The sequence below is a fragment of the Salvelinus alpinus genome, chromosome 1 (genome assembly GCF_045679555.1).
Source record: "Salvelinus alpinus chromosome 1, SLU_Salpinus.1, whole genome shotgun sequence".
Classification (NCBI taxonomy): Eukaryota; Metazoa; Chordata; class Actinopteri; order Salmoniformes; family Salmonidae; genus Salvelinus; species Salvelinus alpinus.
The window spans coordinates 53,960,287-54,031,304 of record NC_092086.1 but is presented as its reverse complement, the minus strand read 5'-3'; the positions used below and the strand labels follow the sequence as shown (position 1 = coordinate 54,031,304).

Genomic DNA, 71,018 nt, shown 5'->3' with positions numbered 1-71,018 from the left:
GAATCGAATTTACAAAGAAATATTTTCCGAGGCTGAAGCGTGACAAGAAATAACTGCACTGAAAAAAACAGCACCGTGGCGTTGTTCTTAGCTGCTTCTCTGCGTGCAGAACGACTGCTCTACTCTACTTCCTGTTTCCGTACAATCTAAGTACCAGAAAGCTCCACTAGGGGGTAATAAACACCATGGAACACAATGAAAATCCATATTAACCACTGTAATAAAATAATCCGTTATCTTCTAACAGGATGGCAGCCTGATATAAAGAAATTGTGCCACTATGAAATAAATCATGTATCAAGAAACAAATAATGTCCTTTCTTTATTTTTATATTTTGTCTCTAGGATGCTTCAACAAGAAGAACAACTTTCCTAACCTTTTTGTCAGTACTGGGAAAGGTTTTGACCACAAGCCCGACTGGCCAGTCATTTCTGTGCGACTGACTGTCTTTCAATAAGACAACATCTCCCACTTTTACATGTGTCTTTTCTGCGTCTCTGCAGCGTTGTCAGGTACTCCTGTCTCCACCTTTTCCAAAAGGTGTCAGCGAGACACTGGACTTGTTTCCACTGTTTTCCATGAAGGTCGTTCATGCTGAAGTATCCAGAAGGGGCTGAGGAAGTCCTGGTCTCTTGTGTCAGTAACATTGAGGGTGTGAGAATGGCAGGCATGTCAGGGTCGGTTAACACTGACACTAGGGGTCTCGCATTGATAATTTCCATAAGAGTGCTCAATGTGCTCATGTGTGAGATGAGTGGAGCCCGTCTGAAACAGCATAGCATCTGGCAACCCCAATGAGTTTCTCCCAAGAACCACCCATATGAGACGAGTGTGGGGGATTAAATATTTAAGTAGATCCCTTGTCTGAGAGGTATTTAGTCAGTTCTGAGTCATTTGTTTTTCGATTCCCAGTTCCCTGCAGGCACCTATAAAGTTTGAACCTCGATCAGAGCGTAGCACTTTTGCTGGACCACGGATAGAGAAAAAACGCCTCAGTGAGTTGATGAAGCTGGATGTGGACATGGATTCGATGAGCTCAATATGGACTGCTCTAGTAGACATACATGTAAAAAGTACCGCCCAGCTCTTGGAGTCTGCACTACCACCTCATATTTTTTTTTATTTCACCTTTATTTAACCAGGTAGGCCAGTTGAGAACAAGTTCTCGTTTCCAACTGCGACGTGGCCTGACCTCTTGTGCGTCGAGTTATGACATTCCATGGTCCAAACACATCAAGTCCAACGCTGGTGAATGGTGGTTCAGATGTGAGTCTGTCTGCAAGTCAGCCATCTTTTGGTCAAGTAACCTCCCTCTAACGTTGCTGCAGGTGACACACTTGTGGATGATACCAGAGACCAGACGTTTAATACAACTCACTTGTACTGCATGGTTTATTACAGTCCTGCCAGCCTCTGCAGTTGGTGTTGTCCGCACCTTCATGGAAGGATCTGGCAACATGAATGAGTCGTGCTGTGACTCGATTGAGAGCTTACCAGCTTGAGAACCTCTCAAAGCGATGAGAGCCACGTTGAGCTCCAGAAACCTTAGTGGCGAAGGCTGTGACATCTGGTCGAATCTCTGCATCTGCGTGAGGCTCTACAAGGTAAAAATTGATGGTCTCAGGCTCACTTGAGTTTGCTTGGGTCAGGAAAGGTGGACCTGATTAAGAGCGCAGCTAGTATGGGCCTTGTTGCATGGTCTGCTGGATTGCTGTCAGTGTTTACATAACACCACTGATCTGGATGGGTAGACTTCCTTATGCGAGTTACCCTATTGGCAATATACACATAGAATCGTTTGGTGACATTGTGGATGTAACCGAGAACTATCTTACTGTCTGTGTAGAACTTGGCTCTGTGTAGAAATTGGCTCTTGATTTACATCAATGTCCATTTCGTCTCTGATCAGTTCATACATCTCAACAGCTAGCACAGCCACACACAGTTCTAGGCGTGGGATAGTGTGGGCCGGTCGAGTGGCCAATTTTGATTTCCCCAAGATAAATCCAACATGGCATTGACCTTTCGAGTCAATAACTCTCAGGTAGGCTACCGCTCCTATGGCTACTGTAGAGGCATCTGAGAAGATGTGCAGCTCTCTTCTTTGAGTGGTAGACAAGGAGACTGGGATGTAGGTCTGCTGAATATACAGATGTTCCAACTCCATCAAAGATTCCTTCCACATTTTCCATTCCTCTTCTTTTTCTGTGGGAAGAGGGGCATCCCACTCACTCTGGTCAGAAGAGAGTTCTCTGATTAAGGCTTTACCTTGCATTGTTATTGGAGCCACTAACCCAAGGGGGTCATAAAGACTATTCACTGTGGACAGGATGCCTCTCCGCGTAAAAGGCTTCTCATTGTGGGACACCTGGAATGTGAAGCTGTCTGTTTCCAGGTTTCAGGAAAGTCCCAGGCTCCGCTGAAAAGGGAGAGGATCCACTCCGAGGTCCAGGTCTTTTAAGACTTTAGCACGTTCCTCCATGGGGAAGGCTTCCATCACTGTTTTGCTATTGGATGCAATTTTGTTTAGTTTCATTTTGGACTCCTCTAACATTGCTTGTGTTTTTCTTAGAATGTTGATAGCTTCTTCTGTAGTAGCTACTGATGTCAGCCCATCATCGACTTAGAAGTTCCTCACTACATATTGCTTGGGTTTTGACCCGTGTTCCTTCTCACCCTGTAGAGCTGCTTGTCTCATGCAGTAGATGGCTGGTGAGGGGCTGTTCCCAAATACATGGACATTCATCCTGTACTCAGTTATGTTTCTATCTGGGTTGTTGTCTTCATACCAGAGAAACCTTATGTAATCTCTGTGATCCTCACGTACACCAAAACAGTAAAACATTTGTTGCACATCTGCCGTTAGCGCAATGCAATCCTTGCGGAAGCGCATTAGGGCGCTCAAGAGTGTGTTGTTTAAGTCTGTTTAACCACTGAGTAGAACGTCGTTAAGTGACATGCCTTTACACTTAGCACTGGAGTCAAACACCTATCTTATTACACCTATCTTATTTTTCAGGCTTTTGTGGATGGTAAACACCAAATATGGGCAGATACCAGCGTTCTTTGTCTCCCTTTAGTGGCGGAGAAGGTTCGACTTGGTCGTTATCCAGCATATTTTGCATGAGGAATAAATTACGTTTCATGTCAGGCTTTTTGTCTAAAGTCCTGTGAAGTGATGTGAGACGGTTCATGGCCTGCTCCCTGTTATTAGGAAGGTGACGTCTAGTGGGGCGAAATGGTAGTGGAGCCACCCAGTTGTTGCCGTCATCCTGGAAAACCTGTTCGTCCATAATGTCCAAGAAGGCTTTGTCCCCCACTGATGGTGCTTGTTTATCATCGTCTTGTGTTTCGTCGAACACGGAACATCCCAGGCTGTCTGTGTTCACAGTTGTGCTTGGATCTCTCGAGTGCACTGTAGAGAGAGAGATGTGTTTTTGAGCTATGCTGTTGTAGTTCTCTTTCACCTGGATGAAGTCAGGGCAAGGGCTCAGATAGGATGTGCGACCATTTTGAAGTATGTTTGTCTTGAACACGTTAACACCGGCTGGTCGGTGAGCCGTTCCAAGACAGACCTCACCCACGATGACACACCCGAGGTCGAGTCGCTATGCATAAGGTATGTCATGGGGCCCATTGATTTGCTTTGTACCGTGTGTACCCTTAACCTCTTTCAGCTAGGGGGCACTATTTTTATGTTTGGAAAAATAACGTTCCCAAGGTAAACGGACTATTTCTCAGGCCCAGATGCTGGAATATGCATATAATTGACAGATTAGGATGGAAAACACTCCAAAGTTTCCAAAACTGTCAAAAATATTGTCTGTGAGTATAACAGAACTGATTTTGCAAAACCTGAGGAAATCCAACCCGGAAGTTCCTTTTATTTGGAAAAATCCCTGTTCCATTGCTTGCCCATCCTTCATTTAAAGGGGTATCAACCAGATTCCTTTTCCAATGGCTTCCTCAGGCTGTGACCAGGCTTTAGACATAGTTTCAAGCTTTTATTTTGTAAAATGAGCGAGATTTATCAAAACGCGTCAGGTGTCCTTTGATTAGTTCATGCGCCCGAGAGTTGTAGCTCAACATTTTCTTTCTCTGTAGTATTGAATAGTTTACCGTCCGGTTGAGATATTATCGATTATGTATGTTAAAAACAATCTGAGGATTGATTTAAAAAAAACATTTGACATGTTTCTACGAACATTACGGATACTTCTTGGAATTTTCGTCTGGCCTTCAGGACCGGAACGAGCCTGTGGTTTTCTGAACATAACGCGCAAACCAAATGGCGTTTTTTGGTTATAAAACTAATCTTTATCGAACAAAAATAACATTTATTGTGTAACTGTGAGTCTCGTGAGTGCAAACATGCGAAGATCATCAAAGGTAAGCGATTAATTTTATTGCTTTTCTGACTTTCGTGACAAAGCTAATTTGCGGCTAGCTGTTCTTACTGTTTTGTCTAGTGATTGATAAACTCACAAATGCTTGGATTGCTTTCGCTGTAAAGCATATTTTAAAAATCTGACACGATAGGTGGATTAACAACAAGCTAAGCTGTGTTTTGGTATATTTCACTTGTGATTTCATGATTATAAATGCAGTTCAGCGGTAGTTTACAAAAATTATCCCGCTAAAGGGATCCGTGCGTTAAGAAGTTAAGATGTCTCGTCCTAAGATCAGGAGGATGGGAGCGTCTGTGTCCACAGCTGGAATTTTGTCTGCTACTGTTTGCAGATGGGGATGATGATACGCAATGTCGGAGGAGGGAATTTCCATCCTATCGTCTGGCATCATGTCATTCCAGGTGATTACCTCATGAAGCTGGTTGAGAGAATGCCAAGAGTGTGCAAAGCTGTCATCAAGGCAAAGAGTGGCATTTTGGAAGAATCTCAAATTTAAAATATATTTTGATTTGTTTAACACTTTTTTGGTTACTACATGATTCCATAGGTGTTTTTTCAAAGTTTTGATGTCTTCACTATTATTCTACAATGTAGAAAATAGTAAAAATAAAGAAAAACCCTTAAAGAATAAATAAATAAAGACAATTGTAGCCCTAAGAAGTTAAAGAATAAAATGAAGAAAATTGTGGATTGTCATCTCCACATACTATGAAATGCGTTATGAAGAAAATTCTATAGGCCTACTGGTGCCTACATGAAAACAAAGGGTCTATCTGACTCCAAATACACCAGAATCCTGAAGAATTAAGAGAAAACAAGCATAGAAAAGGTTATAGGTGTTAATAAAAATTATAAAACAATGTAAGGCTTCTATTATAATATAATTATTTTGGTGACAACCTGGTTGATTATGTCATGTTTTGTCTTTGATCATGTCTTGTCCCTGTGCTTCCCTCTGCTGGTCTTATTAGGTTCTTTCTCTTTCTCTCTCTCTATCGTTCCGTTCATGCTCCCAGCTGTTTCTCATTCTCCCTACGACCTCATTTACTCTTTCACACCTGTCCCCTATTTTGCCCTCTGATTAGAGTCCCTATTTCTCCCTCTGTTTTCCGCTCCTGTCCTTGTCGGATTCTTGTTTGATGTTTGCAGTTCCTGTGTCTTGTTCCGCCCTGTCGTGTTCTTTTGCCTTCTTCAGATGCTGCGTGTGAGCAGGTGTCTATGTCAGCTACGGCCTGTGCCTTCCTGAAGCGACCTGCAGTCTGTGGTCGCGTCTCCAGTCGTTCCTCTCTATTGACGAGAGGATTTCAGTTTCCTGTTTTGGATTTCCATTGATTTATATCCAGGAGTATCATTATTTGTTTTATACTGGAATAAAGACTCTGTTACTATTACGTCGCTTTTGGGTCCTCATTCATCTGCATAACAGAAGAATCCGACCAAGAATGGACCCAGCGACTACGGATTCTCTCAACACTGCCGTCGAGTTCCAGGGAGCTATGCTCGGCAGACACGAGCAGGAATTGTTTGCTGCTCGTCATGCCGTTGAGACCCTGGCCGCTCAGGTCTCCGATCTCTCTGGACAGTTTCAGAGTCTTCGTCTCGTGCCACCAGCTACTTCCTGGTCTTCCGAGTCTCCGGAACCTAGGGTTAATAACCCACCATGTTACTCTGGGCAGCCCACTGAGTGTCGCTCCTTTCTCACCCAGTGTGATATTGTGTTCTCTCTCCAGCCCAACACGTACTCAAGAGAGAGAGCTCGGATCGCTTACGTCATATCACTCCTTACTGGTCGGGCTCGGGAGTGGGGCACAGCTATCTGGGAGGCAAGGGCTGAGTGTTCTAACGATTATCAGAACTTTAAAGAGGAGATGATACGGGTTTTTGATCGTTCAGTTTTTGGGAAGGAGGCTTCCAGGGCCCTGGCTTCCCTATGTCAAGGTGATCGATCCATAACGGATTACTCTATAGAGTTTCGCACTCTTGCTGCCTCCAGTGACTGGAACGAGCCGGCGTTGCTCGCTCGTTTTCTGGAGGGACTTCACGCTGAGGTTAAGGATGAGATTCTCTCCCGGGAGGTTCCTTCCAGCGTGGACTCTTTGATTGCACTCGCCATCCGCATAGAACGACGGATAGATCTTCGTCATCGAGCTCGTGGAAGAGAGCTCGCGTTAACGGTGCTTCCCCTCTCCGCATCTCAACCATCTCCTCCCACCGGCTTAGAGACTGAGCCCATGCAGCTGGGAGGTATTCGCATCTCGACTAAGGAGAGGGAACGGAGAATCACCAACCGCCTTTGCCTCTATTGCGGTTCTGCTGGACATTTTGTCATGTCATGTCCAGTAAAAGCCAGAGCTCATCAGTAAGCGGAGGGCTACTGGTGAGCGCTACTACTCAGGTCTCTCCATCAAGATCCTGTACTACCTTGTCGGTCCATCTACGCTGGACCGGTTCGGCTGCTTCCTGCAGTGCCTTGATAGACTCAGGGGCTGAGGGTTGTTTTATGGACGAAGCATGGGCTCGGAAACATGACATTCCTCTCAGACAGTTAGGGAAGCCCACGCCCATGTTCGCCTTAGATGGTAGTCTTCTCCCCAGTATCAGATGTGAGACACTACCTTTAACCCTCACAGTATCTGGTAACCACAGTGAGACCATTTCCTTTTTGATTTTTCGTTCACCTTTTACACCTGTTGTTTTGGGTCATCCCTGGCTAGTATGTCATAATCCTTCTATTAATTGGTCTAGTAATTCTATTCTATCCTGGAACGTTTCTTGTCATGTGAAGTGTTTAATGTCTGCTATCCCTCCTGTGTCTTCTGTCCCCTCTACTCAGGAGGAACCTGGTGATTTGACAGGAGTACCGGAGGAATATCATGATCTGCGCACGGTCTTCAGTCGGTCCAGAGCCAGCTCCCTTCCTCCTCACCGGTCGTATGATTGTTGTATTGATCTCCTTCCGGGGACCACTCCCCCTCGGGGTAGACTTTACTCTCTGTCGGCTCCCGAACGTAAGGCTCTCGAGGATTATCTGTCTGTTTCTCTCGACGCCGGTACCGTGGTGCCTTCTTCCTCTCCCGCCGGAGCGGGATTTTTCTTTGTTAAGAAGAAGGACGGTACTCTGCGCCCCTGCGTGGATTATCGAGGGCTGAATGACATAACGGTTAAGAATCGTTATCCGCTTCCCCTTATGTCGTCAGCCTTCGAGATTTTGCAGGGAGCCAGGTGCTTTACTAAGTTGGACCTTCGTAACGCTTACCATCTCGTACGCATCAGAGAGGGGGACGAGTGGAAAACGGCGTTTAACACTCCGTTAGGGCATTTTGAATACCGGGTTCTGCCGTTCGGTCTCGCTAATGCTCCAGCTGTCTTTCAGGCATTAGTTAATGATGTACTGAGAGACATGCTGAACATTTTTGTTTTCGTTTACCTTGACGATATCCTGATTTTTTCTCCGTCACTCGAGATTCATGTTCAGCACGTTCGACGTGTACTCCAGCGCCTTTTAGAGAATTGTCTCTACGTGAAGGCTGAGAAGTGCGCCTTTCATGTCTCCTCTGTCACTTTTCTCGGTTCTGTTATTTCCGCTGAAGGCATTCAGATGGATCCCGCTAAGGTCCAGGCTGTCAGCGATTGGCCCGTCCCTAAGTCACGTGTCGAGTTGCAGCGTTTTCTCGGTTTCGCTAATTTCTATAGGCGTTTCATTCGTAATTTCGGTCAAGTGGCTGCCCCTCTCACCGCTCTGACTTCTGTCAAGACTTGCTTTAAGTGGTCCGGTTCCGCCCAGGGAGCTTTTGATCTCCTCAAGAAGCGTTTTACATCCGCTCCTATCCTTGTTACTCCTGACGTCACTAAACAATTCATTGTCGAGGTTGACGCTTCAGAGGTGGGCGTGGGAGCCATTCTGTCTCAGCGCTTCCAGTCTGACGATAAGGTCCATCCTTGCGCTTACTTTTCTCATCGCCTGTCGCCATCGGAACGCAACTATGATGTGGGTAACCGCGAACTGCTCGCCATCCGCTTAGCCATAGGCGAATGGCGACAGTGGTTGGAGGGGGCGACCGTCCCTTTTGTCGTTTGGACTGACCATAAGAACCTTGAGTACATCCGTTCGGCCAAACGACTTAATGCACGTCAAGCTCGTTGGGCGTTGTTTTTCGCTCGTTTCGAGTTCGTGATTTCCTATCGTCCGGGAAATAAGAACACCAAGCCTGATGCCTTATCCCGTCTCTTTAGTTCTTCTGTGGCTTCTACCGACCCCGAGGGGATTCTCCCTGAAGGGCGTGTTGTCGGGTTGACTGTCTGGGGAATTGAGAGACAGGTAAAGCAAGCACTCACTCACACTGCGTCGCCGCGCGCTTGTCCTAGTAACCTTCTGTTCGTTCCTGTCTCTACTCGTCTGGCTGTTCTTCAGTGGGCTCACTCTGCCAAGTTAGCTGGCCACCCCGGCGTTCGGGGTACGCTTGCTTCTATTCGCCAGCGGTTTTGGTGGCCTACTCAGGAGCGGGACACGCGTCGTTTCGTGGCTGCTTGTTCGGACTGCGCGCAGACTAAGTCAGGTAACTCTCCTCCTGCCGGTCGTCTCAGACCGCTTCCCATTCCTTCTCGACCATGGTCTCACATCGCCTTAGACTTTATTACCGGTCTGCCTTCGTCTGCGGGGAAGACTGTGATTCTTACGGTTATCGATAGGTTCTCTAAGGCGGCACATTTCATTCCCCTCGCTAAGCTTCCTTCCGCTAAGGAGACGGCACAAATCATCATTGAGAATGTGTTCAGAATTCATGGCCTCCCGTTAGACGCCGTTTCAGACAGAGGTCCGCAATTCACGTCACAGTTTTGGAGGGAGTTCTGTCGTTTGATTGGTGCTTCCGTCAGTCTCTCTTCCGGGTTTCATCCCCAGTCTAACGGTCAAGCAGAAAGGGCCAATCAGTCGATTGGTCGCATTTTACGCAGCCTTTCGTTTCGAAACCCTGCGTCTTGGGCAGAACAGCTCCCCTGGGCTGAGTACGCTCACAACTCGCTTCCTTCGTCTGCTACCGGGCTGTCCCCGTTTCAGAGTAGTCTTGGCTACCAGCCTCCTCTGTTTTCGTCCCAGCTCGCCGAGTCCAGCGTTCCCTCCGCTCAGGCTTTTGTCCAACGTTGTGAGCGCACCTGGAGGAGGGTCAGGTCTGCACTTTGCCGTTACAGGGCGCAGACTGTGAGAGCCGCCAATAAGCGTAGGATTAAGAGTCCTAGGTATTGTCGCGGTCAGAGAGTGTGGCTTTCCACTCGTAACCTTCCCCTTACGACAGCTTCTCGCAAGTTGACTCCGCGGTTCATTGGTCCGTTCCGTGTCTCTCAGGTCGTCAATCCTGTCGCTGTGCGACTGCTTCTTCCGCAACATCTTCGTCGCGTCCACCCTGTCTTCCATGTCTCCTGTGTCAAGCCTTTTCTTCGCGCCCCCGTTCGTCTTCCCTCCCCCCCCCCCGTCCTTGTCGAGGGCGCTCCTATTTACAAGGTACGGAAGATCATGGACATGCGTTCTCGGGGACGTGGTCACCAGTACTTAGTGGATTGGGAGGGTTACGGTCCTGAGGAGAGGAGTTGGGTTCCATCTCGGGACGTGCTGGACCGTTCGTTGATCGATGATTTCCTTCGTTGCCGCCAGGGTTCCTCCTCGAGTGCGCCAGGAGGCGCTCGGTGAGTGGGGGGGTACTGTCATGTTTTGTCTTTGATCATGTCTTGTCCCTGTGCTTCCCTCTGCTGGTCTTATTAGGTTCTTTCTCTTTCTCTCTCTCTATCGTTCCGTTCATGCTCCCAGCTGTTTCTCATTCTCCCTACGACCTCATTTACTCTTTCACACCTGTCCCCTATTTTGCCCTCTGATTAGAGTCCCTATTTCTCCCTCTGTTTTCCGCTCCTGTCCTTGTCGGATTCTTGTTTGATGTTTGCAGTTCCTGTGTCTTGTTCCGCCCTGTCGTGTTCTTTTGCCTTCTTCAGATGCTGCGTGTGAGCAGGTGTCTATGTCAGCTACGGCCTGTGCCTTCCTGAAGCGACCTGCAGTCTGTGGTCGCGTCTCCAGTCGTTCCTCTCTATTGACGAGAGGATTTCAGTTTCCTGTTTTGGATTTCCATTGATTTATATCCAGGAGTATCATTATTTGTTTTATACTGGAATAAAGACTCTGTTACTATTACGTCGCTTTTGGGTCCTCATTCATCTGCATAACAGATTAACAATATTTGGTTGTTATCACGTTTTGTTTTTTTATATAAAAATATATGGGACAAAAAATAGACAGCTGCTCATCAAGCATTGCTCAAATAACTTTCAAAAGATTGTTCCAAAGTTTGACCCCGAAAAAGTTTGTTCCAATGAATGAAGTCGTACAAAAATGAGTGCTTTTCCTACGTATTAAGTAGCACAAAAATGCGTATCTTTTCACACAAAAACGCACAAAAGTGCTTGAAATATGCAAAATAGTTTTCGTACATATTTGCACGAATTGAGTGTGAGATTGTGTTGCAACACAACAAACCAACGTGCAAACGTGTTTTACACCATTGGTTGAAACAATGCAAATATTAACAACCACTGTATGTCTTCAAAATGTAGATAAAACTAGAATTGTGATTTCATGGATAATCCTTCCTTGCATCCATAGTTCTGTGACAGTGGTTCTTTTTTTCAACCCCATCTCTCAGCTATTTACAAAAATAGTGTTTGAGTGTGCTTTGGTTTTGTTTGAACTGCAGAGTTCCCCTTTAGAAAGTCAGTCTATAAAAAATGAATGCATGAAAGCATGAATGGATGAATGCAGGCATGCATGAATTAATTATATAAGTGAATGAAAACAATATGAGAATAGTTGTAAGTATTTTTATTAAATTGTATTATATATAAAACACGAATAAATAAATACATAGTGTACACATAAATATCAGTCTACCAATATATATAAATAAATAAATCAGTCATTCAGTCAATCTAGCAGCCGGCCAGTCAGTCAGTCAGTATATATATTAGCCATCAATCTGTTAGCCAGCCTGAGGAATATGTCACGTCTCCAATGATGATTCTGTGGTTCTCCTCACGGCTTGACTCTGCTGTCAATGAATTTCTTGAACTGCACCAAGTTTTCGCGAATCTCCTTTCGCACAATCTCCCATGCGCATGCGCTGTGTTCCTGGAGAGCGTACAAGATATACATTTTATTTCAGTCAACTCAACCACTGCAGGTGTTGTTGATCCAACGCATCCATCGACATTAAAACGGCACTGGGCAATTCCAAGTTTCATATGTGAGTTGTGGCATTGAAATGCGTCCTATTTCTGGTGATCTAGAACTTTTTCTCAGATTAATTTAGCCTCTATTTGAGGACATTTGATATTGGACCCACCTTGTCTTTCAAGACGGTGTTCAGCTTGTTGAAATATGTTTTCAGAGTAACCGAGCCTCCATCTCCAGAGGATTTCCAAACACCACCTACGACCTGGAGACAATATAAAATGCTGGTGAGTGCATTACTTCTGAGACGGTTATGAAAATATATAACAAAAATATTTGTAGTGTATAAATTATGTAAATACCAATGCCCACGATTGTCTGCCCCCAAAATACACTGAGTGTACACAACATTAGGATCACCTTCCTAACATTGGGTTGCACCCCGTTCTACCCTCAGAACAGCCTAAATTCGTCAGAGCAGGTGTTCCACAGCGAATGTGGCCCATGTTGACTCCAATACTTCCCACAGTTGTGTCATGTTGGCTGGATGTCCTTTGGGTGGTGAACCATTCTTCATACACAAAGGAAACTGTTGAGCATGAGAAAGCCAGCGGCGTTGCAGTTCTTGACACATTCAAACTGGTGCGCCTGGCACCTACTAGCATACTCCCGTGAAAGACACGTACATATTTTGTCTTGCCCATTCACCCGCTGACTGGCACACGTACACAATCCATGTCTCAAATGTCTCAAGGCTTCCTCCACACCAATAGGAGTGGATCTAACAAGTGAGAGATCATTGCTTTCACCTGGATTCAGCTGGCCAGTCTATGTCATGTCTATATCAGTCTATGTCATGGAAAGTGCCGGTCTTCCTAATGTTTAGTACACTCATCGTATAACCTATAGACTACACAAGAGGGATCATACTTACACATAACTCTAAGTTTTGAACTTGACGATATATGACGTTTTGGAACTGTTTAAGTGTTGTTTTGTTCCACGTGACAGACGTCAGACTGTTGTTATATAATTGGTCCACATATCGCATAGCCTCTAATGCAACCACAGAGACGTCCTCACCCTGGATAAAATAAAACAGGGTTTTAGGCATTGGGTGTCTAAAGAAGTGGTTAAACTTCCAATTTACCACACTGTACTTTAGTTATACTGTACTTTAGTTTATCAAAATACTGAAGTGTATCCTACCTCTGTGTTCTTGTAAACATCCTCTGGAAACAGTTCGACGTTTTCTTCTGCACACTTAAGTGGAAAGAGTCCACCCTGAAATAGAATTCATATCAATATCAAGAAGTAAACTATATTGTGATAGTAACCTTAAATGAAACAATGTTGTTCAAACGTGAAAGCATTGCTTAACAATAAAATGTGCTATAATGCAAAATAGAAATTAGAATATCATTGCGAATTTTGCGCATCAATTTGTGCACACCAAATAGCGGACTGGTGCAGTTTAAATTCCTCACCATATATGAGAGCAGGTCTATGCTCACGTCGTTCAGCTTCCCCAACCTACACTGCGTCCAGTTGCAAGGTGTTGATGCTGCTGTGCCTTGGCAGAACAGAGTCAGGCAAATGCTTAACCATTTCAATACAGCCATGTTTCTTTTATAAGAACTTGAACGGAACAGCTATTAAAAATGAATAAAGACGGAGTATCTTAATCTTGATTGATATGATACCTAGACTGTTGAAGTTGCCCATTTTATATAAGACAAGTATCGCTACGTAAAGGTGTCAAAATCCCTTTGTGGTGAAGAAGGGTTTCGTAGTTCAGGCTTTCGCTTCCCTTTATAAGACCCAATTTTCAGCGGGTGATTCTTAATTATGCTATTGTAAAACTAATCAGAAAATGTTTGCCTATCAAGTTAACAGTTTTCATATGTAGAGAATTGCATTGGAGCAATGCATTTCATGCTAACATATTCAGCAGGTGTTAAAATGTAGGACATATTGAATATTAAAAACTAAGAAAACCATGGCTGATTTTTTATTTCTATAATACAATGGTACAGGGCTCTCTCCTATGAAATGAGGGCCATATTTAGTAAATATGCTGTAGTTTTGGACATTGCACACCACATTTTTCAGATTCTGTGTAGAAAGGTTTTTTGATAGTCGTAGCACTGAGATCATTTTTTGGTCACAGACGTCAAGTCTGTTGTCGACTCTCTTTTAATCAGGTAGTGCAATATGAAGCATTACTGTTCCGTGTTAATATGGCAAATCTTTGAAATAAAAGCACGTTTTATTAATAGAGTGACTGGTAGTGTTGAATGAAGACTAAAGCCGCCGCCTCTAAAATCGAGAGTAATGTGCGGTGGTATTGCGGTGGTACTGCCAGCATGCAGGGGAATTACTTTTCCTTTTCTCTTATGCGCTTCATTCTTATTAAATTGATTCGGTAAATTCCAAGGGGTCTTTTTAAAGTTAGTTCATTTTTGTTTAAAAAAAGAGTATACGCCCTAAATTAGCCTTGACGATGATGTGTGAATTTGACCGAATGTGAATGATGATGACGCTAATGATGGTTATAGCTCTATTTTTCTAAACTTTTACTTAACCATGAAAATCCCATTCAGATATAGAATCATATGACGATGATGACTACGACGTTAATTGGAGGTGTAGGTTTCTGATTATTCAGTTTTTATGTTAAGTCTTTATATTAGGTTACCTTGTAACAATGAACTATCTGATCATGGCATTGATTGTTCAAGATTGTTGGCCAATCATCAAATTAATTATTATTTTAAAACTTGAGATGAATTCCACTGTATTTTTGCAGTCAGTTAATTACAAATGTTGTTAAATGGGTCAACAGGTTTTTTTGGCAGCCTACAGTGGTGGTATGAAATAAATATATTACATCTGCTCATTTGTAGTGCATAGACTCCACTATGCTGCTGTTTTGAACTGCATATTGTCTATAAACAAATGAATGCATGAAAGACTGAATGGATGAATGCATGGATGACTGAATATGTAAATGAATACAAACAATATGAGGCTGGCTAATAGATGCATGTTTTTTTCAGTCAGTCAGTAAATATATCATCCATCAATCTATTAGCCAGCCTCAGGTACATGTCACATGTCTAAAATTATGATCATGTGGTTTGTCCAACAGACTGCTTCTTCCTCACTGCTTGACTCTGCAGTTGATTTCGTCACCGCTTGACTCCGCTGTCGTGGAATTTTTAAAACTGCACCAGTTTGAAGCGAACCTAAACCCCACGATCTCACATGCGCATGCGCTGTGTTCCTGGAGTGCATACAATGCATTCTTTTTTTAAGTCAACTCAACCACAGCAGGTGCAGCGCCAACGCATCCGTCGACTTAAACGGCGTTTGGAAGTTCCATGTTTCACATGTGAGTTGTGGCAGCAAAATTCATCCGATTTGTGGTGATCTAGAACTTTTCCTGTGATTAATTCAGCCTTTTTTCGAGGACATTTGATATTGGACCCACCTTCTGTTTCGTTACGGTGTTCAGCTTGTCGAAATATGTTTTCATGACGCGTTACCAGAAGTAACTGACCCTCCATCTCCAGAGGATGCCCCAACACCACACCGACCTGGAGACAATATAAAATGGTGGTCAGTGAATTAGTTACGTATTAGGTAAAGTTCTGAAAACATGATACAATTTTTTGTTGTTGATTAAATCACAAATTAAAAACCTGTGCCAATTACTGTCTGCCCCCCAAATATAGCTTAGGCTACACCATGAGGGAGCATACTTACCCATCCCTCTAATTTCTTAACTTAATTAACTAGGTCATCTGTTTTTGAACAGGTTCAGTGTTTCCTTGTTCCACGTGAAAGGAGTCAGTGCTATATATTATTGAAACAATGTTGCGATTGTTTGTGAGACTGCCAACAGGTGTGGTTCCCTTGGGGGAAAGATTCTATTGGGGAAAGGTTCCGGTGGGGGTTGCCATGGAAGCAAAGAAGGGGAGTGAGATGTGTCTGTTGTGTGCTCAAACACACATGCATGTGGAGGTCTGGGAGAGGAAGTTTGTCCATCTGATGAATGGGCATGTGCCTGAACTCAATTTTATACACTAATTGTAGTCTCGCCCATTCATTTCTAATGACCGGTCAATTTTGACCGGGAACATCACAAGTGTACAAAAGTTCAATAAAACACCCCAATGTTATGAAAATCATCCAAATGTATTTTGTGTGTTCAGATGCCTTGTGTGGACAAAGTCACGGAACCGTATGACAATCCGATTAAATTAACTACATTTTTCCAAAAGAAAACTTGTAAATCGGTCCAATTCGACCGGAACACAGCAGGAGGGTTAATTGGAGTTGTAGGTTAGTGATTATGCAGTTTCTATATTTAGCATTTATATTATGTCACTTTGTAACAATAAACTGATCATGGCATTGATTGAACAACATTGTATGCCTATCAACAAATGAATGATTATTTTCAAACGTGAGATGAATTTCACTGTATTTGTCCAGTCAATGAATTACAAATGGTTTAAATGGGTGAGCAGGTTTATTTTGGTAGCCTACAGTCAGCCGTGTTATGAAATATACATATTACATCTGCTCATGTGTGGTGCATAGACTCGAGTAGAATCTGTAGATCCTTCTATTGCCACACGATTTAATTTCGAACATCCTCCCAAGTACAAAAGCTGTTGTCCTGAAACGACAAAACCCCACAGTAAATTGAAATGAGTAAATGGAAGAACGAAAAAGTGAATAAAATTAAACCATTCAATATAAGCTACTGTGTTACTTTAACCTTTTGCTTTATAAGTTTCTTCATTTAGCTGAAGCAATGTTTTCTAGAACGACGTAGTGTCTTCATGAACAGGTGTCCAATGGTATAATTTTAATCTGCATTTAACTGTGTGAAACTATTTAATGTAATAAGTGGTATTATCATATCAGGGAAGACATTTCAATTAGCAGGCAAAAAATAATCATAATCACGCATTCCGATAAATTGGTTGTCTGTCGGAAAATTATATTTCTAAAGTAATCTAGGGGACTTTTGTTCCATGACAGAGTGTAAGGGTATTAACTAGCGGCTGGGGAGTCAGACGCAGGAGAGAAATAACTGTGTTTCCAACGGCGCAATTTATTTACAAAAACCCACCGGAAAACATAATAATAAATATCCATGTGTAACATAACCCGCCTCACACCAGTACAGACGTACACACACTTACAATAAACAATCACCGACAAGGACATGAGGGGGAACAGAGGGTTTAAATACACAACATGTAATTGGTGGGATTGGAATCAGGTTGGTGACCAAACCAATGGAAAATGAAAATGGATCAGCGATGGCTAGAAGGTCGGTGACGTCGCCCGCCGAACACCGCCCGAACAATAAGAGGGAACAACTTCGGCGGAAGTCGTGACACAGAGGCTGGAAAGGTTTAGCAAATATCGTTCTCACTTGACCTAAAATGATATATGCAGTCAAAACCATCTCTCTCTGTTGGGAAAAATAAATGGATGTAAATTAGTGTGCTATAAAATCATTCCATTGAAGAAAATTATTTGGCTACTGTTTGTCTTCGAATAACAAATTCATGTTGAATTCGATGTTCAAGTTCTCTTGCAAGCACTGAACCGGAAAACGACCACCTTAGGTATTTAAAACATGATATGGTCAGCTAAGATGTCAATTGTGCCCAGATTTAGAAATTAGGCTGCGTCTCGTGCTCGAACACAATCATCAATGGTTTATGTCAGCCGAGTTTGATGCTGTGCTTATTTGGGGATTTTGAGACGAGCATCCTTCCATGTGCATCTCATCGTTGGATACACCGGACATATGCTAAATGAAACACTCCACCACGTCAAACTGGTTATCATGAGTGTCGGCTAAACAACAAAATCTCACGAAGTATTCGAAGAATCGGTCTGGAAATCTGAGACAAGCATCAATATGTAGCCTATAGGAAGGCCTCACAAAATTCCTGACAGCCAATCGAAATGAGACAACCGAGTAGCCTAGCTGCGTGATTCACCAAAAATAAGCCTTATGATGAGACTGTAAAGAAGGTTGGTTTCATAAGTTAACCCGGTGTATCGAAACCTTCCCTTGTTGCCTACAAACGTCAGTGGTGATCTTCAATTGAAAAAATATACTTAACTCAACCAAAAGAACATATGATGATCCACTCTAGACAATTTTCTATAGGGGGAAATTGCGTTTATTGAGTTTACACGTTGCATTCATTAACAGTTTCATGTGCCAAGTCATTGGATGATTATTATTATATATATTTTTTTTTACATATACACAAAACATACTTAAAACCATTTAGATACAGCACATATGAGTATTATACCATATAAAGTAAACACACATACTCACCATTCAAGATGTTATGGCAAATAACCTCACACCATTAAATAATTGGATGTATATATCTACAATATCTCTGTTCTATCCAGGAATTCCAAGTCTTAGTCATAACATGCAGCCTTTCCAACAAGTCATTTTGTCAAATTTCTGTCCTTCTAGAGCTGCCACGGTCAACTGCAAGTGCGTTTATTGTGAAGTGGAACCGTCGAAGGGAAATAATGGCTCAGCCGTGAAGTGGTTGGCCACACAAGCAACAGAACGGGACCACTGAGTGCTGAAGCGCGTAGTGCGTAAAAAATCGTCTCTCCTCGGTTGCAACACTCACTACCGAGTTCCAAACTGCTCTGGAAGCAATGTCAGCACAAGAATACATTTTTTTTTTAAACGGTTATTTGAGAGCTTCATGAAATGGGTTTCCACGGGACCACACAAGCCTAAGGTTACCATGCACAATGCCAAGCGTCGGCTTGAGTAGTGTCAAGCTCGCTGCAATTGGACTCTGGAGCAGTGGAAACACGTTTTCTGTAGTAATTAATCATGCTTCACCATCTGGCAGTCCAACGGACAAATCTGAGTTTGGCGGATACCTGAAGAACGCTACCTGCCCGATTGCATAGTGCCAACTGTAAAGTTTGGTGGAGGAGGAATAGTGGTCTGGGGCTGTTTTTCATGGTTCTGGCTAGGCCCCTTAGCTCCAGTGAAGGGAAATCTTAACGCTACAGCATACAATGACATTTTTGACAATTCTGTGCTTCCAACTTTGAGGCAACAGCTTGGGGAAGGCCCTTTCCTGTTTCAGCCTGACAATGCCCCAGTGTACCAAGCAAGGTCCATACAGAAATGGTTTGTCGAGATTGGTGTGGAAGAACTTGACTGGCTTGCACCGAGCCCTGATATCAACCCCATTGAACACGTTCGGGATGAAATGGAACACCGACTGCGATCCAGGCCTAATCGCCCAACATCAGTGCCCGACCTCACTAATGCTCTTTTGGCTGAATGGAAGCAACTCCCCGCAGCAATGTTTGAAGTAACATCTAGTGGAAAGCATTCCCAGAAGAGTAGAGGCTACTATAGCAGCAATGGGGGGAATGAGATGTTCGATGAGCAGGTGTCCACATACTTTTGGTCATGTGGTGTATAAACTTAAAGTAGAAAATCATGTGACTGACGATCAGCAACGAGTTTAATCTCACTGGCAACCACAGTCTGGGTGTTCAGACAATATTTTCCCTCCCGCTGAGTCGACCTTGTGAGAGCAATCCTCAGACACCCGGTCTGTCTACAACAGGCGCATTTCTAAGTATTAATCAGGTAAAACATGTAGAATAAGCAGTGGTGTAAAGTACTTAAGTAAAAATACATTAAAGTACTAATTAAGAAGTATTTTGGGGTATCTGTACTTTATTTTACTATTTATATTTTTGACTACTTTTACTTTTACTTCATTACATTCCTTAAGAAAATGTTATTATTTTTACTCCATACATTTTCCTTGACATCCAAAAGTACTCGTAACATTTTGAATGCTTATTAGGACAGGAAAATTGTCCAATTCATGCACTTATCAACAGAACATCGCTGGTCGTTCCTACTGCCTCTGATCTAGCGGACTCACTAAACACAGATGTTTCGTTTGTAAGTTTTATCTGAATGTTGGAGTGTGCCCCTGGCTATCCGTAAATTAAGAAAACAAGAAAATGGTGACGTCTGGATTGCTGAATATAAGGAATTGGAAATACTTTATACTTTTACTTTTGATACTTAAGTATATTTTAAACCAAATACTTTTACTCAAGTAGAATTTTACTGGGTGAATTTAACTTTTACTTGAGTCATTTTCTAGTAAGGTATCTTTACTTTTACTCAAGTATTACAATTGGATACTTTTTCCACCACTGAGAATAAGTGTGACACTGAAAAGCAGAACGAGACACAGTTAAATTCAACTAAACACATTTTCAATATGCAATTTTTTCTTAGGTTATTCAAGCAGACAGGTAATACAGTTCAGTTCAACATTGGTGCAAAAGGGACATACAAAATATAAATATAAATGTATAATAATAAAAAACAATAAATTATGCATTTAAATATAATAAATAGACTGACAGGGTCCCACATGATTGTATTCGTGCTTTATAAACTGGTAAGGGCGTAGCTTCTGAGATGAGTCCGGATGATCAGTGAATCTTTGCCTGAAAAATATCCAATCTTTCCAGATGATGTTTCGTCTCTTTCCTGATGAGCTCCCATGCCAGTGCACTGTAGTTCTGAAAAACTGTACATATTAGTGGTATGGACTTTCTAGTCATATAATGATCATATTGTCTTGAACAACAAAGGGCTGGGGCCGTATGTAATAATAATAATAATAATGTATGAAGCATGTCAGAGTAGGAGTGTTGATTAACGATCAGTATTGTCTTTTAGATCACTATAAATAAGGCAGAGGAGACCTGATACTAGATCAGCACTTCTCTGAGATGCTTAATACATATGGCCCTAGAACCCAAAAAATGTTTCAAAACTGCTCCTGCTTAGCCTAGTTTATATTCATTTGATTAGATATATTAAGCACGTTGCCATCCGAAAACAAACTCACCATTTTTCTCAGTACCATCCTATTCAAATTCTTGAAGTAACGTTTCAGTCTCCTCTCAGGTATCTTGGCAGGTGATACCTGTTGGACAAGATTAAAACATTAGCCTTCCACTGAACATAATAGCCCACATAGATTTTCTCACTTGTACAGTTAGAAGTCTACAGCTTAAACAGGGCTCTCCAACCCTGTTCCTGGAGAGATACGGTCCTTTAGGTTTTCACTACAATCCTCATCTAGCACAGCCGATTAATTAGCTGGTTGATAAACTGAATCAGGTTAGTTACATCTGGGGTTGGAGCGAAAACCTACAGAAGGGAGGTTCTCCATGAACAGGGTTGGAGAGCCCTGACCGAAACAGGGATTATACTTTAAATAGACCCGTTACTTACACAGGACTTAAGGTTCTCAAATTGGCGTTCGAGAATGTTGAGGAAATTGTCCAGCTTTTTCTTGTCCCAAGTGACAGCCTTCATATTCCCATCAAACAGTTTTGTGATTTGATAGATGGTCTCGTTCCGGAATCTGACTTGGTCCTCAAACTACACATGAACATGTAAAAAGAAGATTATAAACAGTATAGTCTTCAATTATGCCATCAATGTAACGTTGGGTCACGACCGCTATACTAAAGCATATCAGAACATGAAAAGTCAAAATTGAAGTTTTTACCTTGGCGTCATCTATGGGTCTGTAAAGTGATTCGGGGAAAAAGACAGGGGCAACCTGCTCTGTGATATCTCCTCCCTGGAATACAACCAATATAGTATTTTAAGTCACGCGTCTAAAAGTATAGCTTTTACTGCAAGGACAGTATAGGCCTAATGTATATAGCCTCTCGTGATCGCTCTGTCATTATAGCCTAGCGCCCTTTTACTATGGCTACTCAAATATAGATGACAGTTTTCTAACACAGCTGCTAAACATGAAACATATGACTACTTTACTTGGTTGGTTGTTTTGCTGTCCTTAATACATGCATTCAGTCTCCTCTTACAGTGTGCTGATAACTCACCATCTGGTCCAGCAGTGAAAGGTATTCTGCGCTCAAGTGGCCGTAGTGGTGTCGGATCCAGTCACAGCAATGACACACGCTCTGCATTCTGCAAATAATAAGAAAAATACACGTCCAACTCTGCATTGTATACATTGTAAATAGCAGTTTGCTTTGCTCTTAGTTTTCCAGTTGAGTTTGAACATTTTGGCTCTTATTAAGGAGTTTTATTTGGAGATGGGAAAGTGAAAATTGTATGGTGAATTTCCCCGATCAACCTACCGGAGGCGGGGACTTTAACTTTCCAGACTCTAGCACATGCAGCCAAAGGAATTCCATGCCTTGTCCGACTTCTGGACGACCAAATGCCAGCGTTGAATGATAGTTTAACCACAACAATATAGGTTATTTTATTTTGATATAGGCTATTTGCGAGAATAAGCTACACGTGAGCTAGGCTTTTAACTGCCATTATCTTCGCGTGAACCTAAAAAAAAAATACAAAACAAGCCTGATAACGAAATCGCCGAGGTCAAAACAAAACCCAAAATTATGACATTTACCCACATAATAAGTCAATTTAGTGGGTTTCGTTCCCAAGTTAGTCCGAAATATCCTTTCGCGGCGTTCTTGCAAGTCCTCAATGTTGCGCTTCAAATGAAAATTGAAAGGGAGACGTCTGTGTCTCTCAACTTTTAATTTCAACAATGATGTAACCAACTTTCACCTGCTGGTGATGCAATTTTGACGAGCAATGATAACATGATTTGTTGGAACTGTCCTTTTCTTTACAAAGGAAATATGAAAAATTATATTTGACCATACACTGGGTGTACAAATCATTAGGAACACCTTCCTAATATTGAGTTGCACCCCATTTTGCCCTCACAACAGCCTAAATTCGTCGGGGCATGGACTCTACAAGGTGTAGAAAGCGTTCCACAGGGATGCTAGCCCATGCGTCCCACAAATGTGTCAAGTTGGCTGAATGTCCTTTGAGTGGTGGACCATTCTTCTTTTTTAACCTTTATTTTACTAGGCAAGTCAGTTAACTGCTGGGAAAGCATAGGCCTTATGTCTATTCTTGGATATTGATAGACAATCTAAATTGTTGACGTTATGGAACCACTAATACGGCTAGGCTTCACTGCTGGTCTCAGATCCCTTCATCACTTTTCACTTCGCCTAGACTTTCTCCGTGTCTGTCTGTCTGTCCTTCTGTCTGTCTGTCCTTCTGTCTGTCTGTCCTTCTGTCTGTCCTTCTGTCTGTCTGTCTGTCTGTCTGTCTGTCTGTCTGTCTGTCTGTCTGTCTGTCTGTCTGTCTGTCTGTCTGTCTGTCTGTCTGTCTGTCTGTCTGTCTGTCTGTCTGTCTGTCTGTCTGTCTGTCTGTCTGTCTGTCTGTCTGTCTGTCTGTCTGTCTGTCTGTCTGTCTGTCTGTCTGTCTGTCTGTCTGTCTGTCTGTCTGTCTGTCTGTCTGTCTGTCTGTCTTACCTAATGCTCTTTCACCTGAGAAGCGTAACATGAGCCTGGTTCAACATTGTAGCAGCCGCCACAATTCACCGTTTTTCCCCCAATGAATAATTAGACCAAACAGAAATTATTTATTTGATGTCATGGTGATTCAATAGTTAATCATTACATGACTTTTAAGTTAAAGCACTATTTGTTTTGCTCAGAGTCTGTCAGTAACTCTATTAGAGGCAGATGATCTACTCTTTTGGCTGCTTCTGATGACGTTTGCATATAATGACAATAGAATCTCGAAACTATGCTGGTATTCTTTTGTCCTTTATTAAATATATGTATTATTATATTCTTATCTATGAATATTTTGTATTAGTAGCAGTAATAATTAGTAAATGGCACCATACAAAGTTCTATTTGGACCCAATTTTGGTTCAGTGATGAAGAACACCTTGGGTTCGATATTTGGTTCAGTGAAAGATTGTAGGAAAATTAATGGAATCATTCTGTAAACATTTTTTTTCATAAAAAGTGGCAATGCAAACAAATTACTTTGGTAAACACAGGAGACAAATTCTTCTTATTGTTTTTACTTTTCCATTTCATATCCATTACATTGATATAACTTTTTATATATAAAAATATAGCCAACCATACACATTCATTGTTGACACATGCATTTGATAAATGTTATTCGCAATTACAGTTGAAGACCTTGAAATCCCCCAAAATGTCCAGTACAAAGACAGGAGACAAGAGAGCACAGTCTGAACATTTAAATAAATATTACAGAGCAATGTGGAAAGGTCTACATTCTACAAGCTTTCTCATAGCATAAGAAAAGCATGTTTCTCTTTGAGGTTAAAGAGAAAGTCTCCCCACAGTTTCAGGTTTTGGCTTAACAACCTTGTCGCCATTGCTTGACCCTCTGAAATAAAACCAAAAGAAGACAGTTAATTAGTAATATAGTTTACATAATGTTATCTTCTTCAGGCTGCAAGCCTGACACCGGTACACTTATAACAACATCCAGCTCAAGTGCAGGGCGCGAAATTCAAAATATATATTTTTAAAATATTTAACTTTCACACATTAACAAGTCCAATACAGCATTTGAAAGATAAACATCTTGTGAATCCAGCCAACATGTCCGATTTTTAAAATGTTTTACAGCGAAAACACCACGTATATTTATGTTAGTTCACCACCAAATACAAAAGAGGACAGACATTTTTCACAGCACAGGTAGCATGCAGGTAGCATGCACAAAGCCAACCTAACTAACCTAGAACCAACCAAACTACCCTACAAACAACTTCCTCAGATGACAGTCCTATAACATGTTACACAATAAATCTATGTTTTGTTCGAAAAATGTGCATATTTGAGCTATAAATCAGTTTTACATTACTGCTACCATCACAGCTACAGTCAGAAATAGCACGGGAGTAGCCAGAGTAAATACAGACACCAACGTCAACTACCTAATTACTCATCATAAAACATTTCAGAAAAATATATGGTGTATAGCAAATGAAAGACAAAGATCTTGTGAATACAGCCAATATTTCCGATTTTTTAAAAGTGTTTTACAGCGAAAACACAATATAGCGTTATATTAGCTTACTACAATAGCTAACACACAACAGCATTGATTCCAGGTAATCGGTAGCGATAGCACAGTTCGACAGATATATGAAATAGCATCCCAAATTGGGTCCTACCTTTGTTGATCTTCCATCAGAATGTTGTACAAGGGGTCCTTTGTCCAGAACCGTCTTTGTTTGGATCCAGAACAAACTCTTTCCCTCTTGAATTAGCAAGCACACTGGCCATGCGGCGCTAACCTCTCCTTCGTGAACAAAGTGATACAACGCAACACGCCTAAAGTCCCGAATAAATTTCAATAATATAATAAAACTATATTGAAAAAACATACTTTAGGATGATATTGTGACATGTATCAAATAAAATCTAAGCCGGAGATTGTATTCGCCCATAACGACAGCTTGCCAGAAGGCGATTCCAGGTCCAACTTCGCGCTTTCGAAAAGAAAAAAAATGGCGGACCCCTCATTCCAAGATGATGTATTCCACCTCAGAACAAGATAATCAACTCATTTCTGCTCTCACTTCCTCTTGACATCCAGGGGAAGGTGTATGACGTGTATGTATAGTCCTAAGTGACATGCCCATTTATAGACAAGCTCTTGAACAGAGACCTCGCTTTCAGAAATCTCACTTCCGGATAGGAAGTGGGCTGCAGAAGGAGTTCTGTTTCACTTAGAGAAATAATTCAAACGGTTTTAGAAACTAGAGAGTGTTTTCTATCCAATAGTAATAATAATATGCATATTGTACAAGCAAGAATTGAGTACGAGGCCGTTTGAAATGGGCACCTTTTCCCAGGTTACTCAATACTGCCCCTGCAGCCTGAAGAAGATTTATCCTAATGTGCATCTAAAACTAGAACAACGGAACAAAGATTTTCATTATTTTCATTATTTCCTCATTAAGCCGCAAATGTAGAAATGACTTGTCTGTCCTTGAAACCAGGTCCACCACTTGGGTTCCTCCTCCTGAAGTTTCAACTTGTGTTCTAGAGGTAAAGAACAAACCAATATTGATCCTACAGTGACAGCTTAAAGTGAATTGATTTCATCAAAGTGTTAGTGTTGGTTAGTTATGATTTTACTGGTGAGATTATTGAAAGAATGATGTGAAATAAAAACAGGCAATGTAATAAACGGATCTTTCCTCCCAACAGCTAAAGGTCCTGAAGCTTCTGCACATGTGCAGGACCCCCAACTCCACACAGTCTCCTCTCCATTCATAGAGAACAGGCTAGCCTACTGTGGCGAATGGTGCTCATTTAATAAAGTTAGATCAAAGTTGAATCTATTTCTGCAAGATCACATAATGATAGTTTTCTACATAACAGAACCAAATATAATAGCGTAGTATAACGTTACTAAAAAAAACTAATTTCTCATGAAATTTGAGGAAGATTGTGCTGCTAAGCAAAATATGTGATTTGATTGAAACTAAACAGGTAGGCTATGCTACAGTTTGTTAACACCATCTGCTCTAGAATTCACTCATTGTACATCATTTAGAACAACACAATAGGCTACTACGAAACTGTAGCCTACAACTCAGGAAAATCTAAATGCATATCCTCATGAAACTGATTGATATCAAATGGTTGGTATGCAGATTCTGCATGACGTGACACTGGAAACATTTGAAGAGTTATTATTCACAATTGACTGTGAGAAATGTGAAGGGAGGTTCTCTACGAGGGAGGTTATCTTTGCTAACCTCAAAGTCCACTATTGTGGCTAATCCTTATTGTGTCTAGCTTCACATAGATGGGTCCGACCACCATTAATCAAATAAGAACTGTATTATAAATGATGATAATTTTAGATGATGACAACTAGCCATATAGTTAGCCAACCAACTATAGCTACATATTATGTCGTTTTTCTATGTGGAAGAACATTGTTTGCATCCATCAGCTAGCTAGCTTTTTTTATGACCAGCACTGTAGGTGCGCGAGACAACTTTAGCAGCATCATAGCATACCTATCGAAGAATCGTTGTGACATATGTAATACGAGTGATAGTGTAATCAGTGTGTAATTACTACGTAAAAAAATATATGCTTAATTATGCTGTTGTGAAATGAATAAGAATGTTTTTTGTCCTGCAAGTGAACAGTTTTCATACATGTCTTTGCGGAGAATTGTATTGGAGCAATGCATTTCATGAGGTCAGAAAGCAGTAATTCAGCAGGTAAAATTGAATAGGAAAAACTAATAAAACAGTAGCCTATTTCTACAATGTTGCAGGGCTCTATATTAGCAAATGAGGGCCATGGTCAATATTGTGGACATTGCACACCACATTTTTCAGATTCTATGTAGGGTTAACCCTACATAGAAGTTTTCAATAGGCAAGGCACAGCGATCACATTTTGCTCACACGTTAAGTCTGATGTGACTTTCTTTTAATCAGGTAGTTCAATCTGAAGCATGACTGTTCAGTGTTAATATTGCACATCTTTGAAATGAAACACATTTTATTAACAAAGTGACTGGTAGTGTTGAATGAAGGCTAAATCCGACCCGCCTTTAAAATGGAGAGTAAACTGCGGTGGTTTTGTCTTTACTTTTTCATTTTCTCTCATGCGGTTCATTCTTATTACATTGATTCGGTAAATTACAATTTTTTACAATGTGTTAATTTCTGGTTGATAAAAGAGTATGTGCAAAAGATTAGCCTTTATTAGGCGCTTACCAAGACGACGAAAATGATGACGATGATGTGTGAGTTTGGCCTAATGTGAATGAGTAGGAAAGTAACATGGATATATAGTCTCATAGAATGATGCTTATGATGATGGTGATGTGATGAGGACAACGTTAATTGGAGATGTAGGTTTCTGATTATACAGATTTTATATTAAGCATTTATCTCATGAAACCTTGTAAAAATGAACTGATCATGGCATTGATAGAACAACATTGTATGCCTATCAACAAATTAAGTCGTATAGGAGCTCAGAGTACAACGTTCAAAACAGGCCCGCCCTGTCCAGTGCTAAAACACACTTATTTGAAAAAAGGCTTTTGAATACAACTACATTTTAAGAAGATACAGTTGACTTGTTTATAGGTCTTTCCTTAATGGATTAGTAGGCTAAAGGACTAATTGTACTGACATCCATATGTCCTGAGCATGTTTAATACAAATCTGAATGTTCACACACCGATTGACTGGGCTACAGAATGAGCAAAAAGATTAACAATATTTAAAAGTATACAAATGTTTATTAACTTAACATTTGATGAAGAGCAACATATTTTCAAATAGATAAATCAATTACATTCATAAATAGGCATACATGAATAAATAACCTTGATAAATAAATAAATACATGTATAATATTTCTGTTTGACGTTGCACATGACATGATTGTAGAATAGTAGGCTTTTAAAATCAAGTACAATTGTAAAACTCAATTTTAAAAATGTTAAAATTCATGTTCTGTTGGCCCACAGAAGGCTATCAGAGTTGTGTTCCAGAATGAACTGTAGGGTGTACAGGAGCTCTTTTCGAACCACTTCCCAGGCGCAGTAATTGAAATTCTGTGAAAATACAAATAAACTGTTAGGGCAATGTGGGGGAATATTGTATGTAGAGATATTATCAAAAAAATATGTCTATTTGTGTTTAACCTATAGTCTACCTTTTCTTTTAGGACTGCTGCAATGTTCCCAAAGTACGTATTCAGTCCTTCTGCCCTGATGAGATAATCACTTGTATCCACACTGCCCATCATCTGCCAGAAAGAAAAAGGCAGAAGATGAATAATAATAAAAATGTCACAATACCACAATTAAACAGTTAACTACCCTTCTGGCATAGTAACTCACACATTTGCTCTCTTCAATCTGGCGGTATACAATATTCTGAAAATTCTCCAACTTCTGTTGGTCCCACTTAGTAGGCAGGTCGTCAGCTCCAAACAATGTGTCGATGTTCTTCAATGTCTCATAAATAGCCGTAGCACCACTGCTGCTCAACTGAAACGGACAACAACAATAATTTCAAATAACATAAATGGCAGTTTAAAGGTATCTACTTTTTAATGGTTGAAAATACTCTGTCATGCTGTAAAGAACACTTGGATATGCTCGCTTGCCCTTACCTGTGATGCGCCGGAGGTTGCAAATGCGGTGGCTGGGAATGGCATGAAGACATTCTCCTGCAGGCATTCCAGAGGAAAATGTCCCCCCTGAAAGTTAGAGAAAACACAGCATTCACGTTGAGCTATTCAGTTAAACATAGTTGGATAATACTTCTCAAGACAAAAGCAATATAAAAAACGTACCATGTCTCTCAGTAGGTTGTGTGTTATTCGCACCAGCTGTCCTTGTAGATGGCAAGGCATGGGCATGGAACAAACTTGCGCAAGGCAGAGGAAGGCGCTCATCCAAGCGATAGTCTGAAGTGCCATTCTTATTGTAGTTAGAATATCTGCAGCAGATGATAATTGTTAGTAGAATATAATCCTGAAAATAATTCATTATTTGTATCCTGAAGCAATTATCAAATGATAGCATATTGTTGACTCACCTGTTGCCAGTATATTGCAAATTTTCTCCAGTGTGAATGTGGTTTGTGTTCTGATCCCATATCTGCGGATTCATTTAAATAGCGAGGATTGAAAGGATGTACAAAAAGTGAAAGGGTGTCTCGCTAAATTATGTGTTAAAATGAATGAATTTGGGAAAGTTTTGCCCAGTGAACCGCAAGACCGGATTTCTCTTTCCTTGTGCTCCACTTCCCTCTCATCGTGTTTCGAGTGTTCCTTCATGGGAGACACGTTATCCTAAGTAGGTTGAAAAGAAGTTACTCATAGCTGGCCTTGTGAACACTCAAACGTTTCTAAGAAAGACAGGGAAAAAGAACAACTATCTCTTAACTTCACAATGATTGCAGTAGATCTTTTCATGTCTTTAATGAACTAGTTAAGAACAAAATCTTATTTTCAATGAAGGTCTAGGAACAGCGGGTTAACTACCTTATTCGGGTGGCGGAACGACAGATTCTTTCCCTTGTCAGCTCGAGGATTCGATCTCGCAACTTTTTGGTTACTTGTCCAACGCGCTAACCACTAGGCTACCTACCGCCCCATTCATCAACACCAATATTAAACTAACTTTTATGGACTAAGGGTAGGCCTACTACAATGTTTGTTTTTTAATCACAAAACTGCTATTTGCTTGTTTGTTTGTCTCTCTCTCTCTCTCTGTGTGGGTGTGTGTCCGTGTCTGTGAGAGAGAGAGAGGGAGTGAGAGATGATGATTTTATATGATCTCGTTCTGTTTGGGTCTTCTGTCTTTAGTCCCATGCATGTCTATACATTTGAATTAAACTCTTGATAATAACTGATGATTAAATAGAAATTAAGCAGCATTATATTACATTTACATTTAAGTCATTTAGCAGAAGCTCTTATCCAGAGCGACTTACAAATTGGTGCATTCACCTTATGATATCCAGTGGAACAACCACTTTACAATAGTGCATCTAACTCTTTTAAGGGGGGGGGGTTAGAAGGATTACTTTATCCTATCCTAGGTATTCCTTAAAGAGGTGGGGTTTCAGGTGTCTCCGGAAGGTGGTGATTGACTCCGCTGACCTGGCGTCGTGGGGGAGTTTGTTCCACCATTGGGGTGCCAGAGCAGCGAACAGTTTTGACTGGGCTGAGCGGGAACTGTACTTCCTCAGAGGTAGGGAGGCGAGCAGGCCAGAGGTGGATGAACGCAGTGCCCTTGTTTGGGTGTAGGGCCTGATCAGAGCCTGGCGTCCATATGACGTCCATATCTGAATAATGAGGCTAACTTTATCATTTGGCTATTTATTACTTTTGAGAGACTAGCAGGGATATTCCTATAAATAAACCAATATTATAAAAAAAAACTACATCCTAATTCCTTATAATACTACTTTTCATCGTCTTGGATATGCTTAGTTAAAGGGGACATTTCTGCGATTGCTACATCCTATTTTGACTTTTAAATTAATGATACACAGGCTGCCTATTGACTCTTGAAGAATATATAACTTTTAAATGCCTAATGAGCTTCGTTCACCTGTCTTACTTCAACAGAACCCAAAATGTACTTTTTTATGACATTGTTTGAAACAACATACATATAAACAAACACTGTATGGCTTCAAAATGTAATTAAAATGATCATTTTGATCTCTTGGAGGGTCATTTCTTGAGTAAATATCTCTCTGACTGATTACTTTTCTCCAACCTTATCACTCGGCTATTTACCAAAATATTGGTTGAGTGACCACTATGCTGTTGTTTTGAACTGTATATTGCCTTTTAACAAATGAATGCATGAAAAACTGAATGGATGGATGCATGGATGACTGAATATGTAACTGAATACAAACAATATGATAATAGATGAATGTTTTTCTCTTTTAATTTTATAATATATAAATAAAGGAATAAATAAATACATAGCCTCTATTCCATCCAGGAATTCCAAGCCTCTTGAAAGGATTGCATCATAGGCCTACGTAAGGAATTGACCTCATTTATTCATTAATAGATATTAGGAGGATCCCTGATGCAACTTAAAAAGGTCTATATATATGACTAAGCTAAATCAATTAATTTTATTTTCATTTTTTACCCACCACCAATGTCCAATGTATTAAACACCCGATTGTCTTACTATGATTGAAGGAGAAATAAGAAAAAGTAATGGAAATAAAACAAACCAAGCTTTTAATAGATAATAGTTTAGACCCCTGAATGAGGCGGGGTGCCTCATTCAGGGGTCTAAACTATTATCTATTAAAAGCTTGGTTTGTTTTATTTCCATTACTTTTTCTTATTTCTCCTTCAATCATAGTAAGACAATCGGGTGTTTAATACATTGGACAGACTTTATAAATAAACATCCCACAATGTCAAGTGGGAGATAAAAGTTCCTGGTCCACTGCTACCCAGATCTCCCCACCTCCTTCAGTCCACTGCCCCAGTGTGATTACCACACAAAAACAAACAGGAAAAACTAAAAGAACAGCAACCCTTACAAAGTACAAAAACACATTCAAAATAAATTACACAAAGAAACAAAACAAGAATACCTAAACATAAAGTAGAATTATCATGTGACTGATCAGCAACAAGTTTAATGTACATCCCCTCTGATGGTTGGATAAGACTGCTCAATATTGTAAATCCACTCTCATTGTGTTTAGACAAGAATGACATTTTGAAAATGAGTACAAAATACATGTACATTTTTTTCACATGTTTTTTAAGTAGACAGACAATACGGTTCAGTTCAACACAGGTACAAAAGGGAAATACAACATATAAACTATATGAATGCCAATTTGAGAACCGTAACTCCTGTCTAAATAAAGAGTTTAATAAAAAAATGATAATCACTGTTCAGGTCAGGGCTCTCCAACGCTGTTCCTGGAGAACTACCCTTCTGTAGTTGTAACTAACCTGATTCAGTTTATCAACCACCTAATTAATCAGGTACGCTAGATTAGGGTTGGAAGCAGGTGCAGGTGAAATGTTTTAATAAAACACAAAACCAAGAACACGACACTAACATAAGGCTGAAGGCCGATACACAAGAACAGTACCAACTGTTGAGTGAACCTGGGAGTGACATATTAAGGGGAGGAAATGATGAAGGTAATGGAGTCCAGGTGTGAATCATAATGATGTGTGGTGAAGAAGTTATTAAGTAACATAATGAAAAGATCCCCATCAAACCCGTCAGTTTCAGCTGGAGATATCTACAGCATCCACCGATGTTGCACTTCCGTGTTGGACTTCTGCATCTGCGGTGAAAGGTGGCAGAGCTAGAGCGTTGTTTGTCAGGCCAAATTGGTCTTCTAACAAAACAAATCTGTCTTCTCACGAAAAAGTCTGTAGCGTCCAAACGGTTTGTTATATTAAATCAAATCAAACTTTATTTATCACATGCACCGAATACAACAGGTACAACCTTACCGTGAAATGCTTACTTACAAAACCTTATCCAACAATGCAGTTCAAGATAGAGTTTAGGAAATGTTGAACAAATATTCCAGAGTATTTTTTTTTTTAAAGTATCACAATAAAATAACGAGGCTATATACAGGGGATACCGGTACCGAGTCAATGTGTGGGGGTACAGGTTAGTCGAGGTACTTTGTTCATTTACTAGCTTTAAGCACCAGCTGTCAGAGCAGCTCACAGATTACTGCAGCTGTACATAGCCCATCTATAATTTAGCCCAAACAACTACCTCTTTCTTTTCATTTTGCTCTAAACTCCCCATTAATGTCACAGGACTCATCTGAAGGTAACCAGTGCTGGTAAAAATAAAAAGTAATGGAAGTATGGAGGGAGTTTTGTGCCTACCCCAAAAAAACTACAAAATATTTCCTGAGCGTTGTTTTTGTTGTTGTCTCAATCTACACACAAGTCCCCATAACAACAAAGCAAAAACAGGTTTCGAGAAATGTTTGAAAATGTATTACAAATTTGAAACTGAAATATCATATTTACATAAGTATTAAGACCCTTTACTCAGTACGTTGTTGAAGCACCTTTGGCACCGATTACAGCCTCAAGTCTTCATGGGTATGATGCTACAGGCTTGGCACACCTGTATTTGGAGAGTTTCTCCCATTTTTCTCTGCAGATCCTCTCAAGCTCTGTCAAGTTGGATGGGTAGCGTCGCTGCACAGCTATTTTCAGGTCTCTCCAGAGATGTTCGATCGGTTCAAGTCCAGGCTCTGGCCAGGCAATTCATGGACATTCAGAGACTTGTCCTGAAGCCACTCCTGTGTTGTCTTGGCCTGTGTGGTTAGGGTGGTTGTCCTATTGGAAGGTATACCTAAGCCCCAGTCCGAGATCCTGAGCGCTCTGGAGCAGGTTTTCATCAAGGATCTCTCTGTACTTTGCTTTGTTCATCTTTCCCTTGATCCTGACTAGTCTCCCAGTTTCTGCCGCTGAAAAACATCCCCACAATATGAAGCTGCCACCACCCTGCTTCACTGTAGGGATGGTGCCAGGTTTCCTCCAGAAGTGACGCTTGGCATTCAGGCCAAAGAGTTCAAACTCGGTTTCATCAGATCAGATCATCTTGTTTCTCATGGTCTTACTCCTTTAGGTTCCTTTTGACAAACTCCAAGCTGGCTGTCATGTGTCTTTTACTGGGGAGTGGCCTCTGTCTGGCCACTCTACCATAAAGGCCTGATCGGTGGAGTGCTGCAGAGATGGTTGTCCTTCTGGAAGGTTCTCCCATCTCCACAGAGGAACTCTGGAGCTCTGTCAGAGTGACTTTCGAGCTCTTGGTCACCTTCATGACCAAGGGCTTTCTCCCCAGATTGCTCAGTTTGGCCGGGCAGCAAGCTCTCGGAAGTCTTGGTATTTCTGTTTTTATTTTTAATACATTTGCAAAATGCCTAAAAACTTGTTTTCAATTTGTCATTGTGGGGTGTTTTTGTAGATAAATTAGGATTTTATTTTTTAATTGATTTTAGAATAAGGTGTAATTTAACAAAATATGGAAAAAGTCAAGGGGTCTGAAAACTTTACGAGTGCACTGTATCAAATAACCTGACAATGATCCACATCATATGGGTAGAATCGAGGCCTTTTCCAGTCATGAAATACGAAGCTATGGTTCTCATTGGCGAAGACTGAACTCAAGTTAGGGGTCATGTCAGACTCTCCTATACCACTTTGCCCAACATGTTATAAATATGTTGTAAATACACCCCTTTAGATGATATAACTTGTATTATTACTATAGGGCTGTGATACCCATAGCCTTATGGCTTCAGACTGAGCATTTGTCACTGGAAATTGCTGAACATTGAACATAGCTGAGGATTAGGGTATTTCATTCATTTCAGTCTCTCTATTCAGATAGCTAACAACTAAGTCTAAAATAAAACTCCCAAGGCGAGACTTTTCTTGAATGAATATATTGAAAACGTTTAAATACAAAGCACGTGCCAAGGTACCATGTATCTGGCATGATACCAAACCAGATAGCCAATTACCATATAAGTAGCAAATAGCCAACTCCTTTCATTACTCTAACAATGTGCAAACACCTCTGTACAATAACAAAGCATATTACACTAGAAACAGTAACAAAACTACACTGTTGTATGTTTTCAATTCGTTTACATGACACACGAGCAAACTAATACAGCTGACGGCATACATGAAAGGCAATTTGTGTGAGTATATGCAACCAACTAACATTGATAAGTAAGCAATTCTATCAATAACAAGATTATCATCACTAGCAATATGCTTGAATCGAATTTACAAACAAATATTTTCCGAGGCTGAAGCGTGACAAGAAATAACTGCACTGAAAAAACAGCACCGTGGCGTTGTTCTTAGCTGCTTCTCTGCGTGCAGAACGACTGCCCTACTCGACTTCCTGTTTCCGTACAGTCTAAGTACCAGAAAGCTCCACTAGGGGGTAATAAACACCATGGAACACAATGAAAATCCATATTAACCACTGTAATAAAATAATCTGTTGTTCTATTCTAACAGAATGGCAGCACACTCTCCGCCTGGTTTTTGAAATTGTGCCACTAATATAATAAAACATGTATCAAGAAACAAATAATGTCCTTTATTTTTATATTTTGTCTCTAGGATGCTTCAACAAGAAGAACAATCTCTGAGATTGGTCTCAGAAACACCTTAGCAGCCCCTTGCTTGACAATTTTTAATTCTACTTTCCTAACCTTTTTGTCAGTACTGGGAAAGGTTTTGACCACAAGCCTGACTGGCCAGTCATTTCTGTGCGGCTGACTGTCTTTCAATAAGACAACATCTCCCACTTTTACATGTGTCTTTTCTGCGTCTCTGCAGCGTTGTCAGGTACTCCTGTCTCCACCTTTTCCAAAAGGTGTCAGCGAGACACTGGACTTGCTTCCACTGTTTTCCATGAAGGTCATTCATGCTGAAGTATCCAGAAGGGGCTGAGGAAGTCCTGGTCTCTTGTGTCAGTAACATTGAGGATGTGAGAATGGCAGGCATGTCAGGGTCGGTTGACACTGACACTAGGAGTCTCGCATTGGTTATTGCCATTACTTCAGATGTAAGAGCGCTCAAGACCTCATGTGTGAGACGAGTGGTGCCCGTCTGAAACAGCATAGCATTTAGGATACGTCTGGCAACCCCAATGATACTCTCCCAAGAACCACCCATATGAGACGAGTGTGGGGGATTAAATATCCAAGTACATCCCTTGTCTGAGAGGTATTTAGTCAGTTCTGAGTCCGTTGTTTCAATTCCCAGTTCCCTGCAGGCAACTATAAAGTTTGAACCTCGATCAGAGCGTAACACTTTTGCTGGACCACGGATAGAGAAAAAACGCCTCAGTGTGTTGATGAAGCTGGATGTGGACATGGATTCGATGAGCTCAATATGGACTGCTCTAGTAGATATACATGTAAAGAGTACCGCACAGCTCTTGTAGTCTGCACAACCACCTCTTTTATTTATTTTTATTTCACCTTTATTTCATCAGGTAGGCCAGTTGAGAACAAGTTCTCATTTCCAACTGCGACCTGGCCTGACCTCTAGTGCGACGAGTTATGACATTCCATGGTCCAAACACATCAAGTCCAACGCTGGTGAATGGTGGTTCAGATGTGAGTCTGCCTGCAAGTCAGCCATCTTTTGGTCAACTAAACTCCCTCTAACTTTGCAGCAGGTGACACACTTGTGGATGATACCAGAGACCAGACGTTTGCTCCCAATAATCCAGAAGCCTGCTGCTCAAAGAGCTCCATCTGAAAAATGATGGCCCTGGTCAGCCACTTGCTCGTGATAATGTCTTACCAGCAGAGTGGTGACATGATGTGTCCGTGGGATGATGAGAGGATGTTTTTCGTCTTGTGACATGTCGGCAGAGGATCAGCGGCCTCCCACCCTCAGCAACCCATCCTCATCAATCACTGGGTTCAGCTTTTTGAGTGTACTTTGTTTTGGGAACTCTTTTCCTTTTCATGGCATTTGAATTCCTCTTTGAAGGCTTCATGTTGCACACAGTGAAAGATTGCTGTTGTGGCTTGTGACAACTCACTTGTACTTCATGGTTTATTACAGTCATGCCAGCCTCGGTAGTTGGTGTCGTCCGCACCTTCATGGAAGGATCTGGAAACATGAATGAGTCGTGCTGTGGCTCGATTGAGAGCTTTCCAGTTTGAGAACCTCTCAAAGCGATGAGAGCCACATTGAGCTCCAGAAACCTGAGTGGCGAAGGCTGTGACATCTGGTCGAATCTCTGCATCTGCGTGAGGCTCTACAGGGTAAAAATTGATGGTCTCAGGCTCACTTGAGTTTGCTTGGGTCAGGAAAGGTGGACCTGAGAACCAACTGGTGTGCTTTAAGAGCGCAGCTAGTATGGCCCTGGTTGCATGGTCTGCTGGATTGCTGTCAGTGTTTACATAACACCACTGATCTGGATGGGTAGACTTCCTGATGCGAGTTACCCTATTGGCAACATACACATTGAATCGTTTGGTGACATTGTGGATGTAACCGAAAACTATCTTACTGTCTGTGTAGAACTTGGCCACATTTACATCAATGTCCATTTCGTCTCTGATCAGTTCATACATCTCAACAGCTAGCACAGCCGCACACAGTTCTAGGCGTGGGATAGTGTGGGCCGGTCGAGGGGACAATTTTGATTTCCCCAAGATAAATCCAACATGGCATTGACCTTTCCGAGTCAATAACTCTCAGGTAGGCTACCGTTCCTATGGCTACTGTAGAGGCATCCGAGAAGATGTGCAGCTCTCTTCTTTGAGTGGTAGACAAGGAGACTGGGATGTAGGTCTGCTGAATATACAGATGTTCCAACTCCATCAAAGATTCCTTCCACATTTTCCATTCATCTTCTTTTTCTGGGGGAAGAGGGGCATCCCACTCACTCTGGTCAGAAGAGAGTTCTCTGATTAAGGCTTTACCTTGCATTGTTATTGGAGCCACGAACCCAAGGGGGTCATAAAGACTATTCACTGTGGACAGGATGCCTCTCCAAGTAAAAGGCTTCTCATTGTGGGACACCTGGAATGTGAAGCTGTCTGTTTCCAGGTTCCAGCAAAGTCCCAGGCTCCGTTGAAAGGGGAGAGGAGGGAAGGGGAGAGGAAGAATAAAATGACGTTCCATTTCAGGCCTTTTGTCTAAAGTCTTGCGAAGTGATGTGAGACGGTTCATGGCCTGCTCCCTGTTATTAGGAAGGTCTAGTGGGGCGGAAGGGTAGTGGAGCCACCCAGTTGTTTCCATCATCCTGGAAAACCTGTTCGTCCATAATGTCCAAGAAGGCTTTGTCCTCCACTGATGGTGCTGGTTTATCATCGTCTTGTGTTTCAAACACGGAACATCCCAGGCTGTCTGTGTCCACAGTTGTGCTTGGATCTCTCGAGTGCACTGTGGAGAGAGAGATGTGTTTTTGAGCAATGCTGTTGAAGTTCTCTTTCACCTGGATGAAGTCAGGGCAAGGGCTCAGATAGGATGTGCGACCATTTTGAAGTATGTTTGTCTTGAACACGTTAACACTGGCTGGTCGGTGAGACGTTCCAAGACAGACCTCACCCACGATGACACACCCGAGGTCGAGTCGCTATGCATAAGGAATGTTGTGGGGCCCATTGATTTGCTCTTGCACCTTGTGTAGCCTTAAGATGTCTCGTCCTAAGATCAGGAGGATGGGAGCGTCTGTGTCCACAGCTGGAATTTTGTCTGCTACTGTTTGCAGATGGGGATGATGATACGCAATGTCGGAGGAGGGAATTTCAATCCTATCGTCTGGCATCATGTCATTCCAGGTGATTACCTAATGATGATGGTTGAGAGAATGCCAAGAGTGTGCAAAGCTGTCATCAAGGCAAAGAGTGGCTTCTTGGAAGAATCTCAAATTTAAAATATATTTTGATTTGTTTAACACTTTTTTGGTTACTACATGATTCCATAGGTGTTTTTTCAACGTTTTGATGTCTTCACTATTATTCTACAATGTAGAAAATAGTAAAAATAAAGAAAAACCCTTAAAGAATAAATAAATAAAGACAATTGTAGCCCTAAGAAGTTAAAGAATAAATGAAGAAAATTGTGGATTGTCGTCTCCACAAACTATGAAATGCGTTATGAAGAAAATTCTATAGGCCTACTGATGCCTACATGAAAACAAAGGGTTTATCTGACTCCAAATACACCAGAATCCTGAAGAATTAAGAGAAAACAAGCATAGAAAAGGTTATAGGTGTTAATAAAAATTAAAAAACAATGTAAGGCTTCTATTATAATATAATTATTTTGGTGACAACCTGGTTGATTAACAATATTTGGTTGTTATCACGTTTGGTTTTTTATATAAAAATATGTGGGACAAAAAATAGACAGCTGCTCATCAAGCATTTCTCAAATAACTTTCAAAAGATTGTTCCAAAGTTTGACCCCGAAAAAGTTTGTTCCAATGAATGAAGTCGTACAAAAATGAGTGTCTTTCCCTACGTATTAAGTAGCACAAAAATGCGTATCTTTTCACACAAAAACGCATAAAAGTGCTTGAAATATGCAAAATACTTTTCGTACATATTTGCACGAATTGAGTGTGAGATTATGTTGCAACACAACAAACCAATGTGCCAACGTGTTTTACACCATTGGTTGAAACAATGCAAATATTAACAACCACTGTATATCTTCAACATTTAGATAAAACTAGAATTGTGTTTTCATGGATAATCCTTCCTTGCATCCATAGTTCTGTGACAGTGGTTCTTTTTCTCAACCCCATCTCTCAGCTATTTACAAAAATAGTGTTTGAGTGTGCTTTGGTTTTGTTTGAACTGCAGAGTTCCCCTTTAGAAAGTCAGTCTATAAAAAAATGAATGCATGAATGGATGAATGCAGGCATGCATGAATGCATGAATTAATTATATAAGTGAATGAAAACAATATGAGAATAGTTGTATGAATTTTTTATTAAATTGTATTATAAATAAAACACGAATAAATAAATACATAGTGTACACATAAATATCAGTCTACCAATATATATAAATAAATAAATCAGTCATTCAGTCAATCTAGCAGCCGGCCAGTCAGTCAGTCAGTATATATATCAGCCATCAATCTGTTAGCCAGCCTGAGGAATATGTCACGTCTCCAATGATGATTCTGTGGTTCTCCTCATGGCTTGACTCTGCTGTCAATGAATTTCTTGAACTGCACCAAGTTTTCGCGAATCTCCTTTCGCACAATCTCCCATGCGCATGCGCTGTGTTCCTGGAGAGCGTACAAGATATACATTTTATTTCAGTCAACTCAACCACTGCAGGTGATGTTGCTCCAACGCATCCATCTACATAAAAACGGCACTGGGCAATTCCAAGTTTCATATGTGAGTTGTGGCATTGAAATGTGTCCTATTTCTGGTGATCTATAACTTTTGCTCAGATTAATTTAGCCTCTATTTGAGGACATTTGAAATTGGACCCACCTTGTCTTTCAAGACGGTGTTCAGCTTGTTGAAATATGTTTTCAGAGTAACCGATCCTCCATCTCCAGAGGATTTCCAAACACCACCTACGACCTGGAGACAATATAAAATGCTGGTGAGTGCATTAATTCTGAGACGGTTATGGAAATATATACAAAAATATTTGTAGTATATAAATTATGTAAATACCAATGCCCACGAGTGTCTGCCCCCAAAATACACTGAGTGTACACAACATTAGGATCACCTTCCTAACATTGAGTTGCACCCCGTTCTAGCCTAAATTCGTCAGGGCATGTGTTCCACGGCAATAGTGGCCCATGTTGACTCCAATACTTCCCACAGTTGTGTCATGTTGGCTGGATGTCCTTTGGGTGGTGAACCATTCTTCATACACAAGGGAAACGGTTGAGCATGAGAAAGCCAGCGGCGTTGCAGTTCTTGACACATTCAAACTGGTGCGCCTGGCACCTACTAGCATACTCCCGTGAAAGACACTCTATGTCATGTCTATATCAGTCTATGTCATGGAAAGTGCCGTTCTTCCTAATGTTTTGTACACTCAGCGTATAACCTGTAGACTACACAAGAGGGATCATACTTACACATAACTCTAAGTTTTGAACTTGACGATATATGACGTTTTGGAACTGGTTAAGTTTTGTTTTGTTCCACGTGACAGACGTCAGACTGTTGTTATATAATTGGTCCACATATCGCATAGCCTCTAATGCAACCACAGAGACGTCCTCACCCTGGATAAAATAAAACAGGGTTTTAGGCATTGGGTGTCTAAAGAAGTGGTTAAACTTCCAATTTACCACACTGTACTTTAGTTATACTGTACTTTAGTTTATCAAAATACTGAAGTGTATCCTACCTCTGTGTTCTTGTAAACATCCTCTGGAAACAGTTCGACGTTTTCTTCTGCACACTTAAGTGGAAAGAGTCCACCCTGAAATAGAATTCATATCAATATCAAGAAGTAAACTATATTGTGATAGTAACCTTAAATGAAACAATGTTGTTCAAACGTGAAAGCATTGCTTAACAATAAAATGTGCTATAATGCAAAATAGAAATTAGAATATCATTGCGAATTTTGCGCATCAATTTGTGCACACCAAATAGCGGACTGGTGCAGTTTAAATTCCTCACCATATCTGAGAGCAGGTCTATGCTCACGTCGTTCAGCTTCCCCAACCTAAACTGCGTCCAGTTGCAAGGTGTTGGTGCTGCTGTGCCTTGGCAGAACAGAGTCAGGCAAATGCTTAACCATTTCAATACAGCCATGTTTCTTTTATAAGAACTTGAATGGAACAGCTATTAAAAATGAATAAAGACGGATTATCTTAATCTTGATTGATATGAAACCTAGACTGTTGAAGTTGCCCATTTTATACAACACAAGTATCGCTACGTAAAGGTGTCAAAATCCCTTTGTGGTGAAGAAGGGTTTCGTAGTTCAGGCTTTCGCTTCCCTTTATAAGCCCCAATTTTCAGCGGGTGATTCTTAATTATGCTATTGTAAAACTAATCAGAAAATGTTTGCCTATCAAGTTAACAGTTTTCATATGTAGAGAATTGCATTGGAGCAATGCATTTCATGCCAACATATTCAGCAGGTGTTAAAATGTAGGACATATTGAATATTAAAAACTAAGAAAACCATGGCTGATTTTTCATTTCTATAATACAATGGTACATGCATCTCTCCTATGAAATGAGGGCCATGTTTAGTAAATATGCTGTAGTTTTGGACATTGCACACCACATTTTTCAGATTCTGTGTAGAAACGTTTTTTTGATAGTCGTAGCACTGAGATCATTTTTTGCTCACACATTTAATCTGTTGTCGACTCTCTTTTAATCAGGTAGTGCAATATGAAGCATTACTCTACAGTGTTAATATTGCAAATCTTTGAAATAAAAACACATTTTATTACTAGTGTGACTGGTAGTGTTGAATGAAGACTAAAGCCGCCGCCTCTAAAATCGAGAGTAATGTGCGGTGGTATTGCGGTCGTATTGCCAGCATGCAGGGGAACTACTTTTCCTTTTCTCTTATGTGCTTCATTCTTATTAAATTTATTCGGTAAATTCCAAGGGGTCTTTTTAATTTCATTTATGTTTAAAAAAATTGTTATATGCCCTAAATTAGTCTTGACGATGATGTGTGAATTTGACCGAATGTGAATGACGATGACGCTAATGATGGCTATAGCTCTATTTTTCTAAACTTTTATTTAACCATGAAAATCCCATTACTACGACGTTAATTGGAGGTGTAGGTTTCTGATTATTCAGTTTTTATGTTAAGTCTTTATATTAGGTTACCATGTAACAATGAACTATCTGATCATGGCATTGATTGTTCATGATTGTTGGCCTTTCAACAAATTAATGATTATTTTCAAACTTGAGATGAATTTCACTCTATTTGTGCATTCAGTTAATTACAAATGTTGTTAAATGGGTCAACAGGTTTATTTTGCAGCCTACAGTCATGTTTAAAATAAATATATTACATCTGCTCATTTGTAGTGCATAGACTCGAGTAGAATCTGTAAGTTCTTCAATATGCTTGCTGTTTAGGGTTTTAGGCTGGGTTTATGTATAGCACTTTGTGACGTGCTGATTGATGTGTAAAGAGCTTTATAAATACATTTGATTGATTTATTGAATATCCACAGGATTTCATTTCGAACAACCGCCCAAGTACAATAACTGTTTTCCTGAAACGATAAAACCCCACAATAAATTAAAATGAGTAAATGTAACAACGAAAAAGGGATTCATATAAAACCATTCAATATAGGCTTCAGTGTTATTTTAACCTTTTGCTATAGAAGTTGCTTCATTTTGCTAAAGTAGCGTTTTGTATAACGACGTAGTGTCTCCATGAGAATCTATTCTATCCAGGAATTCCAAGTTTTATGAAAGGACTGTGGCCTGCCTCGTAGCCCTATGTAATACATATTTTTTTCTAAAGTCATAAAGGAATTGACCTAATTTATTCATTGAGATACTGTATTAGGATGCCACTTAAAAGTTATATTTCTTTTTGATATATCACTAAGCTAAATACATTATTATTTATATGTTTTGCCCACCACCTCGTTAGGGGGACTAAACTAGTATCTGTTGAAAGTATTGTGGTTTTTTTTGTCTCTTTTTCCATGTTTTCATTCTTTGTCTTTTTTCTTATTTTCCCCCCAATTATAGTAAGACATACAGTAAGGTGTTTAATACAATGGAAAGTCTTTATAAATAAACATCCCACAATGGCAAGTGGGGGCTAAAAGTTCCTGGTCCCCCAAATGATCCTCTACTCCTCACCCCAGATCTCCCCTTCTGCCCACTGCCCCAGTGTGATTGACACATAAAAACAAACAAGAAAAACAATAACCCCCACATAGTACAAAAACACATTAAAAAGAAAATTACACAAAGAAACAAAACAAAAATAATATACACTATATATTCAATAGTATGTGGACACGCCATCAATTTAGTGGATTCGGCTATTTCAGCCACACCAGTTGCTGACAGGTGTATAAAATCGAGCACACCGCCATGTAATCTCCATAGACAAACACTGGCAATATAATGGCCTTACTGAAGAGCTCAGTGACTTTCAATGTGGCACCGTCATAGGATGCAACCTTTCCAACAAGCACCTGCTAGGTCGGCCACGGTCAACTGTAAGTGCTGTTATTGTGAAGTGGAAACGTCTAAGGGCAACAACTGCTCAGCCGCGAAGTGATAGGCCATACAAGCTCACAGAACAGGACCACCGAGTGATGAAGTGCGTCGTATAAAAAAATTGTCTGTCCTCGGTTGCAACACTTACTACCAAGTTCCAAACTGCCTCTGGAAGCAATGTCCACTCAATAACTGTTTGTTCATGAAATGGGTTTCCATGGCCCAGCAGCCACACACAAGCCTAATATCACCATGCGCAATGCCAAGTGATGGCTGGAGTGGTGTAAAGCAAGCTGCCATTGGACTCTGGAGCAGAAGTAACACGTTTCAAGGAGTGATGATTCATGCTTCACCATCTGGCAGTCCAACAGACAAATCCGGATTTAGCGGATGTTAGAAGAACGCTACCTGCCCGAATGCATAGTGGCAACTGTAAAGTTTGGTGGAGGAGGTATAATGATCGGGGGCTGTTTTTCATGGTTTGGGCTAGGCCTCTTACTTCCAGTGAAGGGAAATCGTAACACTACAACATATAATGAATGACATTCTAGATGATTCTTTGCTTCCAACTGTAATGGGACATTTTAATTGTGTGTCCACACAACTGAGTATGTGACTAACCTTGTAAAATTGTGCGAAACTTTCCAATTATCATGTCCTATTCTTGGGAGTATCATCCTGTGTTGCAAACCAGCTTGCACCTGTGTCCTTGTATAGATAAAGTCCCACCCAAGAACAGGAAACTATAAAGATATGTGCTCATCACTCATTGCTTCGGAATTCAGACTGCCTACACAGTGTAAATCTGTTATTTCCTCTGAGCTCAGAGAAATAAAAAATCTTTGCTTGACTTGGACTCCAGCAAATACTTATTTTATAATATCCACCACACAACGTTGGCAACAGTTTGGGGAAGGCTCTTTCCTGTTTCAGCATGACAATGCCCCCGTGCATAAGCAAGGTCCATACAGAAATGGTTTGTCAAGGTCGGCGTGTAAGAACTTGACTGGCCTGCACAGAGCCCTGATCTCAACCCTATTGAACACATCTGAGATGAATTGGAATGCCGACTGCGAGCCAGGCCTAAATGTCCAACATCTGTGCCCAGCCTCACTAATGTTTGTGGCTGAACCGAAGTCCCCACAGCAATGTTCCAATATCTAGTGGAAAGCCTCCCCTTAAGACTGGAGGCTGTTATAGCAGCAAAGGGAGGAATAAGATACTCGATTAGCAGGTGTCCACATCCTTTTGGTCATGTGGTGTATAAACTTAAAGTAGAATTATCACGTGACTGACGATCAGCAACAAGTTTAATCTGCATCCCCTCAGATGGTTAGATAAATCCACTCTCATTGGTTTTAGACAAGAACGAAATTTGGAGATTTTATACAAAGTACATTTTTATTCACATTTTCAAGATTCTTTTTTCCACAGGTTTTACAAGTAGACAGGCAAAACAGTTCTATTCAACACATGTACAAAAAGGAAATGCAAAACATAAATATTAATTTATAATAATAAAAAACAATAATTTATGGATCTAAATATAATAAAGAGACTAACAGGGTTCCACATTATTGTATATAAACTGGTAAGGGCATACCAATCATTGCAGATGACGTTTCGTCTCTTTCCTGATGAGCTCCCAAGACTGTGGACTGTAGTTCTGAAAAACAAAAGAAAATGTAAATATTAGTGGTGTGGACTTTCTGGCCATTATAATGATCATATTGTCTTGAACAACAAAGAAAGGCCTGGTGCAGTATATAATAATAATAATAATTATTATTATTATTATTATAATTATAAATTAAGATTCTCAGAGTATTAGTGCTGATTTAGGATCAGTATTGTCTTTTAGATCACTATAAATAAGGACAGAGGAGGCTTGATACTAGATCAGCACTTCTCTGAGATGCTTAATACATATGGCCCCAGAGCACAAAAAGTGTTTCAAAACTGCTCATGTTGAGCCAAGTTTATATTCATTTCATTCCATGTATTAAACACGTTGCCATCCGAAAACAAACTCACCATTTTTCTCAGAACCTTCCTATTCAACTTCTTGAAGTAGCGTTTCAGTCTCCTCTCAGGTATCTTGGCAGGTGATACCTGTTGGACAAGATTAAAACATTAGCCTCCCACTGAACATAATAGCCCACATAGATTTTCTCACTTGTACAGTTAGTAGTCTACACCTTGTTGGGGTTCGTTCGTTGTTCCTTGTCAATCATTGGCTCATTGGTGAAATTAGCATTCAGACAATATCTTTAAGTAAATCAATCATGAATGTATTAATGCAATTGCAGACAGAAGTTGACAACGGGAACATAGCACGCATGTTTCCGAGTAAGTTCTGCAAAATAGAAAAGGTGCCAAGTTGTTTTATTATGCTTGCAGTCAACCCCTAGTGATGTCACTGCCTATGTCATTACCTTCTACACATGAGTTTCAGTGTTATCTGAAGGCTCAGCATTAAATGTCCCAAGTTGATTTATAGTGGTATGTCTGAAAAGTCTCTTATCTCTTTCACTCCCCTGCAGGGTTCTGTGTCTATGAATCTCTTTTAGCCTTGTGGCGCTTTCTCACAGACACTCTGTTTTGACTGCAATAACTCTCAGACCGTTTCTTTATAAGAGGCAGAGACTAGAAAGGAATAGTGGAACAATATTAAACCTTATAATGAATATATATATTGCTAATCTGTAGTCTAGGACCCAATAAATGTAGTGGGGGAGGGGTCTTATAGCCCTTCCCCTTCTATTAATACAACATAAGCATAATCAATTATTATAATACATCAAACATTTGGTGCAGCACCTATCATGACCCCAAGGTGAACCCCATCAACCTAAAGCAGGGCTCTCCAAACCTGTTTGTCACGGCTGTCGTCGGAAGAAGGTGAAGACCAAAACGCAGCATGGTAAGTGTTCGTCATGTTTAATCGAAACTGAACACTAAAAAGCAAAAACAACAAAGTGACAACCGAAACAGCTCCGTCAGGTGCAACACACACTAAACAGAAAATAATCACCCACAACACAAAATGGGAAAACAGGCTACCTAAGTATGGCTCCCAATCAGAGACAACGATAGACAGCTGCCTCTGATTGGGAACCACACCAGGCCAAACACATAGAAAATCAACAACATAGAAAAAATAACATAGACTGCCCACCCTAGTCACACCCTGGCCTAACCAAAATAGAGAATAAAAAACCTCTATAGCCAGGGCGTGACACTGTTCCTGGAGAGATACGGTCCTTTAGGTTTTCACTACAATCCTAATCTAGCACACCTGATTAATTAGCTGGTTGATAAAGTGAATCAGGTTAGTTACAACTGGGGTTGGAGCAAAAACCTACAGGAGGGTAGCTCTCCATGAACAGGGTTGAAGAGGCCTGAACTAAACATTGATTATACTTTAACCTCTCTGGGATATGTGGGACGCTAGCGAGGTCCAGACCTCTGACTAATCGGCATGGCCGATTAATTAGGGCCGAATTCAAGTTTTCATAACAATCGGTAATCAGAATTTTTGGAAACCGATTATGGCCGAGGAAAACCGATTATGCATTCCACGAGGAAACTGCACGGCAGGCTGACCACCTGTTACACGAATGCAGCAAGGAGCCAAGGTAAGTTGCGAGCTAGCATTAAACTTATCTTATAAAAAATAATCAATCTTCACATAATCACTAGTTAACTAAACATGGTTGATGATATTACTAGGTTAACTAGCTTGTCCTGCGTTACATATAATCATTTCAGTGCCTGTTAATTTATCATCGAATCACAGCCTACTTCGCCAAACGGGGGATGATATAAGTGCATTTGCGGAAAAAAGCCCAATCGTTGCACGAATGTACCTAACCTTAAACATCAATGCCTTTCTTACAATCAATACGCAGAAGTATATTTTTTAAACCTACATATTTAGTTAAAAGAAATTCATCTTAGCAGGCAATATTAACTATGGAAATTGTGTCACTTCTCTTGCATTCATTGCACGTAGAGTCAAGGTACGTATATGCAACAGTTTGGGCCGCCTGGCTCGTTGCAAACTAATTTGCCAGAATTTTACATAATTATGACATAGCATTGAAGGTTGTGCAATGTAACAGCAATATTTAGACTTAGTGTTGCCACCCGTTCGATAAAATACAGAACGGTTCCGTATTTCACTGAAAGAATAAACGTTTTGTTTTCGAAATTATAGTTTACAGATTTGACAATATTAATGACCAATGGCTCGTATTTCTGTGTTTATTATATTATAATTAAGTCTATGATTTGATAGAGTAGTCTGACTGAGCGGTGGTAGGCGGCAACAGGCTCGTAAGCATTCATTCAAACTTTACTGCGTTTGCCAGCAGCTCTTAGCAATGCTTGCTTCACAGAGCTGTTTATGACTTCAAGCATATCAACTCCTGAGATTAGGCTGGCAATACTAAAGTGCCTATTAGATCATCCAATAGTCAAAGGTATATGAATTACAAATGGTAAAGAGAGAAATAGTCGACGCGTCATAATTCCTATAATAACTACAACCTAAAACTTATTAACTGGGAATATGAAAGCTGGTGGTTCAATATTCCCAGTTCTTCAATATGTTCTCATGTTCTGAGCAAGGAACTTAAACGTTAGCTTTTCACATGACACATATTGCACTTTTACTTTCTTCTCCAACACTGTTTTTGCATTATTTAAACCAAATTGAGCATGTTTCATTATTTATTTGAGACTAAATAGATTTTATTTATGTATTATATTAAGTTAAAATAAGTGTTAATTGTTCATTCAGTATTGTTGTAATTGTCATTATTACTTAATAGTCATAAAATAAAAAAATTGGCCTTACGGTGAAATGCTTACAAGCCCTTAACCAACAATGCAGTTTTTTTTAAGTAAGAAAATCGTTGCTAAAAATTAAAATAATTATAATAAAGTATCACAATAAAATAACAATAACAAGACTATATACAGGAGGTATATGAGACTATATGCAACCGTTAGGATTAAAAAGTAGAAAACTTTAAACTGCCATTTTTTGGTTATAAATTATTGTTGTTGTCCGTTTCAGTTGAGCAGCAGTGGTGCTACGGCTATTTATGAGACATTGAAGAACATCGACACATTGTTTGGAGCTGACGACCTGCCTACTAAGTGGGACCAACAGAAGTTGGAGAATTTTCAGAATATTATATAGCGCCAGATTGAAGAGAGCAAATGTGTGAGTTACTATGCCAACACACATCGCTTAACTGTTTAATTGTGGTATTGTGTCATTTTTATTAATATTCATCGCCTGCCTTTTTCTTTCTGGCAGTTGGTGGGCAGTGTGGATACAAGTTATTATTATTATTATTATTATTATTATATATTTTTTTAAATACAACAATCAATTTACATTGCTACATCAAACATGTCTAACAAAACAAAACACAGGTATTAACAAGAAAATACTCAGATATACAAAAATTATCAATAAAATAATACAAAATATAATCAATTTTAGTGCAATTGTATTCACTCTGAAAAAATCTTATTATAATGATTCAGGAAGATGTTGTTCTTGTTGATATTCACTAGGGATAATGTTTTAAAAAGATAGTTGAATTCAATCAGAAAAATTTGTAATTTTGGTATAGAATTTGGGAATTTTTGTTTGTGTATGAAGTATTTGGCAACAAGAATAAAAACATTAACAATCATTTCAGATTGATTGTTATCATTGCAATAGTAACATATTATATGTTTCATGTCAAAAACATAGGCCGTGTTCATCATGGTAAATAACTATTTTGCAAGGTTTTCCCAAAATTCTGACACAAATTTACATTCGAAGAACAAGTGAAACAGATTCTCACCCTCTTTTTCACAGAAAACGCAGATATCATCAATATCAGGATTAATGCTGAATGTTTCTAAATGTGAAATCTTATGTTTATTTGACTCTGATGATAAAGAAATAGAAAATATTCCTGTAAAGGACTGTGTTAAATATTTAGGAATATATCTGTCAAAAAAACACTTAGTCAGACATTTGAATTTGTCTCTTAAAATTAAGAGAACTAAAAATATATTTAATAATTGGCTACAAAGAGATCTTTCTATACTTGGGAGAGTACTACTGTCCAAGGCAGAGGGACTGTCTCGTTTTGTGAACCCCTCATTATCGTTATGTGTAAATCCGGCTACTTGTAAAGAAATCAATAAGACCTTTCTTGACTTAATTTGGAAAAATAAATCTCACAAACTAAACAAATCTGTTATTTCTAACAAACGAGCTAAAGGCGGTCTAGAAGTGTTGGATTTTGTTGACATAAATAACACTTTCAAGATAAACAGGTTGAAAAAAATTTGATCAATACTGATTCAATATGGTATTTCATTCCAAATAATGTGTTTAATAAATTGGGAGGTCTTCAATTTTTACTGAAATGTAATTATATTCCTGAAAGATTACATGATAAATTGGCTAGGTTTCACCAACAAGCTTTAATGGCCTGGAAAATATGTTTCCTGCACAATATTTCCCCACATAAAGCTCTTTTGTGGAATAATTCAGACATAACTATAAGAAATAAGTCATTGTTCTACCCCAGCTGGCATGAGAGGAATATTGACTTTGTTCTTGATATTTTCGACAACAAGGGTAATATTCTCACATATGAAAAATGTATAACGTTGAAAGAGTTTCCAATACCTTTCAGAGTTTATTTCTGTGACCAAAGCCGTTCCCAGTGGTCTAACTACACTAATGAAAACTCATCTTAGTTTTGGGAATGATCACAAAGTTTATCCAGAACTCAGATTGGAAGGCATGGGCTTACTTGAGAGATCTTGTTGTAGTAAATATATAAGACAAATTCTTCATTCACAAAACCAACTTACACCGAGAGGAAAGTTTTTCTGGAACATGCTTATTCCTGACATTGTCTGGAAAAATGCATGGTTAAGGCCTTACAAATACTGTATACCAAACAAAGTTAAGGAAGTGCACTTCAAAATTTGACATAAGATATATCCATGTAATTCTATGATATCCACATTTGTGGATACAACTGGTTATCTCATCAGGGCAGAAGGACTGAATACGTACTTTGTGAACATTGCAACAGTCCTAAAAGAAAAGGTAGACTATAGGTTAAACACAAATAGACACATTGTTTTAATAATATCTCTACATTGGACAATATTACCCTACATTGCCCTACCAGTTTATTTATATTTTAACAGAATTTCAGTTACTGCGCCTGGGAAGTGGTTCGAAAAGAGCTCCTGTTCACACTACAGTTCATTCTGGAACACAACTCTGATAGCCTTCTGTGGGCCAACAGAACATGAATTTGAACTTGCTGAACTTTTTTACAATTGTGTTTGACAATTGTGCTTGATTTTAAAAGCCTACTATTCTACAATCACGTAACGTGCAACGTCAAACAGCAATATTATTCATGTATGTATTTATTGATCAAGGTTATTTATTTATGTAGGCCTATTTATGAATTTATTGATGTATCTATTTGAAAATCATCAAATGTTAAGTTAATAAACATTTGTATACTTTTAAATATTGTTAATCTGAGTGTTCATTCTGTAACCCAGTCTGTCGATGTGTGAACATTCAGATTTGTATTAAACATGCTCAGGACATATGGATGTCAGTACAATTAGTCCTATAGCCTACTAATCCATTAAGGAAAGACCTAGAAACAAGTCAACTGTATCTTCTCAAAATGTAGTTATATTCAAAAGCCTTTTTTCAATTAAGTGAGTTTTAGCACTGGACAGTGCGGGCCTGTTTTGAACGTTGTACTCTGGGCTTCAATACGAATTTATTTGTTGATAGGCATACAATGTTGTTCTATCAATGCCATGATCAGTTAATTTTTATAGAGTTTCATAGGATAAATGCTTAATATAAAGGCTGCATAATCAGAAATCTACATCTCCAATTAACGTCGTCATCATCACATCACCATCACCATCATTCTATGAGACTATATATCCATGTTACTTTCCTACTCATTCACATTAGGCCAAACTCACACATCATCGTCATCATTTTCGTCGTCTTGGTAAGCGCCTAATAAAGGCTAATCTGGGGCAAATACTCTTTTATCATCCAGAAATAAACAAACTGTATAAAGTTGGAATTTACCGAATCAATGTAGTAAGAAGGAACCGCAAGAGAGACAATGAAAAGTAAAGCCAATACCACCGCAGGTTACTCTCGATTTTAGAGGCGGGTCGGCTTTAGCCTTCATTCAACACTATCAGTCACTCTGTCAATAAAATATGTTTTATTTCAAAGATGTGCTTTATTAACACTGAACGGGGCGGCAGGTGGTTCGAGCGTTGGACTAGTAATTGTAAGGTTGCAAGTTCAAATCCCCGAGCTGACAAGGTACAAATCTGTCGTTCTGCCCCTGAACAGGCAGTTAACCCACTGTTCCTAGGCCGTCATTGAAAATAAGAATTTGTTCTTAACTGACTTGCCTAGTTAAATAAAGGTAAAACATATATTTTTTAAACAGTCATGCTTCAGATTGAACTACCACATTAAAGGAAAGTCCCAACAGACTTGACGTTTGAGCCAAATGTGATCGCTGTGCCTTGCCTATTGAAACAAGTTTCTGGTTAACCCTACACAGAATCTGAAAAATGTGGTGTGCAATGTCCACAATATTTACCATGGCCCTCATTTGCTAATATAGAGCCCTGCAACATTGTATAAATAGGCTACTGTTTTATTAGTTTTCATATTCAATTTTGCCTGCTGAATTACTGCTTTCTGACCTCATGAAATGCATTGCTACAATGCAATTCTCCGCAAAGACATGTATTGTCATGTTTTGTCTTTGATCATGTCTTGTCCCTGTGCTTCCCTCTGCTGGTCTTATTAGGTTCTTTCTCTTTCTCTCTCTCTATCGTTCCGTTCCTGCTCCCAGCTGTTTCTCATTCTCCCTACGACCTCATTTACTCTTTCACACCTGTCCCCTATTTTGCCCTCTGATTAGAGTCCCTATTTCTCCCTCTGTTTTCCGCTCCTGTCCTTGTCGGATTCTTGTTTGATGTTTGCAGTTCCTGTGTCCTTGTTCCGCCCTGTCGTGTTCTTTTGCCTTCTTCAGATGCTGCGTGTGAGCAGGTGTCTATGTCAGCTACGGCCTGTGCCTTCCTGAAGCGACCTGCAGTCTGTGGTCGCGTCTCCAGTCGTTCCTCTCTATTGACGAGAGGATTTCAGTTTCCTGTTTTGGATTACCATTGATTTATATCCAGGAGAATCATTATTTGTTTTATACTGGAATAAAGACTCTGTTACTATTACGTCGCTTTTGGGTCCTCATTCATCAGCATAACAGAAGAATCCGACCAAGAATGGACCCAGCGACTACGGATTCTCGCAACACTGCCGTCGAGATCCAGGGAGCAATGCTCGGCAGACACGAGCAGGAATTGTCTGCTGCTCGCCATGCCGTTGAGACCCTGTCCGCTCAGGTCTCCGATCTCTCTGGACAGTTTCAGAGTCTTCGTCTCGTGCCACCAGCTACTTCCTGGTCTTCCGAGTCTCCGGAACCTAGGGTTAATAACCCACCATGTTACTCTGGGCAGCCCACTGAGTGTCGCTCCTTTCTCACCCAGTGTGATATTGTGTTCTCTCTCCAGCCCAACACATACTCAAGAGAGAGAGCTCGGATCGCTTACGTCATATCACTCCTTACTGGTCGGGCTCGGGAGTGGGGCACAGCTATCTGGGAGGCAAGGGCTGAGTGTTCTAACGTTTATCAGAACTTTAAAGAGGAGATGATACGGGTTTTTGATCGTTCAGTTTTTGGGAAGGAGGCTTCCAGGGTCCTGGCTTCCCTATGTCAAGGTGATCGATCCATAACGGATTACTCGATAGAGTTTCGCACTCTTGCTGCATCCAGTGACTGGAACGAGCCGGCGTTGCTCGCTCGTTTTCTGGAGGGACTCCACGCTGAGGTTAAGGATGAGATTCTCTCCCGGGAGGTTCCTTCCAGCGTGGACTCTTTGATTGCTCTCGCCATCCGCATAGAACGACGGGTAGATCTTCGTCACCGAGCTCGTGGAAGAGAGCTCGCGTTAACGGTGTTTCCCCTCTCCGCATCTCAACCATCTCCTCCCACCGGCTCAGAGACTGAGCCCATGCAGCTGGGAGGTATTCGCATCTCGACTAAGGAGAGGGAACGGAGAATCACCAACCGCCTTTGCCTCTATTGCGGTTCTGCTGGACATTTTGTCATGTCATGTCCAGTAAAAGCCAGAGCTCATCAGTAAGCGGAGGGCTACTGGTGAGCGCTACTACTCAGGTCTCTCCATCAAGATCCTGTACTACCTTGTCGGTCCATCTACGCTGGACCGGTTCGGCTGCTTCCTGCAGTGCCTTGATAGACTCAGGGGCTGAGGGTTGTTTTATGGACGAAGCATGGGCTCGGAAACATGACATTCCTCTCAGACAGTTAGGGAAGCCCACGCCCATGTTCGCCTTAGATGGTAGTCTTCTCCCCAGTATCAGATGTGAGACACTACCTTTAACCCTCACTGTATCTGGTAACCACAGTGAGACCATTTCCTTTTTGATTTTTCGTTCACCTTTTACACCTGTTGTTTTGGGTCATCCCTGGCTAGTATGTCATAATCCTTCTATTAATTGGTCTAGTAATTCTATTCTATCCTGGAACGTTTCTTGTCATGTGAAGTGTTTAATGTCTGCTATCCCTCCTGTGTCTTCTGTCCCCTCTACTCAGGAGGAACCTGGTGATTTGACAGGAGTGCCGGAGGAATATCATGATCTGCGCACGGTCTTCAGTCGGTCCAGAGCCAGCTCCCTTCCTCCTCACCGGTCGTATGATTGTTGTATTGATCTCCTTCCGGGGACCACTCCCCCTCGGGGTAGACTATACTCTCTGTCGGCTCCCGAACGTAAGGCTCTCGAGGATTATCTGTCTGTTTCTCTCGACGCCGGTACCGTGGTGCCTTCTTCCTCTCCCGCCGGAGCGGGATTTTTCTTTGTTAAGAAGAAGGACGGTACTCTGCGCCCCTGCGTGGATTATCGAGGGCTGAATGACATAACGGTTAAGAATCGTTATCCGCTTCCCCTTATGTCGTCAGCCTTCGAGATTTTGCAGGGAGCCAGGTGCTTTACTAAGTTGGACCTTCGTAACGCTTACCATCTCGTACGCATCAGAGAGGGGGACGAGTGGAAAACGGCGTTTAACACTCCGTTAGGGCATTTTGAATACCGGGTTCTGCCGTTCGGTCTCGCTAATGCTCCAGCTGTCTTTCAGGCATTAGTTAATGATGTACTGAGAGACATGCTGAACATTTTTGTTTTCGTTTACCTTGACGATATCCTGATTTTTTCACCGTCACTCGAGATTCATGTTCAGCACGTTCGACGTGTACTCCAGCGCCTTTTAGAGAATTGTCTCTACGTGAAGGCTGAGAAGTGCGCCTTTCATGTCTCCTCTGTCACTTTTCTCGGTTCTGTTATTTCCGCTGAAGGCATTCAGATGGATCCCGCTAAGGTCCAGGCTGTCAGCGATTGGCCCGTCCCTAAGTCACGTGTCGAGTTGCAGCGCTTTCTCGGTTTCGCTAATTTCTATCGGCGTTTCATTCGTAATTTCGGTCAAGTGGCTGCCCCTCTCACCGCTCTGACTTCTGTCAAGACTTGCTTTAAGTGGTCCGGTTCCGCCCAGGGAGCTTTTGATCTCCTCAAGAAGCGTTTTACATCCGCCCCTATCCTTGTTACTCCTGACGTCACTAAACAATTCATTGTCGAGGTTGACGCTTCAGAGGTGGGCGTGGGAGCCATTCTGTCTCAGCGCTTCCAGTCTGACGATAAGGTCCATCCTTGCGCTTACTTTTCTCATCGCCTGTCGCCATCGGAACGCAACTATGATGTGGGTAACCGCGAACTGCTCGCCATCCGCTTAGCCATAGGCGAATGGCGACAGTGGTTGGAGGGGGCGACCGTCCCTTTTGTCGTTTGGACTGACCATAAGAACCTTGAGTACATCCGTTCGGCCAAACGACTTAATGCACGTCAAGCTCGTTGGGCGTTGTTTTTCGCTCGTTTCGAGTTCGTGATTTCCTATCGTCCGGGAAATAAGAACACCAAGCCTGATGCCTTATCCCGTCTCTTTAGCTCTTCTGTGGCTTCTACCGACCCCGAGGGGATTCTCCCTGAAGGGCGTGTTGTCGGGTTGACTGTCTGGGGAATTGAGAGACAGGTAAAGCAAGCACTCACTCACACTGCGTCGCCGCGCGCTTGTCCTAGTAACCTTCTGTTCGTTCCTGTCTCTACTCGTCTGGCTGTTCTTCAGTGGGCTCACTCTGCCAAGTTAGCTGGCCACCCCGGCGTTCGGGGTACGCTTGCTTCTATTCGCCAGCGGTTTTGGTGGCCTACTCAGGAGCGGGACACGCGTCGTTTCGTGGCTGCTTGTTCGGACTGCGCGCAGACTAAGTCAGGTAACTCTCCTCCTGCCGGTCGTCTCAGACCGCTTCCCATTCCTTCTCGACCATGGTCTCACATCGCCTTAGACTTTATTACCGGTCTGCCTTCGTCTGCGGGGAAGACTGTGATTCTTACGGTTATCGATAGGTTCTCTAAGGCGGCACATTTCATTCCCCTCGCTAAGCTTCCTTCCGCTAAGGAGACGGCACAAATCATCATTGAGAATGTGTTCAGAATTCATGGCCTCCCGTTAGACGCCGTTTCAGACAGAGGTCCGCAATTCACGTCACAGTTTTGGAGGGAGTTCTGTCGTTTGATTGGTGCTTCCGTCAGTCTCTCTTCCGGGTTTCATCCCCAGTCTAACGGTCAAGCAGAAAGGGCCAATCAGTCGATTGGTCGCATTTTACGCAGCCTTTCGTTTCGAAACCCTGCGTCTTGGGCAGAACAGCTCCCCTGGGCTGAGTACGCTCACAACTCGCTTCCTTCGTCTGCTACCGGGCTGTCCCCGTTTCAGAGTAGTCTTGGCTACCAGCCTCCTCTGTTTTCGTCCCAGCTCGCCGAGTCCAGCGTTCCCTCCGCTCAGGCTTTTGTCCAACGTTGTGAGCGCACCTGGAGGAGGGTCAGGTCTGCACTTTGCCGTTACAGGGCGCAGACTGTGAGAGCCGCCAATAAACGTAGGATTAAGAGTCCTAGGTATTGTCGCGGTCAGAGAGTGTGGCTTTCCACTCGTAACCTTCCCCTTACGACAGCTTCTCGCAAGTTGACTCCGCGGTTCATTGGTCCGTTCCGTGTCTCTCAGGTCGTCAATCCTGTCGCTGTGCGACTGCTTCTTCCGCAACATCTTCGTCGCGTCCACCCTGTCTTCCATGTCTCCTGTGTCAAGCCTTTTCTTCGCGCCCCCGTTCGTCTTCCCTCCCCCCCCCCCGTCCTTGTCGAGGGCGCTCCTATTTACAAGGTACGGAGGATCATGGACATGCGTTCTCGGGGACGTGGTCACCAGTACTTAGTGGATTGGGAGGGTTACGGTCCTGAGGAGAGGAGTTGGGTTCCATCTCGGGACGTGCTGGACCGTTCGTTGATTGATGATTTCCTTCGTTGCCGCCAGGGTTCCTCCTCGAGTGCGCCAGGAGGCGCTCGGTGAGTGGGGGGGTACTGTCATGTTTTGTCTTTGATCATGTCTTGTCCCTGTGCTTCCCTCTGCTGGTCTTATTAGGTTCTTTCTCTTTCTCTCTCTCTATCGTTCCGTTCCTGCTCCCAGCTGTTTCTCATTCTCCCTACGACCTCATTTACTCTTTCACACCTGTCCCCTATTTTGCCCTCTGATTAGAGTCCCTATTTCTCCCTCTGTTTTCCGCTCCTGTCCTTGTCGGATTCTTGTTTGATGTTTGCAGTTCCTGTGTCCTTGTTCCGCCCTGTCGTGTTCTTTTGCCTTCTTCAGATGCTGCGTGTGAGCAGGTGTCTATGTCAGCTACGGCCTGTGCCTTCCTGAAGCGACCTGCAGTCTGTGGTCGCGTCTCCAGTCGTTCCTCTCTATTGACGAGAGGATTTCAGTTTCCTGTTTTGGATTACCATTGATTTATATCCAGGAGAATCATTATTTGTTTTATACTGGAATAAAGACTCTGTTACTATTACGTCGCTTTTGGGTCCTCATTCATCAGCATAACATGTATGAAAACTGTTAACTTGCTGGACAAAAAACATTCTTATTCATTTCACAACAGCATAATTAAGCATATATTTTTTACGTAGTAATTACACACTGATTACACTATCACTCGTATTACATATGTCACAACGATTCTTCGATACGTATGCTATGATGCTGCTAAAGTTGTCTCGCGCACCTACAGTGCTGGTCATAAAAAAAGCTAGCTAGCTGATGGATGCAAACAATGTTCTTCCACATAGAAAAACGACATAATATGTAGCTATAGTTGCTTGGCTAACTATATGGCTAGTTGTCATCATCTAAAATCACCATAATTTATAAAACAGTTCTTATTTGATTAATGGTGGTCCGACCTATCTATGTGAAGCTAGACACAATAAGGATTAGCCACAATAGTGGACTTTGAGGTTAAGAAAGAGAACCTCCCTCGTAGAGAACCTCCCTTCACATTTCTCACAGTCAATTGTGAATAATAACTCTTCAAATTTTTCCAGTGTAACGTCATGCAGAATCTGCATACCAACCAATTGATCTCAATCAGTTTCATGAGGATATGCATTTAGATTTTCTTGAGTTGTAGGCTACAGTTTCGTAGTAGCCTATTGTGTTGTTTTAAATGATGTACAATGGGTGAATTTTAGAGCAGATGGTGTTAACAAACTGTAGCATAGCCTACCTGTTTAGTTTCAATCAAATCACATATTTTGCCTAGCAGCACAATCGTCCTCAAATTTCATGAGAAATTCGTTTTTTTTTTTTTGTCTTACAGTAACGTTATACTACGCTATTATATTTGGTTCTGTTATGTAGAAAACTATCATTATGTGATCTTGCAGAAATAGATTCAACTTTGATCTAACTTTATTAAATGAGCACCATTCGCCACAGTAGGCTAGCCTGTTCTCTATGAATGGAGAGGAGACTGTGTGGAGTTGGGGGTCCTGCACATGTGCAGAAGCTTCAGGACCTTTAGCTGTTGGGAGGAAAGATCCGTTTATTACATTGCCTGTTTTTATTTCACATCATTCTTTCAATAATCTCACCAGTAAAATCATAACTAACCAACACTAACACTTTGATGAAATCAATTCACTTTAAGCTGTCACTGTAGGATCAATATTGGTTTGTTCTTTACCTCTAGAACACAAGTTGAAACTTCAGGAGGAGGAACCCAAGTGGTGGACCTGGTTTCAAGGACAGACAAGTCATTTCTACATTTGCGGCTTAATGAGGAAATAATGAAAATAATGAAAATCTTTGTTCCGTTGTTCTAGTTTTAGATGCACATTAGGATAACATTATGTGAACTGTAATGCTAATTAACTGTCTTGTGTGTGTGTGTGTGTGTGTGTGTGCTCGCGCACGTTAGGCTACGTTATGTGAGCTAGCTTCGAGCTAGCTATTCGCCCATCTCGCCCCGTTGCAATGGACCGTTTTCTGATCAAGAGAAGAGTGTTGATAGACATTGAAAATCCAGACCCAGACCCTGTCTCCGAGGGGGCCAAAGAAGAATAGGGAGATAAGAAAGATGAGTCGGAGAGAGAAACCTGTGAGCCACGACGCGAGGGAGCACCAGAGCAGTTCGTAGCTGCTAGATGCTCCCTCTGATTTAAACCAGTTAGTTACCTGTTGAAGAACCAAGGCGCTGTCTTCGGTGTTATCCAGCCACAAATGTTGGACAGCAGGATCGCTACTTCAATCGTAGATGGTATGAGGATTACAAATGGCTGGAATATTCTATTTCAAAGTGCTTTCTGCTTTCTGCTTTCTGCTTTCTGCTTTGCATGACGCCACTTTCAACGTCCAGGAAACCATGGCGGAGAGAAGGCGGCATTTACCCACGATGGCTACCAGAACTGGAAGAAAGTGACCAGTTTGTTCAAGACACTCAATGCTAGTGTTAAGCATAAATATGCAATGATAGCGTGGAATGAGTGGACTATTCAGAAAGAGTCTGGCTCAACAATATGCAATGCTCTAAGTGATGGACATTCGAAAATAGTCCGAGAGAACTGAGAGTATATGAGAGCAGTTGGAAATAAAAAAAGGAACAGGGCGATACAGTTAGGAGCACACTGGAGTTCCTGTCCATGCTTAAACCTTACAGAGACTACTTCGTGGACATCTATAAACTTTGACGCATTTCTGTCACATTGTCAGTAACCTCTGCGTCATGTGAGCGCAGTTTTTCCTGCATGCTGCGTGTAAAAACCTACCTGAGAAACAGAATGGCAAACACTCGACTCAGCAACCTTGCCTGCCTGTCCATACACGCAGAAATAACTCATTTGTAATGAACCACAACAACAGACGCATGTTCTTCTATAAAGCAACACTTGGTGAGTAACTGATTAATTTATTATAAATATGCCATAGCATATTATTATGTGGTATTAAGTTGGGTAATTTTGTATATTGTGCGCCTGTCGTAGCCTCATCTATTATTATGAATTTGCAACTGAAATGCCGTTTATTTATTGACAGAGCGCGCCTGTCCGGTGGTGTGGATCTGGATGGAACAAGAAGTCGGATGCATATTGTCGGCCAGTCGGCCTACAAGTATTTTTTTCAATAGAAATGTAATCACTAAGATTGTGATGATAGCCAGTTCGTTTTACAAGTGTGTGACACAGTTAACAGGCATAGATAGGCTAAATGCATTGCACTTCGGATATTATTCATTTCATTTCTGACGTTGTGATAAGCCATTTCATCCGAAACATTATTACCAATGCACAGTTGTCTGATTATGCATATTAAATAAATGCACTTCTTGTTGTTGTCGCATTTTGGATGTATTTTGTTGTTATTGTTATTGCTGAAAGACTTCAGTGCATGGGCCAGCCTGTGTTGCATGGGCGCTGTCCGGTGCTGATGAAAGACGTTTTGCAGGTGAAAGACGTTTTTGTCATTGCCTTGTGGTCACTTGTATTAGGCTTATAGCTATTTTGTTGAATATTCTTTGGCTAAATTCAATTAAAAACTACATTAATATCAATGTGCTGTGTGTCATATCTGCTTTTATTGAAAAAAAACGAGAACTTCCTTATAACTCTGAAGTCATGAAAATCGACTATCTTCTTAGCACCCCTGCGTATTGGGCAAGCCCCCCCCCCCCCCCCCTCAGCCTCCGGAGAGAAAAAATCCTGGCGCCGTGTCTGCTTGCAAGAACCCCGCGAAAAAATATTTCGGACTAACTTAGATCGAAAACCACGAAATGTATTTATTATGTGGGTAAATGTCTTAAGTTTGGGTATTATTTCGACTTCGACGATTTTGTTATCAGACTTTTTTATAAAGTAATTTTTTTTGCTGTTAAAAGCCTAGCTCACATATAGCTTATTCTCTCGAATAGCCTATATCTCAATATAATAACCTACATTATCGTGGTTAAACTACAATTCAACGCTGGGATTTGGTCGTCCAGAAGAAGGACCAGGCATGGAATTCCTTTGGCTGCATGTGCTAGAGTCTGAATAGTTAAAGTCCCCGCCTCCGTTAGGATAATCGGGGAAATTCTCCATACAGCTTTCCCTTTCCCAACTCCACATAAAACTCATTAACAGAACCAAAATGTTCAAACTCAACAGGAAAACTAAGAGCGAAGCAAACGACTATTTACAATGTATACAATGCAGAGTTGGACGTGTATTTTTCTTATTATTTGCAATATGCAGAGCGTGTGTCATGGCTGTGACTGGATACGACACCACTACGGTCACTTGAGCGCAGAATACCTTTCCCTGCTGGACCAGATGGTGAGTTATCAGCACACTGTAAGAGGAGACTGAATGCATGTATTAAGGACAGCAAAAACAACCAACCAAGCAAAATAGTCATATGTTTCATGTTTAGCCTCTGTGTTAGAAGACTGTAATCTATATTTGAATAGCCATATTAAAAGGGCGCTAGACTATAATGACAGAGCGATCACGAGAGGCTGTATACATTAGGCCTATACTGTCCTTGCAGTATAAGCTATACTTTTAGACGCGTGACTTAAAATACTATATTGGTTGTGTTCCAGGGAGGAGATATCACAGAGCAGGATGCCCCTGTCTTTTTCCCCGAATCACTTTACAGACCCATAGATGACGCCGAGGTAAAAACTCGAATTTTGACTTTTCATGTTCTGATATGCTTTAGTATAGCGGTCCAGCCCAGCCTCACATTCAATTCGCGCATATATGTACAAAATGTATTTCAGCAGATTTCGTGCGTTTTTGTGCATTTTTGGGGTGGTTCAATTCGTTTGAAAATACACGAATTTCTGTGCTACTTAATTCGTGCGAAAATACACGAATTTCTGTGCTACTTAATTCGTGCGAAAAGACACGAATTTAACCAGTAGGCGATACACAAGCCGTTGCAACAAACAAAGACGCGATCGCCTGTATTTATTTATTTTACGTTATGAATATATAGATATTTTGTATTTTTTTAACCATTTAACCATAAGAGGTTATATATATATTGTCTTTATTTAATCCCTATTAAAACATTGTGGTTTTATGCCTATATGTACTGTTTTCGATTTTTCTGAACAGACTTTTCAGGATAGAATGAATGTAAGCAATGCATGATGGTTAATGGTGTTTTATTCGGTTGTAGTTCCATGTATTTCTTAAAAAATAAACGTGTAAACCATTTTTATTGAACAGAATGTAACTGAAAATACAATGGCAGCCTTGCCATTGTCCATCAATAACAAAACATTTTTTTTTCGTATAACATTTGGGGAAACGTATGCAGTCATTGTAGTCTTACATTTTGTTGGCCAACCAAAATTACCAAAACGTTAACCCGTAATAAGGCTAGGGTGGCTGAGTGTAAATACATGGCTCTGAGTGTAAGCATCTTTTCACTAGAAACGTTCTTGTGTTCAAATTACCGTCAGTGCGAAATAGCTAGAAAGCTTTCGTATTTCCACTTGGCTGCACCTACGGTTACGATAACGATAAATCAAGTGCAATACCTGCGTCGACCTGTGTCGAGCAGCAAAACACCGGAAAGCTTCTAGCCTACCGGAAAGTTACAAGAAGAACAAGAATAGTTACCTCATCCGGTCATGTGACACTCTGGATGCCCCCTAAAAGCAATTTCAACCGTTTTGAAAAATGACGCCTGGTAACCCCAAAAAAATACCAGGTGCATGAAAAGTTTGGACTTAGAATATTTTTTGAAAACCTCCGTAAATCACTCAGGCCAGCACCCATTGATTTGGAGCGGTAGTATAGCGCTCCCAGAGCGGGTATGGAAGTCTGGATCCCCCCTAAAAGCATTTAAGGCTCTGTGTGTCTTTAAGCACCATACTTTTTCACTCCATCCTTGCTCTGTGTGTGTGTGTGTGTGTGTGTGTGTGTGTGTGTGTGTGTGTGTGTGTGTGTGTGTGTGTGTGTGTGTGTGTGTGTGTGTGTGTGTGTGTGTGTGTGTGTGTGTGTGTGTGTGCTTTTCTTTGACATCTGTTTAGCGAAATTACTGATTTACAGTTCATGAGGGTTGACACATTTAAAGTTTTGGAAAGATCTGACTTTTTTAAAACCTTCGAAACAGCACCTATGACCCCATTTTAAGGCACTTCCGGTTGGCACAGGAAGCTATAAGTAAATACATATCCTGATCGGGGTATGCTTTTACAGAATCCTGAGTTTTAAGTCTATACGTTAAGAACTGACTGATTTACACAGGGTTGAATGCACTATATATCACAAACTGCTGGTTGGGTATGGCAAAACACTTTTAGGGTGATTTTATCACTTCTGGTTGCTCCAGGAAGCTTAGAATCAACACAGGTAGACCTCATAGTGGCTTGATGGATTGTCATTGAAGACAGGTTCATAAGACATTCATAACCCACATAGGCTTCAGGTTGAATTTAGGGGTGCAGGCAATGTGTTCCTATGGGGTGAGATGTCATTGTAAACTGTTTGATGTAAACACCTTCTTTTAACTGTTAAGGGTTAATGCCACACGGTCAATGTTAGGCTTGCACAGAGACCTTAGGAACGTTCCTGAGGTCAAATTGTGCTTCTAAACCTTAACAGTTCTCTCTCTGTCTCCCAAAAGCAAAAGACTTGAAATGTAGGTCAAGGGTCATCTTCTTGTCACTGTCGCTGCGCTCAGACCGAGCAAGCTACGGTCAAGCGGGGCATCTCGTTGAACTCGGCACGGCTATGGTGATGTCATTTTTAGTGGTGATTTCAGAATGCTATTTTGGTGGTTTTTCACTGTTGAAACATATTGCAAATGCACAAAAGTCAACTAGCAAGTCAGTGTCCATCAGCCAATTAGATATTTTCAGACACCAAACTGATACCATCTGACTCCAAACTCACTTTTTCCAACTCGTTTAGAAGCCAACTATCACATATTTCAGAGCAGGCCCAAAATTCACAGCGCCTTCCATTTAAACCATAATAAAACAAATAATACGTAGTTATGTTCTAGCTGCGGATCCAGTTTTCACATTATGTTTAGCCCTATGTGAGGCGACCTCGAATCCCAAGTTTCGGCTCGATAGGTCATTCGGTGCACGAGCAAAACCTTAATTGGTGCTGAAATTCCACTTTTTTCCATGCCTTGCTACGGGGTCCTTGAATGAGCTATCGGACAGAAATGTCGGGGTCCGTCTCTATGGGCCGAGCCGGTTTCAATGCACCTAGTCTTGCAACTCTGGGACTTTTCTAAATGTCACCATTTTGTAATGGTCAAAATGAATTGAAGTCAATGCAAATGCACCGAGGCTTTTTATCGGTCCGAGAACCTTCTAGAGCCACATAACTCACCGTGCTTAATCGACCTGAGCTCTAGAACAGGTTTGTAAAGTTTCAGAACTCTAGGTCTGACGGTTCTTTAAAAGTTCAAACAAAAGTAACTATTGCAGGCACTGTCTGCCTCTAAGCCCCTCAGTGTGTCACTCCATCCTTTCTGTGTGGGTGTGTAAATTTTTCCTTGAAATCTGATGGGATGAATGACTGATTTACAGTTCATGAGGGTTGCCTATTCACATATATTAAGTTTTGGAAAGATTTGACTTTTTTAACCCTTCGAAACAGCCCTTTTGACACCAATTATGGCACTTCCGGTTGGCACAGGAAGCTGAAAGTAAACACATATCCTCATTGGAGTGGGCTTTTACAGAATCCTGAGTTTTAAGTCTATACGTTAAGAACTCACTGATTTACATAGGGTTGAATGCACTATTTCTCTCAAACTGCAGGTTGGGTATGGCAAACACTTTTAGGGTGATTTAAAATCGAATCTTTAGAATCGACACAGGTAGACCTCATAGTGGCCTGATGGATTGTCATCGAAGACAGGTTCATAAGGCATTATTAACCCACATAGGCTTCAGGTTGAATTTAGGGGAGCAGGAAATGTATTCCTATGGGGAGACATGTCATTGTAAACTGTTTGATGTAAACACCTTCTTTTAACTATTAAGGGTTAATGCCACACGGTCAATGTTAGGCTTGCACAGATCGGGAGGACCTTAGGAACGTTCCTGAGGTCAAATTGTGCTTCTAACCTTAACGGTTCTCTCTCTGTCTCCCAAAAGCAAAAAAATATGAAATTGAGGTCAAAGGGTCATTTGGGTCCTTCTTCTTGTCCCTGTCGCTGCACTCAGACTGAGCTAGCTACGGTCAAGCGGGGCATCTCGTTGAACTCGGCACGGCCTGGAGATAATGGCAATGCCATTTCAGGCTTTGTGTGTCTTTAAGCACCGTAGTTTTTCACTCCATCCTTTTATCCCCTTTTCTTCGTGGTATCCAATCGCTAGTAATTACTATCTTGTCTCATCGCTACAACTCCCGTATGGGCTCAGGAGAGACGAAGGTCGAAAGCCACGCGTCCTCCGAAGCACAACCCAACCAAGCCGCACTGCTTCTTAACACAGCGCGCCTCCAACCCGGAAGCCAGCCGCACCAATGTGTCGGAGGAAACACCGTGCACATGGCCCCCTTGGCTAGCGCGCACTGCCCCCGGCCCGCCACAGGAGTCGCTGGAGCGCGATGAGACAAGGATATCCCTACCGGCCAAACCCTCCCTAACCCGGACGACGCTAGGCCAACGGACCTCCCGGTCGCGGCCGGCTGCGGCAGAGCCTGGGCGCGAACCCAGAGACTCTGGTGGCGCAGCTAGCACTGCGATGCAGTGGCAGAGCTTCGAGACCCACTTAAAAAATGTTCGTCTGAACACACTGCAACTGGATCTGTAACTTTTTTTTTTTTAACTCCTTTTTGTGAACATGACCAATTTGTCAATGTACGATTTCTCTTAAATTACGATAGATAAATGGCTGGTTCTTTTTTTCCTGACACCGTATGCTTATGTACTTTGACGTGAAGCGGTCAAATTAGCACCCTACTTTACGTTTTTGACCTTTAATCCCAGAAAAATGGCCATAACTCAAAAAGCGTTGAGGCCTCGACGCCATCTTGTTCGGGGCCAACTGTCCATTACGTCTTCGAAATATTTTCCGTTTAGGAGAAAAGGCCACATGCATTTGCAATGTGCTTGTGCATTTGCAATATTATTTATTTTCCCTCTGGTGGGAATTTCCTAGACTGTGGAAAAATGACCAAAATGTGTTATTTTTATCAAACGGAAACCGAACGTCCGAGAGATTTAGTTTGATGACTTCCTGAAAGATCTCTCCCCCGCGCACGGCCCGACGCCATCCGCGAATTTTAGAAACGTTGCAGGACGTCTAGTAAGGGACCTTACATTTGCAATGTGGCGTTTCTCACTAACCATATGGCGAGTGCTAAAATGTTCCCTTAAGGTATGGAAAGGCCTTGGAAAGGCCATAAGTGTAAGCCAACATAATTCATTATTTTACATTAACATGTAATACATGCATTATGAAGAAAATTGTGTAATTTAGGCTCCACGAAATATGAAATGGGTTATGAAGAAAATCGTGTATGGTTGCCTACATGACAAAAAGGCGTTCTGATTACAAGTGCACCAGTATCCAAAGTATTAAGCGAAATCAAGCACAGAAAACAGCATTGGCATTAATAAAACAATATTTCCCACGAATTAAGTCGCAGGTAAATGTGCGTCTTTTCTCAAATTCTGTTCAGCAAGTCTAAAACAGTACATATAGGCATACAACGACACATTTTAAAACATGGTTAAACAAAGACAACATTTCTGTATATTCATGACGTTGAATTAGCCATTAAGAAGAACAAAAATGAAATATAAATTATCGCGTCTATATGGTTGTTGCAAAGGCTTGTGTCGCCTACTGGTTAAATTCGTGTCTTTTCGCACGAATTAAGTAGCACAGAAATTCGTGTATTTTCAAACGAATTTAACCAGCCCAAACCAGCACAAAAATGCACAAAAACGCACGAAATCTGCTGAAATACATTTTGTACATATATGCGCGAATTGAATGTGAGACTGTGTTGAGCGGTCGTGACCCAACGTTACATTGATGGCATAATTGAAGACTATACTGTTTCTAATCTTCTTTTTACATGTTCATGTGTAGTTTGAGGACCAAGTCAGATTCCGGAACGAGACCATCTATCAAATCACAAAACTGTTTGATGGGAATATGAAGGCTGTCACTTGGGACAAGAAAAAGCTGGACAATTTCCTCAACATTCTCGAACGCCAATTTGATAACCTTAAGTCCTGTGTAAGTAACGGGTCTATTTAAAGTATAATTAATCCCTGTTTCGGTCAGGGCTCTCCAACCCTGTTCATGGAGAACCTCCCTCCTGTAGGTTTTCGCTCCAACCCCAGTTGTAACTAACCTGATTCAGTTTATCAACCAGCTAATTAATCGGCTGTGCTAGATGAGGATTGTAGTGAAAACCTAAAGGACCGTATCTCTCCAGGAACAGGGTTGGAGAGCCCTGTTTAAGCTGTAGACTTCTAACTGTACAAGTGAGAAAATCTATGTGGGCTATTATGTTCAGTGGGAGGCTAATGTTTTAATCTTGTCCAACAGGTATCACCTGCCAAGATACCTGAGAGGAGACTGAAACGTTACTTCAAGAAGTTGAATAGGATGGTTCTGAGAAAAATGGTGAGTTTGTTTTCGGATGGCAACGTGTTTAATACATCTAATCAAATGAATATAAACTAGACTAAGCAGGAGCAGTTTTTAAACATTTTTTGGGTTCTAGGGCCATATGTATTAAGCATCTCAGAGAAGTGCTGATCTAGTATCAGGTCTCCTCTGCCTTATTTATAGGGATCTAAAAGACAATACTGATCCTAAATCAGCACTCCTACTCTGACATGCTTCATACATTATTATTATTATTATTACATACGGCCCCAGCCCTTTGTTGTTCAAGACAATATGATCATTATATGACTAGAAAGTCCATACCACTAATATATAAATTTCCCTTTGTTTTTCAGAACTACAGTGCACTGGCATGGGAGCTCATCAGGAAAGAGACGAAACATCATCTGCAAAGATTGGATATTTTTCAGGCAAAGATTCACTGATCATCCAGACTCATCTCAGAAGCTACGCCCTTACCAGTTTATAAAGCATGAATACAATCATGTGGGACCCTGTCAGTCTATTTATTATATTTAAATGCATCATTTATTGTTTTTAATTTTTATACATTTCCCTTTTGTACCTGTGTTGAACAAAACTGTATTACCTGTTTACTTAAAAACCTGTTGAAAAATTAATATTGAAAACGTGTCTATTTGAATTTTACTGTGTCTCTTTCTGCTTTTTCAGTGTCTCACACTTATTCTCAGTGGTGGAAAAAGTACCCAATTGTAATACTTGGGTAAAAGTAAAGATACCTTAATAGAAAATAACTCAAGTAAAAGTAAAAGTCACCAAGTAAAATTCTACTTGAGTAAAAGTATTTGGTTATACTTAAGTATCAAAAGTAAATGTTATTGCAAAAATATACTTAAGTATCAAAGTAAAATTATAAAGTATTTCCAATTCCTTATATTAAGCAATCCAGACGTCACCATTTTCTTGTTTTCTTAACCAGAGATAGTAGGGATGACCAGGGATGTACTGTTGATAAGTGCATGAATTGGACAATTGTCCTGTCCTAATAAGCATTCAAAATGTTATGAGTACTTTTGGTTGTCACGGAAAATGTATGGAGTAAAAAGAACAATATTTTCTTAATGTAATGAAGTAAAAGTAAATGTAGTCAAAAATATAAATAGTAGAGTTAAGTACAGATACCGCAAAAATGTCTTAAGTAGTTCTTTAATGTATTTTTACTTAAGTACTTTACACCACTGCTTATTCTACATGTTTGACCTGTTTAATACTTAGAAATGCGCCTGTTGTAGACAGACAGGGTGTCTGAGGATTGCTCTCACAAGGTCGACTCAGCGGGAGGGAAAATATTGTCTGAACACCCAGACTGTGGTTGCCAGGTGTTGTCCTCCTCCGCATCCGGTCTCTGAGAGCAAACGCTTTGCTGAGAAAGGAGACACTTGGTTATCTTTGTGTAACCCGAAGCGATAGTATAAATATTCCTGAGGGGGAAATACCTCGTTAGTGCTTCTGACTAACTTCCACATGAAGCGCTGTTTGTCTGTAATCTCTCCGCTGGCGTGAATAAACATACATTCATTTAAGCTTGACTTTGGGGTCCTTAGTGGTAATTTCCACGACTTGTGAATGAAATCTATTTTGTATACATTTTCCAAATTTCGTTCTTGTCTAAAACCAATGACAGTGGATTTATCTAACCATCTGAGGGATGCAGATTAAACTTGTTGCTGATCGTCAGTCACATGATAATTCTACTTTAAGTTTATACACCACATGACCAAAAGTATGTGGACACCTGCTCATCGAACATCTCATTCCCCCCTTTGCTGCTATAGTAGCCTCCACTCTTATGGGAATGCTTTCCACTAGATGTTACTTGGAACATTGCTGCGGGGAGTTGCTTCTATTCAGCCAAAAGAGCATTAGTGAGGTCGGGCACTGATGTTGAGCGATTAGGCCTGGATCGCAGTCGGTGTTCAATTTCATCCCGAAGGTGTTCAATGGGGTTGATATCAGGGCTCGGTGCAAGCCAGTCAAGTTCTTCCACACCAATCTCGACAAACCATTTCTGTATGGACCTTGCTTGGCGTACTGGGGCATTGTCAGGCTGAAACAGGAATGGCCTTCCCTAAACTGTTGCCACAAAGTTGGAAGCACAGAATTGTCTAGAATGTCATTGTATGCTGTAGTGTTAACATTTCCCTTCATTGGAGCTAAGGGGCCTAGCCCAAACCACGAAAAACAGCCCCAGACCACTGTGCCTCCTCCACCAAACTTTACAGTTGGCACTATCCATTCGGGCTGGTAGCGTTCTTCTGGTATCCGCCAAACTCAGATTTGTCCATCGGACTACCAGATAGTGAAGCACGATTCATCACTACAGAAAACGTGTTTCCACTGCTCCAGAGTCCAATTGCAGTGAGCTTGACACCACTCCAGCCAACGCTTGGCATTGCGCATGGTGATCTTAGGCTTGTGTGCGGCTGCTCGGCCATGGAAACCCATTTCATGAAGCTCTCGAAGAACAGTTCTTGTGCTGACATTGCTTCCAGAGGCAGTTTGGAACTCAGTAGTGAGTGTTGCAACCAAGGAGAGACGATTTTTACGTACTACGCTCTTCAGCACTCAGTGGTCCAGTTCTGTTGCTTTTGTAGCCTACCATTTCGCGACTGAGCCATTATTGCCCTTCGACTCTTCCACTTCACAATAAGTTAACTTCTTTTTTATGTGTTTTTGTATTATGTCTTTCACGGGAGTATGCTAGTAGGTGCCAGGCGCACCAGTTTGAATGTGTCAAGAACTGCAACGCCGCTGGCTTTCTCATGCTCAACCGTTTCCCTTGTGTATGAAGATTTTCTGTTAACAACACGACCAATGAGCTCGAGCACGGGGCAGTGCTTACAGTTCTGTAACCAATGAAATTGCAAGTGCTGGGACACACCTTCATCTGGTTAAAGTTGGTTGAGGCCACCAAAGGGTTTGAAGTCACCCATG

The 71,018-nt window shown here is 41.1% G+C and overlaps 5 protein-coding genes across 5 annotated transcripts; 1 reads left to right on the top strand and 4 right to left on the bottom strand.

The window, feature by feature from the left end:
• Nucleotides 1–11,254: 11,254 nt before the first annotated feature.
• On the bottom strand, nt 11,255–13,293 carry LOC139568050 (interferon a3-like). The gene is made up of 5 exons (XM_071389750.1): nt 13,105–13,293; nt 12,827–12,901; nt 12,552–12,701; nt 11,790–11,882; nt 11,255–11,575 (listed from the first exon to the last, which is right to left on the bottom strand). The coding sequence occupies exons 1-5, from the start codon at nt 13,237–13,239 to the stop codon at nt 11,480–11,482; spliced, it is 549 nt and encodes a 182-aa protein (XP_071245851.1). The 5' UTR covers nt 13,240–13,293; the 3' UTR covers nt 11,255–11,479.
• Nucleotides 13,294–20,173: 6,880 nt separating this feature from the next.
• LOC139568080 (interferon a3-like) lies at nt 20,174–21,742 on the bottom strand. Its single transcript, XM_071389779.1, has 5 exons — nt 21,608–21,742; nt 21,265–21,339; nt 20,985–21,134; nt 20,596–20,673; nt 20,174–20,263 (listed from the first exon to the last, which is right to left on the bottom strand). Exons 1-5 carry the CDS (start codon nt 21,740–21,742, stop codon nt 20,174–20,176), a joined length of 528 nt encoding a protein of 175 aa, XP_071245880.1.
• A 6,352-nt stretch (nt 21,743–28,094) lies between these two features.
• On the bottom strand, nt 28,095–29,074 carry LOC139568054 (interferon alpha-7-like). Its single transcript, XM_071389753.1, has 5 exons — nt 28,949–29,074; nt 28,766–28,852; nt 28,491–28,640; nt 28,304–28,396; nt 28,095–28,202 (listed from the first exon to the last, which is right to left on the bottom strand). Exons 1-5 carry the CDS (start codon nt 29,072–29,074, stop codon nt 28,095–28,097), a joined length of 564 nt encoding a protein of 187 aa, XP_071245854.1.
• Nucleotides 29,075–39,736: 10,662 nt separating this feature from the next.
• LOC139568073 (interferon a3-like) lies at nt 39,737–41,683 on the bottom strand. Its single transcript, XM_071389772.1, has 5 exons — nt 41,307–41,683; nt 41,029–41,103; nt 40,754–40,903; nt 40,149–40,241; nt 39,737–39,934 (listed from the first exon to the last, which is right to left on the bottom strand). The coding sequence occupies exons 1-5, from the start codon at nt 41,439–41,441 to the stop codon at nt 39,839–39,841; spliced, it is 549 nt and encodes a 182-aa protein (XP_071245873.1). The 5' UTR covers nt 41,442–41,683; the 3' UTR covers nt 39,737–39,838.
• A 19,949-nt stretch (nt 41,684–61,632) lies between these two features.
• LOC139580652 (interferon a3-like) lies at nt 61,633–68,488 on the top strand. The gene is made up of 5 exons (XM_071409539.1): nt 61,633–61,767; nt 62,037–62,111; nt 67,515–67,664; nt 67,980–68,057; nt 68,399–68,488. The coding sequence occupies exons 1-5, from the start codon at nt 61,633–61,635 to the stop codon at nt 68,486–68,488; spliced, it is 528 nt and encodes a 175-aa protein (XP_071265640.1).
• The last annotated feature ends 2,530 nt before the right edge of the window (nt 68,489–71,018 follow it).

What these genes read in the sequence shown, in the direction of transcription:
- LOC139568050 (XM_071389750.1), bottom strand. Translation starts at nt 13,239, where the DNA reads ATGGCTGTATTGAAATGGTTAAGCATTTGCCTGACTCTGTTCTGCCAA. An exon ending in ATGTTTACAAGAACACAGAG is followed by an intron (nt 12,702 to 12,826) that starts GTAGGATACACT and finishes TATTTTATCCAG; the next exon opens with GGTGAGGACGTCTCTGTGGT. An exon ending in ACACCGTCTTGAAAGACAAG is followed by an intron (nt 11,576 to 11,789) that starts GTGGGTCCAATA and finishes TACGCTCTCCAG; the next exon opens with GAACACAGCGCATGCGCATG.
- LOC139568080 (XM_071389779.1), bottom strand. Translation starts at nt 21,742, where the DNA reads ATGTATACAATGCAGAGTTGGACGTGTATTTTTCTTATTATTTGCAGA. An exon ending in TTTCACTGCTGGACCAGATG is followed by an intron (nt 21,340 to 21,607) that starts GTGAGTTATCAG and finishes GTTGTATTCCAG; the next exon opens with GGAGGAGATATCACAGAGCA. An exon ending in TTGAGAACCTTAAGTCCTGT is followed by an intron (nt 20,674 to 20,984) that starts GTAAGTAACGGG and finishes CTTGTCCAACAG; the next exon opens with GTATCACCTGCCAAGATACC.
- LOC139568054 (XM_071389753.1), bottom strand. Translation starts at nt 29,074, where the DNA reads ATGGCACTTCAGACTATCGCTTGGATGAGCGCCTTCCTCTGCCTTGCG. An exon ending in ACAACCTACTGAGAGACATG is followed by an intron (nt 28,853 to 28,948) that starts GTACGTTTTTTA and finishes TCTAACTTTCAG; the next exon opens with GGGGGACATTTTCCTCTGGA. An exon ending in AGATTGAAGAGAGCAAATGT is followed by an intron (nt 28,397 to 28,490) that starts GTGAGTTACTAT and finishes TCTTTCTGGCAG; the next exon opens with ATGATGGGCAGTGTGGATAC.
- LOC139568073 (XM_071389772.1), bottom strand. Translation starts at nt 41,441, where the DNA reads ATGGCTGTATTGAAATGGTTAAGCATTTGCCTGACTCTGTTCTGCCAA. An exon ending in ATGTTTACAAGAACACAGAG is followed by an intron (nt 40,904 to 41,028) that starts GTAGGATACACT and finishes TATTTTATCCAG; the next exon opens with GGTGAGGACGTCTCTGTGGT. An exon ending in TTCAAAACTTAGAGTTATGT is followed by an intron (nt 40,242 to 40,753) that starts GTAAGTATGATC and finishes TATTGTCTCCAG; the next exon opens with GTCGTAGGTGGTGTTTGGAA.
- LOC139580652 (XM_071409539.1), top strand. Translation starts at nt 61,633, where the DNA reads ATGTATACAATGCAGAGTTGGACGTGTATTTTTCTTATTATTTGCAAT. An exon ending in TTTCCCTGCTGGACCAGATG is followed by an intron (nt 61,768 to 62,036) that starts GTGAGTTATCAG and finishes GTTGTGTTCCAG; the next exon opens with GGAGGAGATATCACAGAGCA. An exon ending in GACCCATAGATGACGCCGAG is followed by an intron (nt 62,112 to 67,514) that starts GTAAAAACTCGA and finishes GTTCATGTGTAG; the next exon opens with TTTGAGGACCAAGTCAGATT.